The sequence below is a fragment of the Bos indicus genome, chromosome 7 (genome assembly GCF_029378745.1).
Source record: "Bos indicus isolate NIAB-ARS_2022 breed Sahiwal x Tharparkar chromosome 7, NIAB-ARS_B.indTharparkar_mat_pri_1.0, whole genome shotgun sequence".
NCBI classification, from domain to species: Eukaryota; Metazoa; Chordata; class Mammalia; order Artiodactyla; family Bovidae; genus Bos; species Bos indicus.
In genome coordinates, this window is record NC_091766.1 from 12,411,746 (window position 1) to 12,478,002 (window position 66,257).

Here is a 66,257-nt window from a genome sequence, read left to right on the forward strand (position 1 = left end):
TTATTTATTTAGTCTGTAGTGTGTCTTTGTTGCTGTGCGGGCTTTTCTCTAGATGCAGGGAGCAGGGGCTACTCTCTAGTTGCCGTGCGCGGGCTTCTCGTTGCGATGGCATCTCCTGTTGTGCACGGGCTCTAGGGTGCTCGGGCATCAGTAGTTGTGGCTCTTGGGCTCTAGAGCACAAGGTCAATAGTTGTGGCGCACGGGTTTAGCTGCTCCACAGCATGTGGGATCTCACCTGTGTCTCCTGCTTTGGCAGATGGATTCTTTACCGCTGAGCCGCCAGGGAAACCCTTGTAGATGTGCTTTACACTTTTGCATCTGAGGCTTCATCTGTGTTTGAAAGGGGTTGTGTGGCAGCATCTTCTCTAGTTCTGTGACAGTGTATCCGGTGATCTCCATGGATCTGTTTGGTTGCAGCAAAACCGAGGGTGTGGTTGTGCGTGATCTGAGTAACTGTGTGTCATTGTCAGCACCTGATCATGAATTCTATGTCTGAGGCAGTGTATGACTATAACATTGTGTAATGATGTAGTAGATGGCTGTTTTTGCATCTGGGAATTGTATGTTTATGCATGGTCTCTGTGATGCACAGACATACAATTATCTGAGTAGGAACTTATATGGGGTGTGTGACTTAGAGACCAGGAATTTGTGTCATTATACAATTGCATAATGTCTGTGTGTGACTATGAACTATATGTCTGTGTCATCACCTGGAATCCCTGGGCACCATGGTGGAGGTCTCTGGTGCAGAACCTAGATCTTTCCCCACTGTGAGGTAGAAAGTGAAAGTTGCTCAGTCAAGTCTGACTCTTTGCAACCCCATGGACTATACAGTCCATGGACTTCTCCAGGCCAGAATACTGCAGTGGGTAGCCTTTCCCTTCTCCAGGGGATCTTCCCAACCCAGGGATCAAACCCAGGTCTCCCACATTGCAGGCAGATTTTTCACCAGCTGAGCCACAAGGGAAGCAGTAATCGGGTCACCTCCCGATCAAGTACTTCCTATGGCCTGATGCAACAGTCCCATCCCACCCAGGCGAGTAGGTGGCCTCCTCATCCCAAGGCCCCCCCATCTAGAGCAGTTGTATTTGCACCAGCCTCAGCCTCCCCATACCCCCTGCACGTCGCCTGGGGTGGGGGGTGGGGCTGTCCATGGTAGACAGTGACCACCGATTGGCAGGGGCCTCTCCTGCCACTGGGCTCAGACCTGGGGAGCTCACAACCCAGGAAATTGAAAACCAAGTTAATCCCCAGCCCCCGGCCCTCCCACTCACTGGGGACAGAGCCTTGGCTGTTCCGGGCCCCCACCTGATAGCAGCTTCCAACGTCTGGGGAGTCTGATAATGCTTGGCTTGGCAGAGAGTTCATGCCAAGTCCCGCCATCAGCATGGTAGCTGCTGTTTATGGGGAAGGGGAGAGCTGCAAGGCCTCGGTCAGGGGCAAGGGGGTCTTGAAGCTCCTTCCCAGAATTCCCATTGTGCCTATCACCTCTTCTTCAGGAAGGTAGCTGAGAACAGGCCCCCAAGTTTCTCCTTCTTTGGAAACACATGGCCTCACTCTGCCCAACCCCTGAACCCCCATCTCCTGAACCCCTATCCCCTGAACCCTCAGACCCCGAACATCTGATTGGCTTCAGATACACGGTCAGTCTTCAAGACTCAGCCCTGAACAGGCCTGGGTGAAGTCTGTTCCCCAGAAACGGTGACCCCCGCCTTCGCCTGGCCCTTATCAGGGGCTGCAGCCAATCAGCTGAGGGCAGAGAGGAGCCCTCCAAGGGGCCATCAGAGCCTCAGAGCCCACGAGGCCGCCAAGGGAGAGGAGGCCTGAGCCCCAGGGTGGGCACCAGCCAGCCATGGCTGCAGCGGAGACCGCCTTGCCCTCCATCAGCACGCTGACCGCCCTGGGCCCCTTCTCGGACACACAAGAAGACATCCTCAAGGTGGGGTCAGGTGGGGGTCTAGGTGGGCCGGCAGGGGTTCTGGGCCCTGGCCACAGAATTGGGGGACCGGGTCTACATCTTGCCCTGGAATTCACATCTTGCCCTGCTCAGGACCGGGAGTCCTCAGTGCAGGCCAGGGGTCTGAACTTGGTCTAAGGTCCTATTTCTGTCATGAAAGACTGAGGCTGGGAACAGAACAACACAGGGATCTAGGCTCAGTGAGACACCCCCAGATAAAAGAGGGAAATGACAGCTGTGGCTAGGTGACACCCAGGAATTAATCTTGTTAGGGGACCTGGAAGGGGAGGAAGATTCTTGAGGGAAACTGAGGCAAGGCTGAGCCTCCCCTAGCCTTCCATTCTTGGTTCTGCCAACCCTTCCCCCATGCCTGAGCGTGGCAGGAGACTCTAGATAATATAAGCCTTATCTCCTGTCTCCAGCCTGACCCGATAGACCGTCTCTGGAGCTGGGGGGGCTGAGGGGGGAGACGGACAAGTGTGAGGGAGTGGGACAGACTGACATGACAGACAAGCAAACAAGACCCCTTTACTGAGCCCCTGGCCAGCCTGCCCCCATCAGGGCATCCGGTCCCCACCGTCTATGGGCAGGATACCTTGGTGTCCGCTGAAGCTCCATGTTACCGGCTCCTTCCCCCAGTGGTGGCGCTCTGAAGACGTGCAGGACTTGGGCCCGGGCCCCCCCGACCATACTGGACCACCCCTCCACGTGAGGCCTGAGCTAGAGGACGCGCCTGGGGAGGACGAAGATGATGACAGGGATGCAGCTACCCCCTGGGACCTGGATCTCCTTTTCACCAACTTCCCATGCCCAGAGCCTGGCGGCGCGCCCCAGACCTGCGCGCCTCAGACCTGCGCGCCTCAGGCTTGCGCTCTGGCGCCCAGCGAGGGCTCCGGAGCGCAATTCCCACCGCCGCCCGAGACTCTGGGCGCGTATGCGGGCGGCCCGGGGCTGGTGGCTGGGCTCTTGGGCCCTGAGGAGCACCTGGGCTGGGCGCGCCCGGCCCCACGAACCCCGGCTCCCGATACCTTCGTGGGCCCATCCCTGATCCCGACCCCAGAGCCCAAAGCGCTGCCGTTGCAGCCGTTGTACCCGGGACCGGGGTCGGGTTCCTCCGGCAGCTACTTCCCGAGGACCGGGCTTTCAGTGCCTGCAGCGCCGGGCGCCCCCTACGGGCTGCTGTCCGGGTACCCCGCGCTGTACCCGATGCCACAGTACCAAGGGCATTTCCAGCTCTTCCGCGGGCTCCAGGCGCCGGCCCCCGGCCCCCCCTCGCCCCACTCCTTCCTGAGTTGTCTAGGGCCCGGGACGACGGGTGCAGGACTCGGTGGGACTACAGGAGACCCAGGAGGGACCACGGAGGCCGCGCCATCCAAGCGCAGCCGGCGATCGTGGGCACGCAAGAGGCAGGCTGCGCACACGTGCACGCACCCGGGGTGCGGCAAGAGCTACACCAAGAGCTCACACCTGAAGGCGCATCTACGCACGCACACAGGTGAGGGGGCGGGCCCCGGTGCAGGGGCTGGGCGGGCTGGGCGGGGCCTTGGGAGCTGGGAGCTGTCGAGGAGCTGGAAACTGGAGCAAAGGGAGGGGCTAAAACAAAGTCTCTGAGCAAAGGGCTACGCCGAAGGAGCTGGGGTGCTTTGAACATCAGGAGTCGGCCAAAGAGCAGAGGGGAAGGCGGGTGGGGACAGAGAGAGAACCCGGAAAACATTTCAGGAAACCAACGGCAAAGACCTGGACCAAGGAAGTGCCGAAAAGCAGAGAGCCGGGCAAGCTGTGTAGGGGCGGGGCTAGAGGAGGGACCGCTGGAGAGAAAGCCGGAATACCAAGGGCGGGGCCAAAGACGCAGGGTTCAAGTTTGGGGCAAGTGGGAGTAAGGGCTTCAGGGGCCGCCGTGCTCAGACTTGTCCAATTCTTTGCCACCCCATGGACTGTACTCTGTGTGGGGCGGGGGGGGGGGCGGGGGGGACGGAGGGGTGTCTCCCGGATCCAGGGATCGAACTCTCCTTTCCTGCGTGTCCTCCATCCACAGGCGGATTCTTTACCACTGCGCCACCTGGGGCTCGGTTGGTAAAGAATCTGCCTGCAATGCAGGAGACCCGGATTCGATCCCTGGCTCGGGAAGATCCCCTGGAGAAGGAAATGGCAACCCACTCCAATACTCCTGCCTGGAGAATTCCATGGACAGAGGAGCTGGGCAAGCTACAGTCCAGGAGACCGCAAAGACAGAAAGTGTGCGACTAACTCACTTTTCACCTGGGAAGCCATTCAGGGGCCGTGCTGCTGCTGCTAAGTCGCTTCAGTTGTGTCCGACTCTGTGCGACCCCATGACGGCAGCCCACCAGGCTCCACCGTCCCTGGGATTCTCCAGGCAAGAACACTGGAGCGGGTTGCCATTTCCTTCTTCAATGCATGAAAGTGAAAAGTGAAAGTGAAGTCCTTCAGTCGTGTCCGACTCTAGCGACCCCATGGACTGCAGCCTACCAGGCTCCTCCGTCCATGGGATTTTCCAGGCAAGAGTACTGAAGTGGGGTGCCATTGCCGTAGCCAGGAATATAAAGAGGGAGTGGCTTAGCCAGACTGTAGGGGGCGTGCTGGAGCTCAGGAGGTTTAGTTTGAGGGGCCCAGATGCAGAGGCAGTTCCTGGAGTTTGAAGATAAATAGCTGGGAAACAGAGGAGGGTGGGCACAGGAGGAAAAGCGGGGACCCAAGGAGCCAAAGAAGGGCGGGGACATGGACTAGAGGCCCAGGAGGAGGAGGAAGGAGACCTGTGCCTAGGGGGATGGGGTCACGTGTACAGACCTGTCCAGGAACGTAGGGAGGAGGGTCCAAGTCTAGCTGAGGGAAAAAGTAATCACCCGGGACAGGGCGTGGAACACGAATTGGATTTCGGGGCTCAAGGATCAAGGCCAACAACTGGATTGAACAGCAGCTGGAGGGTCCCCTGGTACAGTAAAGAGCCTGGAACACAGGGAGCAGTGCCAAAGGACAAAAACTGGGAGGGCATTAGTACGCTGGGGCAGGACGTGAGGACACAGGAAGCAGGGCCAGCAGCATAGACAGCGCGACTTCTGCCCCGGAAACAAAAAGGAGCCTGGCGCCAGCAGGTACAGAAGAGGTACAGAGGTCGCAGATATCGGTTCTGGGTGTAGATTCAGGCCGTCCCCGAGACTGAAAGCCTCCTTAAATTTCGATCTTGGTGCCTCACTGGCCTCACACTAGGCGCTAGTGGTAAAGAACTCGCCTGCCAATACAGGAGACATAAGAGACTCGGGTTCAGTCCCTGGGTGGGGAACATTCCCTGGAGGAGGGCATGGCAACCCACTCCAGTATTCTTGCCTGGAGTAACCCATGGACAGAGGAACCTGGCGGGCTCCATGGGGTCGCAAAGAGTCCGAAACAACTGAAGCGATCTAGCATCCACGCAGTCCCGGCCTAGGCTAGGAGGGAAGACCTTGGGACCAAGTATGGTGGACAGTGGCGTTCAAGGCTTCCTCATCTCCGCAGGGGAGAAGCCATACGCCTGCACGTGGGACGGCTGTGGCTGGCGGTTCGCGCGCTCCGATGAGCTGACCCGTCACTACCGAAAACACACAGGACAGCGCCCCTTCCGCTGCCAGCTCTGTTCACGTGCATTTTCGCGCTCTGATCATCTGGCCTTGCACATGAAGCGTCATCTTTGAGCCCCGCCTCTGGCACTTGGACCTTCCTGGGGACTGGGGTTGGAACAAGAGCGGATCCACGCAGGGTGGTTTTCCCTCGGATGAATCCTCATCTGGACTCTAGGCCCCACAGATCCAGCAAAATATCAAGGACTGGCCCATAGACGCACCTGGGAGAGCCTCCAACATAAGTTCCCACAGGTCCTCGGCAACAGACAGCCAAGATCATGTAGACCCAGCAAGACAGACCTCCAAATAAACGGACTCAAATGGATACTCAGATACTTCTGACAAAGAGACAGACTCTCAGAGAGCTGGACCATCAAACTTGCTCACAGGTGACCCTAGGCAGTGAGTGGGTGAGGCATCCCAGAGATCCTGATTCTAGAAGGCTTCACACTGTGACACCTGAAACTCCACATAGAGGCTGGTATTGCTGTGAATGGTTATGGGTCCTGTAAAAATGCCCCTCCCAGATAAAACTTGTGTTGGCCTGAATTTGTGGATTTTGGCTGTGGTAGTTGGGAAGAAGCCATAACTCCAGAACTGATATTGGGGAGCCATACCCACGACTTAGTGATTGAACAACACACATTTACACACTCATCTCCTAAAATCCGACAACCTTTCTTGGGCACTGACTGCCTTGCCGCCCCTCCTTCCCCAACCCCAAGGTCAGGCTACATTGTCCTTGCTTCCTGCCTTGAAGCCCAGGGACATTCACAGGGGCCTTCTTTTCTACTTAAGAATCTTCTTCCTCCACTAAGAATCCTAAGGGAATTCCCTGGTGGTCCAGTGGTTAGGACTCTGGGCTTCCACTGCAGGGGGCACGGGTTCGAGCTCTGGGGAGCTAAGATCCTATATGCCATGTGGAGTGGCCAAAATAAATGAGAAAAAAAATTTTTTTTAAAGGAATCTTCAGCTCGGTCCCAGAGCCCCAGCATCCTTCACCCTACCATGATCCAAAGTGACCCCTTGGCTAGCTCGTGTACGGTGGCGGAGTGGGGCTGGGGGGGACCAACAGCACAAGCTCCCTCTAAAGGAGCAAAAGTCACACGAGGTGGACCTCAGCCTGTAAGGCAGGAAAGGATAAAGTCCAAAATTGCCTCTGACGGATAAACCGGGGAAAGAGCACCGTTAAGTAAGAGTGTTCATTGGGATTAGGCGGTAATGGGGCTTCCCTGGTGGCTCAGATGGTAAAGAATTCGCCTGCAATGCGGGAAACCTGGGTTCAATCCTTGGGTTCCATCCCTGGAGGAAGACATGGCAACCCACTCCAGTATTCTTGCCTGGAGAATCCCCATGGACAGAGGAGCCTGGCGGACTACAGTCCACGGAGTCTCAAACAATCGGACACGACCGAGTGACTAACCACACCCAGCCTGAATTTGAAAGAGACGGAGGCAGGGCCTAGCAGAAGGACGTGAGCTGTGGTTGGCCAGGAGCAGAATCGGAGGCGGGCACTGGAAACTGCTTAGCCTTGAGAGGGCGCGTCTGGGCCGAGCCAGAGGGTGGAGCCTATCAGGGACAAGACGGCCGGAAGCAGGAGGAGGTCCCAGGCTAGCCGGATCCGGGGCGGACTCAGGTGGGGCGGGGTCGGACTCAGATGGGTGTGACGGCCGGAAAGAAAGTCCAGCCCCTGGGAGGATCCTGGACTGCCTTTTTAAATCTCTGCTTCTCACCTCGCGGGCGGGGTCTCTAACCTCTTGATGTCTGGGGTAGGGTTCCCAGGCGGATTTGGGGAAGTGAAAGTCACCAGGGGCCGGGCCTGTCCCAGCTCGTGACCCCGCGCCTCGCCCTCTTGACACAGATTTCTAGACCCCAGCTCTATGGCCACGCTGAGCTCGCTGCTGTTGACCGCGCTGCTCTGGGTCCCTGTAGGAACCCTGACCTGCTACGGGGACTCGGGGCAGCCTGTGGACTGGTGAGTGCGCGGGCGCCCACTGTTCCTCAGAGCCGCACTGGGGCTTGCTGCACTCCTAGGAGAAAACAGGTTCCTTCCTGTCTTCCTCCATTCTGTCTGTCCCCCAACCTATAGGTTCGTCGTTTACAAGCTGCCGGCCCACACAGGGTCGGGAGATGCGACGCAGAACGGCCTGCGGTACAAGTACTTTGACGAACACTCAGAAGACTGGAGCGACGGCGTGGGGTTCATCAATAGCACCACCGGTGCCGTGGGCCGCAGCCTGCTGCCGCTGTACCGAAACAACAACAGCCAGGTGATGACGCCTCCGGCCGAACCTGGGGTGGGACTCTAGGGTGGGCCTGACCTGAGGGAACCTTCACGTTGCCCCTGTCCATCTTCCCCAGCTCGCCTTTGTGCTCTACAATGACCAACCGCCTAAATCCAGCGAGTCTAAGGACTCTTCCAGTCGTGGGCACACGAAGGGTGAGGCCACATTGGGGGCTGGGGGAGGGTTCTGGTTTCCCTATGCGTCTTCTTCAGCTGATTCCTGACCTGCCTGTGGCTGAGGGTGAGCTGCTCTGGCAGGCCCTGGATATCTGTTTCCCTATCTTAAATCAACGTGGTCCTTCTCTGAACTATAAGAACTGATGGCTGTGGAAGCTGAGCTCAGCAGTGGTCCTGACACTCATTGCCCACTGCCCGCTGGTCCTGCAGTCCGGGCCCCCTACAGACTGAGTGTTCCTGGTTGCACATGTGCTTGTTGCGACATCTCAAGCAGTCCCCTCCCCGCCATCAGCTCCAATTTCTGGTTCAGGTGTGCTGCTCCTGGACCAAGAAGGGGGCTTCTGGTTGATCCACAGCGTTCCGAACTTCCCTCCACGTGCCTCCTCTGCTGCGTACAGCTGGCCTCCTGGTGCCCAAAAATATGGGCAGACCCTGATCTGTGTATCTTTTCCTCTCACCCAGTTCCTGGATATCAGTGAGTAAAGACAGGGAGACAGGGTGAGTCCCTGATTCCTAGATCAGAATCTTAGAACAGTCCCTCATTTTCTTCTCTCCTTGCCCTCCAGGCAAACAGCTGACCTATACCTATCCACTGGTATATGACCACAGGCTGGAAGGGGACTTTGCCCAGAAATTCCCCTACCTGGAGGAGGTAGTCAAGGGCCATCACGTTCGCCAGGGACCGTGGAACAGCAGTGTAACACTCACATCAAAGAAAGGAGCCACATTCCAGAGCTTTGCCAAATTTGGAAACTTTGGAGATGGTGAGGCCTGAGGTTGATGTTTGGAGAACTCTTTCTCTGCAGAGGGACTGTCTGGTGTGTCCATGGCTATGGGCAGGTCATGCGTAGGGATTGGGACACATCAGAGTCATAACCACATGAGAGGTAAACAACCAACATACCTGTGTTTAAGTATTGGTTTTTGGCTGTGTGATACATGATTTAATCAGGGTCTCAACTTACCTGTCTGAAAAATGGGAATAGTAATGGTATCTGCTTGAAAGGGCTGCTGTGTGCAAAATGATACATATAAAGCATTTAGTAAGGGCTATTACTCTTAATGTTATAATCCTCCAGATCGCCAGGAATTGACAACTGAGGAAACAGCTCAGAGAGGAGAAGTGGCCTAGGGAATCCCTAGGATTGATCCTGACCCTGTCCATGCCCTCTTTCCATCTTCTGCAGACCTGTACTCTGGCTGGCTGGCGGAAGCCCTTGGCAGTACCCTGCAGGTCCAGTTCTGGCAAAGATCTTCTGGTATCCTGCCCTCCAACTGCTCTGGGGCCCAGCATGTATTTGACGTGACTCAGACAGCTTTCCCTGGGCCAGCTGGGCCAGCCTTCAATGCCACAGAAGACCATTCCAAGTGGTGTGTAACCCCAAAAGGGCCCTGGGCCTGTGTGGGTGACATGAATCGGAACCAAAGAGAGGAGCACCGGGGTGGGGGCACTCTGTGTGCCCAGATGCTCTGGAAGGCCTTCAAGCCTCTGGTGAAGGCCTGGGAGCCCTGTGAAAAGAAGAGCAGGGCCTACTCTCTAGGAAGCCCAGCAGGACTGTGGACTTGAATTTGAATCTGTTTTGTCCCTTCCTATTTGTTTGGCCTTAATCATGTGCCTTAATCTCTGACTCATCTGTACAATGGGAATCATAACACCTTACTTAGAATTGCTGAGTAATAAAAAGAAACTGGTAAATGAGACTGTTAATCTTTCTTCAGCTGGGCACTGGGACTCTGAACAGCATTGCAGCTTGCTCAGGGTCTGGGGGCAGCTGACCCACATAGGTGGGACGCAGAATAGGACCCCAAGTAAGGGTCCACCCAAGACCTACCTCCCCTCTTTATGGTAACTAGGACTGGAGGAAGTTTCACCCCTTAACAAGCACACAGGCAAGGGGGTGGAAACAGGATGTCCTGCCTTGCTAGGGGAGGAGGGGCGAGCTCCAGAAAGCTCACACAGCAGGGGCGCACTTTATTTATATGTGTACATATGTATACAGGCGGCTGTACAGCACGGGGCCAGTGGCTCCCACTGCTATGGGCCTGGGGGCATGGGGCAGGGCGCCCCTTTTTTGGTCGGGCCTACTGAGGGCACAGCTTCAGCAGGGCACCGAGAGGTTGGCCCCACCTCAGGCTTGGTGGTCGGGCCCGGCAGCGAAGCAGGTGGGGCTGGGGGCCCGGCACTGCTGGGCACATTTTTTGTTGGGGCTTGGGAGGGGGTCTGGGGGTCTGGGGAGAGCTTGGGAGAGGCAGGTTTGGAACGAGGCCCGCTCAGCGTGGTCCGCTCCTCCACCACCTCCAGCACCCAGCGCTCCCGGCCCCGGAGGGCATCAGGTTGGGGAGGCGCCAGGGGTGCAGATTCGGGCAATGCCTTGGAGTCCGCACTCGGGGTATGCACACTCGGGGGCTGAGACACCTCGGCTTTCGCCCCAGGCCGTAGGGGCTCTACGACAATGGGCACGGGGGGCGTGCCTGCTTCGCCCGAGCTGCTGCGCCGGCCGGTCTCGTGTTCCTGCACCGGGCTCAGCGCGGACTTGGCCACGGCCCTGGCCGTCCCGCCCGTACCGTCCTCGGTCTGCACGCTCTGGTGTCTCGCGCCGCTGGCGTCCCGCTCCAGGGTCCGACCCCCAGGGGTCGTCGCGCGGGGCGGGGTGCAGGCCTCGGCGCCACCCGGGGACTCTTTCTCCTTACTTGATGCCAGCGGCCTGGGGGCGCCCTCGGGCAGCAGCGGGTCCGCGCCCAGGCTCAGGGGCGACTCCTGGCGGCCCAGGCGGCGGACGGCGACCTGCCGGGGCGCGCCGGGACCCTCGATAGGGGGCGTCTCGCCGTCCGACTCTGCGAGGCTATGCAGCGCTAGCTCGCCGTGGAAGTCCTTGCGGAAATCCGGGTGGCCCACCTCGAGGCTGTGTTTGCGCAGTGCGCCCTTCTTGTCGGCGCCCAGCGAGGCTCCCAACTTCTCCGCCGACTGCACCCGTTTGAGGAGCGGCGAGCGTGGGGGCTCGGCACTCTTCGGGCGCGGGCGCACCACCGGCGGCGACGAGTGCAACTTGGCCGGGAAGCTCTGCGTGGTGTGCGAGCTGCCCACCGTGTGGCCCGGCAGCGGCGGCGGCGACGCCTGTGTCGGGGACGGCGTGTGCGCCAGCGGCGACAGCGGGATGTTGCCTGCCGACTTGCAGCGCGCAGAGCGGTACTGGCGGTGCAGCTTCGGCGACAGGCCGTGAAGCGTGCTGGGCCGGATGTGGTGCGACGCTGACGACGCCGGCGAGTTGGGCGTGCTCGAGGCTGGCGAGCTACTCTGGGACGAGGCGCCTGCGGGCGGGCGAGAGAGGGCAAAGAACTGGGTGGGCGCCGCCAGGGCACTGCCCCGCCCGCACATGTCGCCCGCCCCGCGCAGGCGCAGGGTCTACCTAGGTAGGCGGAGTCGGGCGTGGAGCGGTAGCTGTGGGTGGGCGAGCGCGCCGGCAGGCCGTGCGTGGGAGAGCCGGGCAAGCTGTCGCTGGACGACAGCGAGCGGTTCAACGATGACAGCGAGCGACTAGTGTGCAGCAGGTTCGACTGCTTCGTGATCTTGCGGAAGAGGGAGCTGCGCTTCTTGCTGGAGGACAAGGAGGGAACCAGTTTCCCTGGACCAGACTCTAGAGCTGCCGGCTCTTCCCACTTCAGGGCCTCAAGGAACCTCGTGGAACCACCCACCCAATCTGGACCCTCCCTCTTCAAAAACAACACTGTTGGAGGCTGGAGAACTTCTCTTATCTCTGTCCCACTTGGCTCCTCCCACCTGGCCTACCCATTGCTTTTTGACCACTCACAGTCCAAGCTAGAAACATTCTTCCAAACAGAACCAACCTATTCTGGCCCCGTCCACCTTTCTAGCCCCTCCCTCTACAGCTAAACCCACCTATCAGGGCAGGAAGAATTTCACTGGCCTCAGCCTGAGGCATCTCACTCCAATCCCCACTCACTCTTTGTCCAGGCCAAATCCCGCTGATCAAAACAGAAAACTCTCCTGGCTGCACCCACCTCTCCTAACTCTGCATTATTTGTAAGGGAAGAAATTATTTCTACTGGCCTGGTATGCTCCTCCCAGGTAGAAGTCTCTTCTCCTGGCCCCTCCCAGTCTCTTAAATGCATCCAGCAAAGCAGGGTCATCTCTTGGATGGTGCCCTCTTGGTCCGTATCCGCTGGCTCTGCTCTACTCCCAGAGTTTTGGAGCTTGGTACATCTTCTTTTCCCAGCTCCTCCCACTTTCTCAGCCCCTCCTTCTCTGTCCTTTCATTATTGCTCTTCAATCGGTGGCCCCCAGGTGGCCACCCTGGGGGGTAGCCAGGTAAAGAACCCGCCTGCCAATGCAGGAGACGTGAGACTGGAGTTCTCTTATGTCTTCCCGATCCCTGGGTCGGGAAGATCCCTTGGAGAAGGGCCTGGCAACCAACTCCAGTATTCTTGCCTAGAGAATCCCATGGACAGAGGAGCCTGGCGGGCTACAGTCCATAGGGTCCCAAAGAATCAGACACGACTGAAGCGACTTAGCACACACGTACAGTGGCCCTGGCCACCTTTCCTGTGCACAACTTCCATTCCTGTGAATATGCCTTCTCCTGTCCTCTCCTATACCTATCCCACAAAAGCCCATTTTCTCAAAAACTGGAATGCTCCAGAGGGCCTGCTGTTTATAGCCCCGCCCACTGCACTTGGCCCCACCTACCTCTCCTGACCCTCCTTGGCAGAGGGCCTCTTGTTCCTCCGAGCCATTTTGGCCTTGTAGCTGCTGCGCCGTGCAGGGCCGATACGGATGGAGGTATTTTCGAAGGGCGTTGTGGTAACGGCCACTTTATTGCCACTCTGGAGTTAGAAAGGGGGAAAGTTCTCTGCTGGAGGCTGTTCTGGCAACTCCAGCTCCCCGGGACCTCCCTCACCCTTCACTCCCTTCCACTCCCCCGACAGTTCGCTTTTTCCCCATAGACTCACCTTAAGGATCAGCTCAACGACCTCAGGATGTACCATGCCATGCACCGGCTCCCCGTTCACGTGAGTGATGAGGTCCCCGGCACAGAGTCCTGCCTCCTGGGCTGGGCCCCCCTCCTCCACGTGCTGGGGACAGGGCACCCCACAGGGGCAGGATTAACAGGATTGGTAACAAGGAAGTCTCCCTAAGCTTCTGTTCCAGACACCTAACTCTGTAGGCACAGTAATTAATCATAACACCAAGCGAAACAACAGTCATTCTTGCCAGTTTACAAATGAAGAAACTGAGAGTCAGAGAGGAAAGTGACGGGGTGAGGGGGTGTCACAGAGGAGTCTCATTCAGGCTGCCTAGTTCCAGAGTTTGAGCTGTCCCTCATCCCTTGGAGCGGGGCGGGGAGGTGTGGAACTCTCTCTCCCCACCTAGAATACAGGCTCATCCATGACTGCTCACCCAGACAATGTGGTGTACACTGTAGACATCTGAGTCACCCATGTAGACGCGGATGGCACGCAGTGTGAAGCCATACTTCTTGCCCGAGCGTTGGATGGTGATGGGGGAGCGAAGTCCACTGACAGCCGGAGAGTAGTCCCGGCTGGGTGAGGAGTCCCGTGAGGATGGGTTGGAGGAGAGAGATCGCGGGGACATGGGGCTAGCCAAAGGTGAGCTCCCATGTGGGTCCACTGCAGACACAGACCCATGGTCAGAGATCAGGGCGGACAGACACAGCTCTCCCTGTGTCTGCTCCTCCCTCCTCCCAAGTGAAAGTCCCAGGGCTCTCATTGGCCCATCCCAGAGCAAATCATGGTGGACCGGGAAAACGCACCAATGGGGGCAGCCCATCCCCTGCCAGGTTGGACCCAGCATCACCTGCAGGGATCATGACAGACAAGGCAGTGGCCGAGGCTGACTTGATGACTTTGCCCCCGGTTCGAGAAGGCCGCTTCTCTACCGCGGGATCTCCTGATAGCTGCTGGTGCCGCGCTCGGCGCAGAACCAGGTCATTGGTGGCTCTGGGGCCTGATGGGTCCCCATCCTTAGAGGGTGGGCAGAGGTCGCCTGGGTGGTCAGCTGCAACAGAGCAGGTGGGTTAGGGGGTCAGTCCAAGGGCATAGTTCTCTTAAATGGTATTCCCTCTACATGCAATGCTCTTCCTACCTCTCTCCCTTCTGGATTGTGAATTTCATAAGAGCAGGTACCCTATACATCTGGAACAGCTCCTGACACAGAGAAGTGCTTAAACACATTTGTTGACTGACTGAGCATGGAATAGGGGTCTTTCTCATGTTGATGAGAATCCCAGGTTGGAGTGTGAAGAGTACAGGAGAACTTGCATAAGCAGTAACCAGGCTTATTGAACAATCATGTATGGCCCCTGGGGAATTGGGGAAGGCAGCAGGAGGGGGCACTTACTAGCCTCCGAGTCCCCAGTGCTGGGGGCGCCATCCCCTGGAGGTATCTCTTTGGCGGCCCGCGCATCCAGTGAGCCTGGGGGGTCGGAGCTGGGCCGGGGAGGCCTGCGCAGCCGAGCCTCATCCTCTTCCTCTTGCGGGGTGCTGAAGCGGCTGGGCTCCAGCAGCGCAGAGAAACGGCGGCGGGCGCCCAACGGGGGACTGGCCTCTCCCTCCAAGAAGCTGGCCTCAGATGCCGAGAAGCGCTTGCTGCGCAAAGGGGGCGTCGTCAGAGGAGTTACTCCCCTTTGGGCCCTGCCCCCAAACCCAGCTCTGCCCTTGCTCACATCTCCGGGGAGCCCCCTCTCCAGGTCTTCTCGCGCAGGGTCAGGCCACCCAGGCCCTCCCGCTTGCTGGTCACCTTCTCCTCTGGGCCCTTGGCGGTCGGCTCCCTCTTGCTGGTCCCCGCTGCCGCCACGGGGGTCTTGGGCTCGTGCTGCGACAGCTGCTCCATACTGCTATACACCTGCAAGTGGTAGTGGAAGGAAGTCCAACCCCCAGGTTCTGCCTTCCCTCCTGAACCAGTAAACTTCCCGCTACTGTTGTTCAGTCGCTCAGTCGTGTCCAAGTATTTGCGACCCCATGGACTGCAGCACGCTAGGCTTCCCTGTCCTTCACTGTCTCCTGGAGTTTGCTCAGACTCATGTTCATTGAGTCGATGATGCCAACCAACCATCTCATTCTCTACCTCGCTACTGGAGCCTGCCAAACTAAGCTCCATCCTAGTAAAGCTGGGTCCTGCCCATTCCTGGACCGAGCCCGACCACCCACAATTCTTCAGTTCTGGCCCCACCCCACGAAATGAGGCTCTGACATATTCTAGATCCTGCCCTGCCCAAGCCGTAAAGAATCTCACCTCTCCAAGTCTCATCCAGTTATGCGTACCCTCTCCCAAGCTAGGTCGTGCACCCCCCTACATTGTATGTGTGCTCAGTCGTGTCCGATTCTTTGTGACCCCCGCTACATGCTGTTCCTCAAAATAAAATAGTGCCCAGCCTCGCCACGGCCTAGCTCCGCCCTCACTGCTCAATCTCTCCATTCCCAGGTCCTGACCCCGCCCGGTCCAGATTAGCCGCTCCTCCTGTTGGTCATTTCCATACTGTTCAGGTTCTCATTAGATTCCACTCAATGCCGAAGGCATCTTCCCTGGTAGCTCAGACAGTAAAGCGTCTGCCTACAATGCGGGAGACCAGGAGATCGGGAAGATCTCCTGGAGAAGGAACCCACTCCAGTATTCTTGCCTGGAAAATCCCATGGGTGGAGGAACCCGGAAGGCTAGAGTCCATGGGGTCGCAAAGAGTTGGACACGACTGAGCGACTTCACTCACTTTAATGCCAAAGGCCACTTCCAAGACTATGCTGCTTCCCCCCACTCCACCCCCTCTGCCACTAGCCTCATCACGCAGATCCTCACTCCCTCTGTAAATTCTCTAGTCTGAGACCTTAGGTCTGTGTGCCTGCTCCCCACAGCCTCCTGAGCCCCTGCCCACTTCAAGCCCACCTCCATTCCCTCCCTCAACACCTGCCCCGCCCTCCCCCGGACTCATCCCATCCCTACCCCCCAATTTGGCCCACCTTGCTGAAGCGCGGGGAGCAGGAGGAGAACTGACGGATCTCCACAGGCTCTTCCTCGGTGGTGTCATCCTCATCGTAGGAGTTCACGTGGTGATACCTGTCTGAGCGGGCTGGGGTGGAGGTGTGGATAGTGACCGCGGGCACGTCCACTCCTCAAATCACACTCCCACGAAAGTCAGGTCTAGGTCCTACAAGCCTGGCCACGCACGCCCCTTCTCCTTACTAGTAACTGATTCAGACCCCGCCCCCACGCTGAGTCCCACTCCCACTTTCTCCAAGGCTACATGTAGCCCCGCCTCCATAAAGCCACACCCCCTAGGCTCCACCTATGGTGCTCTCCACCCTGGCTCCGCCTCTGCCAGCCCAGGCCCTTGGCTGTTCTGGGTCCTAGCACCGCCCGGCAATCCAGGCTTATTCCCAATTTTAGAATGTACTCCGGTCCAGGCTCCACCCCTACCCCAACCTCCTTTCTTCTCTGAGCCCCGCCCCTCTGCCAAGCCACGCCCCCGGCACGACCTCAGCCCACTTCTCTGTTCTAGCGGGCTAGTCTCCTACCCAACCGGGTTCCAGCCCAGGCCATACCCAAGGGCCCCCTCAAAGGATTCCACCCGCTGTCCCCGCTCACTGTCGAAGTAGCTGGTATCATCTTCAGACTCCAGATGGGGGATGAACTCGGCCTTCTGCCTCAGCAATCCTGTCCAATCCAGGTCTCGAAAGAAACTGTGCTGCTTCACCTCAAAGGCACCGCCTGGGGAGGAAGGAGTGGGCTGGATCAGGGAAGGAATTTAAGCGACAGCTATGGCTAGCCCAGGCTTCACTGGTGACTCAGACTGTAAAGAATCTGCCTGCAATGCAGGAGACCCAGGTTCAATCCCTGGATCGAGATCTCCTGGAGAAGGGCATGGCTGCCCACTCCAGTATTCTTGCCCGGAGAATTCCATGAACAGAGGAAGAGGAGCCTTATGGGCTACAGTCCATGGGGTCGCAAAGAGTCGGACACGACTGCACAGCTAACACTTCAGGCTAGCCCAGTAGCCCAGCAGCCCAGCTCACCCATTTTCCCGCCCAGGGACACAGCGCTGGAAGCCCTGCTACGGACAACAGACACCACTACCCACCCACCCCTGCCTCAAATCATGTTCTCTGCACAGCAGACCCTCCCCTACCTGCACCTAGACGGATCAAGGGATTAGTCTGCAGGAGGCTGGATATCAGGTGCTGGGCATCCGTGGGTAGGGCCTCCTCCCCTTCAGGCCACAGGATGTCGTCTGCAGAGCAAGGTGTAGGGTGGGATTCGCTTTTAGGTCCATGAGGCCTTGGGCCCTCCCTCGTTTCCATGCCCCCTGCCTGCCCACCGCAGAGGCACGCACCACTGATGACCTGTCCAAAGAGCTCTTCGGGAGTGTCTCCAAAGAAGGGCACACAGCCCACCAGGAACTCGTAGAGAATGATGCCCATGGCCCACCAGTCCACCGGCTTGCCGTATCCCTGACGCAGGATGACCTCGGGTGCGATGTACTCTGGGGTCCCACACACCTGGGGGCAGGTGGTCAGCCCATGCCCTGGCCACAGGAGGGGCCTCCTGGGGGAGCAGTGCCCCTCCCATGCCAGGCTCAGGGCCCACACAGTCCTGCCGGGTCACTCCACCCGTGGTGACCCCCACTCCCGCACACACACCTGTTTGTCCAGGAACTCCCGGGCGTCCTTCTCGATGTGGCCTTCATAGAGGTTGGTGGTGAGGCTCATGAGCCCCATCTTTGAGAGGCCAAAATCCGTGAGTTTGATGTGCCCCATGGAGGTGATAAGGAGGCTGCAGAAGCAAACTGGGGTCTTAGAGGTGAGGACGGTCCTTCTCACTCCTGGCCCTTCTGTGCCAGGGCTCCCCCGACCCCTGAGGGACAGGGAAGGAATGATGGCGAAGGTCAAGGCTCACTTGTCAGGCTTGAGGTCGCGGTGCACGATGCCGTAGTTATGCAAGTACTCCAGCGCCAGCACTGTCTCAGCAAAGTACATGCGGGCCATCTCCACAGGCAGTGCCCCAATGTTCTTCAGCAGGGTGGCGCAGTCCCCCCCTGGGGGTGAAGGAATGGACGCATGTGAAGAGGGAGGCAACCCTGGGCCAGAGCTGAGCATTCAGCAGGCAGCATAGCACCAAGTTCTCTTCTCACATGGCCCCAATTTTACAGCTAAGGAAAACTGAGGCTCAGAGAGGGGCCTTCCTCTCCCAGCTTCCACTGGGAGTGCCCTCTGCCAGGCTTCTCTTGTTTTCTTAGCCATGCTCCAAAGTCAGCACAATCAGTTGATTTTACACAGGAAGGGATTGGTTTACACCCAACCTCAGAGAGAGGTTGGGTCAGGCAGGGAGTTGATGGTGGAGGTAAAGTTTGGTTGGGACTGAGGCTGCCCGCTTATGAACTGAGTCTGGGAGAATGGACCCTGGTCTGGAGTCTGAACCTTGAGGGTCTGAGGTTTTAAAATATAAATTACTTTGCCCCACCAGATTTACTGTCAGCAGCATTCATATTTTAGTCTCCCTCAGCTTCCATTTCTCCTTTTTCTCACAAGGGTCAGATTTCCTTCCAGGTTTAGCTGCTGGGTCAGCATGTAACCCAAGTTCGGTCAATGACTTTTCCTTCTTTTTTCACAAACATTGCTAAGCTCATAGGATGTAAGCTGGGATCTGTTGGATGGTAACCTCACTATATCAAGACCTGTTTCATTTTATTTATTTTTGGCCATGCCATGTGGCTTGTGAGATCTTAGTTCCCCCAGCAGGGACAGAGCCCATGCCGCTTGCAGTAGAAGTGTGGAGTCCTAACCATGGACGATCAGGGAATTCCCTATCAAGCCCTGTTTACTGGGACGTCCACACGTGGGAAAATAGACCCAAGAGATGGAGAGAGTACTAATAACATAATTTGAGCACCTAGATAAAGCCATTCCTGAAGTTTTCTTTTTTTTAACCACAAGTTGATAAATTTCTCTCTTTCCTAATTTTCCCTAAAGCTAGATTTATCTCAGTGTCAGAAAGTAACTAATCAGACTTTCTCAGGGTGGGCCCAGGAATCTGAATCTGGCCATAACCCCAGATAATCCCTACAAACATTATGCAGAAAACAGAGTGTCCATGGCCTCCTTGAGCTCTATGTCCCTTGTTGCCATCCTCACTATATGAAACAACCTTTTTCTTTTTTAGCTTCTTTTCCTTGTTTATTGTATACAGTTTTATTGTATGTTTTATTGTAGGTCTATTCCCTCTGTGAGGGAAAGGTGTATCTGTCCAGGTCTCCACTGTGTCACCAGCAAAGCATGTGACATGAAGGAGATGATGAAGGGACATCTGTTGAGTGACTTAATGGTCAATTAAGACTTGGAGGTGGCACAGCTGTAGCCCTGTGAGATCATGTGTGTAATCGTAGTCCTTCTGTGTTTGGAAGATGGATGGATTAATATTTGGGATGGTTAGATAAACAGATGAAAAACATATATAGTGGTGATTGGATGCTTGGATGGATGGTAAAGGGATGGTAAAGGGATTAATTGTGAATAAGCAGATGGAGTTAGACTGCTAACTAGATAAAATGAGATAGCTGCTAGTGTGGAGGTTTGGATGAATGAATACAAATAAGAATAGTAAATAGATGGATGGAAAGAGGGATGGATGGATGACAGATTAATAAATAGGTAAATAGATGGTGGTAGATAGATGGATGTTAAATAGGCAGGTGAATAAACAGATGGATGAATGAATGCCTAGATATAGAAAAAGAGGGATGGATGCAAAACAGATGCACAACACAGTGAACCCTAATATAATTTAGTTAATAATAATGTACAGTATGTGTTCATCAATTGTAGCCAAGGTATCACAAGATGTGAACAGCAGAGGAAATAGAGCAGGAGTGGAGTGAATACCTGGGAACTCTCTGAGCTTTCCAGTCAGTTTTTCTATAAACCTAAAACTGCTCTAAAAAAGGAAGTCTATTACTTTTTTTTAATAGATGTGGGAGCTTCCCTGGTAGTCCAGTGATTAAGAGTCTGCCTGCCAATGCAGGGGACACGGGTTCAACCCCTGGTCTGGGAAAATCCCACATGCCGTGGGGCAACTAAGCTGGTGGTCCACAACTGCTGAGTCAGCACTCTAGAGACCTCAAGCTGAAACTACTGAAGCCGGAATGCCAGTACTGAAGCCCTAGTGCCTACAGCCCATGCTCCAGAGAAGAGGCCCTGCAATGAAGAGCCAAAGCACTGCAATGAAGAGTAGTCCCCACTTGCCCCAACCAGAGAAAGCCCATAGCAACAAAGACCAGCACAGTAAAAAATAGATAAATCTTTAAAAATAAATGTAATATAATATTGTACATCAACTACACTTGAATAAAATAAATAAAGATGTAATGGATAAACAGATACATGGATGGACAAATAGATGGGTAATCGGATGGATAGATGGAGAGATGGCATGTAGATATATGGATAGAGAAGTGGAAGGATTAGCAAATGAACAGATGAAAGGAAGGAGGATAGATGGATGGATAATGGAATGGATGTACCCATACTGAGAGAAATTAAAACAGATAAATCAGGCTTCCCTCGAGGTCCAGTGGTTAAAAATTCGCCTGCCAACGCAGGGGATGCATGTTTGATCCCTGCAGGGAAGATCCCACGTGCCGCAGAGCAACTAAGCTGGTGTGCCATAACTACTGAGCCTAAGTGCTCTAGAGTCTGTACCCCCCAACAAGAGAAGCCACCCCAGTGAGAAGCCCATGCACTGCAACTAGAGTAGTCCCCTGCTTGCTACAACTAGAGAAAACCCACACTCAGCAATGCAGAAGCAGCCCTGCCACAAATAAATTTAAAAAAAAAGAAAACATAAATCAACAGATGACTGGGTAGAAATAAACAGATGGAATGTTTGAACAATGGCTGGATGAATAAATGAGTGGATAAACTAAACACACAGGTGGATAGTCAACATGGTGACTGGGGTTTGGGCAGGCTACCCCTAGCGGCCATCCCCTCATCTTCCCCACAGCCCTGCAGGCGCCCACACCTTCCACATATTCCATGACCATGCAGAGGTGGCGCCGGGTCTCGAACGAGCAGAACATCCCGACCACAAAGGGGTTCTCGGCAAACGTGAGGATGTCGCGCTCCACGAAGGCCTGCTGGATTTGGTTGCGCAGGATCAGGTTCTGCTTGTTGATCTTCTTCATCGCGAAGCGCTGCCTTGTTTCCCGGTGCCGCACCAGGTAGACGGCGCTGCAGGGGGAGAGAGCGAGGACCGGCCGTCACCTCCGAGACACCCGGCCTCCGCCACCCTCCCCCCGCCAGAGCCCCGGGTGGCTCACCCGTAGGCACCATTGCTTATGAGCTTTATGGTCTCAAAGTCATTCTCTCCAGGCGGTTTCTTAGCCTTGGTGCTGCGGCCCTGCGGAGGAAAGATGGAGACCACGGCACCATCATCATCATCATCATCATGAGACTGAGACTCTTGGTATTCCACTTAACACATGGGGAAGTTGAGGCACAAAGTCAGTGAATGAGTCCTTCATCCAAGTGCCACAGTGAGGGAGTAACAAAGTCAGAACTTAAACCCAAGACTGGCTGACAGTGAAGTCATATAACAAACTTCTCTTAATTAGGAAAGAAACCTACAAAATGGCTGATCATCCTAATATATAAAAAGCTCCCAGAAATCAACAATAACATTAACAACTGAAGAGAAAAAATACACAAGATATGTAAACTAGACTTAGAGCTGTTAACCATGTGAAAAAAATGTTGAACGTCACAAATAATGACAGATAGGCAAGCTAAAACTACTCTAAGATACCATTTTTCACACAGTAGATTGGCAGGAAAAAAAAAAATCCAAAAGCCTGGCACATTCTGTGGGCAAAGCTGTGCAGAAACAGATACTTCTATACCTTGCTGTTGGGAGTATAAATTGGTACAGTCTCATTAAAGGTACTTGGTGTATATCAGAATTACAAATGTATGCTTCCTTTAATCCAGCAATTTTCACCTTAAAAAAGTTTTTTTACACTTTTGAATTCATGCTATAGATATGCTTTCACGTGTGAAAAATGACACAGAGAGGCACAGGGGCTGGAACGGGGAGCTCCGCTTCCGGCGGCAGGGTCTGGGGTAGGGGCGGCAGGTGCCATGTCAGGCCGCAAAACTGGCAAGAAAAAGCAGCCCAAGAAGCAAGCCAAGGAGATGGACGAGGAAGATAAGGTATTCAGGCAGAAGCAGAAGGAGGAGCAGAAGAAACTTGAGGAGCTAAAAGCAAAGGCCACAAGGAAACGCCCCCTGGCCACCGGTGGAACTAAGAAATCTGGCAAAAAGTAAGCTGTTCCTTGTGCCTGAGGCAACGATGACCCTTAGCGCCATTCCTGTTTAAACATCTGGATTCCCTGCCATAATATCTATTGCCACCTATAGCTAGAATGAAGTGTTGTCTTGGAGCCTATTGTACATTTAAGAATAAACTTTTGTAAAAAAAAAAAAAAATGACAGACACATATTTTCTTACTCATTGCAAGATTGGAAATAACCCATACATAGGAAATTGGTTAAATAAAATACGAAGGGATATAATATAAAGGAATATTGTGTTACTATTTTGTTGTTGTTGTTTGTTTGTTTTTGGCCATACCGTGTGGCACACATGATCTTAGTTCCTGAACCAGGGATTGAACCCATGCTCCCTGCAGTGGAAGCAGAGTCTTAACCACTGGACTGCCAGGGAAGTCCTTTTCCACTGTTTGTTTTTTTTTCTTTTTTTTTAAATGAAAAATATTTCTGTACACTTATTCAGAAAGTTCTCTGAAGTACTTTATTAAATGGGGGGAAAAACAAGGAACAATGTGTACTGTATGATTTTATGTAAAAAGAGGGACAAAATATAATTATATTTGAGGTAATATGGGTACGGGGGACAAGAGTGGGTATAAGATTTTTTGCTGTATACCATTTTTGAAAATAATTTTTATTTTTCATAGGGACAAGAGATTTATTACATTAACAGTTCACAAAAAGATCTATGAGGTTTAAAAATATTGAACTTCTATGTTCCTTAGAACGTAGCCCAAAAAAGTTTGACAGAAACGTTGGCAGAACTACAAAGAGAAATTACTCAAGACAAACTTAACACATCTCTCTCAGAAACTATCAAATCAATCTGGCAAAAAAAGAAAAATGAATAGGAAGATGGAAGATTTGAATCACTCAATTAACAAGTTTGATTGAACGGAATTACAACGGATCTACAAACAACAATTAAAGATAAATACCTTTTTAGAGTTTTAGACTTGTGAGTGATGTCATTCCATTACCTATTCAAAAAATTAAATGGCATATAATGGTATAATGAGATTTTTTAAAATACAGGACAGATGTGTGTGTGTGAGTGTATGTGAATTCATAGACATAATCTGAAACAAAGGACACAAACCCAAATGCCTTCAGGGACCAGGCATACCGGTGAGAGTCACGGGTGACGGGGGTGTAGGTAACCCCGTGTCATAGGCCAGCCCGCATTCAACGCCAGCTGGTTCCATCACAGTCTTGTTAGAACTTTTGATTCTTTTTAAAAAGGCACAAACCCAGATTTTACCTTTAATCTTCTGATTTCTATATTTTGTTTCACACTTTTGAAAACACTAGGCAGCTCAGAGAAAACACATGTATGGCCATTATGGTGGGTAACCTCCACCAGACATGGGGAACATCTACCAAAGTGTGGTTGGCCTGTGGGTGGAATTAAGTAATTTTTTGTGTGAGTTGTTAGCACATAGAGACAGTCAACCCATTCAAAAGTCCATACAGATTTCTTCAAGAAATTAAATATAGAGTTACCATGTGACCCAGAAGTTCCACTCCCAGGTAAATACCTAAAAGAACTGAGACAGTTGTTCAAACAGATACTTGTACACAAATACTCACAGCAGCACTATTCACGCAACAGCTAAAAGATGTGAACAGCCTAAAGGCCCATCAGTGAGCAATGGATAAACAAAACGTGGCATATACTATTCAGCCACGAAAAGGAACGAAGCACAGATTCATGCCATAGCATGGGGAAGCCTTGAAAACATTATGCCAGCCACCAAAGGCCACAGAGTGAATAATTCCATTTATATGAAATCTCCAGACCCAGCAAATATCCAGACCCAGTCTCCATAGAGACGGAAAGATCTGGAAAGCAGATCAGTGGTTGCCAGGGGCTGTGGGGGAGGGAGGGGACGGAGAGAAACTACTTCATGGGTACAAGGTTTCCTTTTGGTATGATGAAAATGTTTAGGGGCTAGATGGTGGAAATGGCCTCACAACGCAGTAAATAACAACAAATTGTTCATTTTAAACTTGTTTAAGTGTACGTTTAAAAAAATTAAACACAAATTTTATGTTTTGTGTATTTAATCATAAAAAGAAAACTGCCTGTGGAGGAAGAGCTATTATTAACCCATTTTACAGGTGGGGAAACTGAGGCTCAGAGCGGGGACCGAGACATTTGCTCAGCCTGAGGACCAAGAGCCAGGCGGTGAGCCCCGACCAGTAGGGCCGGACCAGCACGTTGCCCATGCCTCCGGGCCTCACCTCAGAAAGGTCGTCCTGCTCGGGTGTGTTAGAGCCGCCACTGTCTTGCTCCTCCAGGTGCACCACATCTAGGAGGGGAATGGGAGTGAGTCAAGGCCTGGGTCCCAGTCAGCCCACCCAGAGTCCCCAGCACCGAGCAGTCAGCACCTGGAAAGGGGTCACGGGTGAGGCCTAGCTGGCGGATGATGTATCGGGGGATGTCTGTCTTGACAAGGTGGCCCTCCTTAGCATGGCCCTCAGCCGCCTCCAGCAAGTGGTAGAACTCCTCGGGATTGAATTCCTAAGGCAAGGCAGGGTGAGTTTGGGGTGACCTCCAAGGGGCACTAGCCAGCCCCCCACCTCCAGCACCTCCTCCCATGCCCATGCCCAGCCCCCTCACCAGGCATTCCAGCAGCCTGGCTGGACGTGAGATGATAATAAGCAGCTTCTTCACCAGCTGAGTGACGAAGGCCACCTCTAAGCTCTCGGAACGCTCATAGGCCTGGGATGTGGGCACAGTGCGAGTGGGGTTCACAGGAGCCTTTCCTGGCCAGGCTCCTCTTCCATCCCCACAGGAAAGGACAATACTGCTGCTACTGTCCCATTGTACAGGTGAGAAAACTCAGGCCACATGGTAGAAATCATCATTATTGTTATAGCAAACATGGTCCTAAAATGTTCAGTCATTCAATCTATCTTCAAAGCAATTCTACAGTCCAGGCCAAGTTAAAAATCCCTCTGCCTAGCATCCTCTCTCCTCGGATCTCTCCATGGCTCCCTACTTCTCCTATTTTAAGTCTCTGCTCAGCTATCAACTCCTCATGGAGGCTTGCCCTGACCCCCTCCAATTCAAAATTGCGCCCTACCTACTGCTAAGACCCTCAATCGCCATTACTCTGCTCGCATGTTCTTGTTTTCTATCGAACAGGCCATATATTAATTTCTCTATCATGCCCATCAAAGTCAATACTACAACCAACGATTGAAACCAGCTGGGTTCTAGCACTGAAAGCGCCGAGTTCTAACCCCTGGACTGCCAGGGAAGTCTCAGTGAAATTTAAATAAGGACAGGATCCCAGAGGGCTAAGCCAAGCCCTACTGGAAACTGATTCAAAAGAAAAAGTGTAGGGACTTCCCCGGTGGGCCCAGGTTCAATCCCTAGTTGGGGAACTAAGATCTCCCAAGCTGTGTGGTACAGCAAAAAAAAAAAAAACAAGTGGGGCAATCTTTATGTGTTTTTGTTTTTCAAATGATTAATGGTTTTAATAAAAATACTATTGATTAGTTTGTTTCCATTAAAACCAGGAAAGTAAAATTATAGAAAATTTTGGTTTAATTATAAAATATTTTAACTTAACATTAAGTTTTTTTTAAATATAAATTTATTTATTTTAATTGGAGGCTAATTACTTTACAATATTGTATTGGTTTTGCCATACATTAACATTAAGTTTTAACATATTTTCTTTTCAATTTGTTCAATCATTAATGTTCTAAAGGGGGGGGGAATCACCTGCTTCATCCTACTCTCAGTCGTAATGTCACCCAAGAAGGCAGCATTTGAGTAGAGACCTGCAGAGGTGAGCGAAGTTAAATTCCTGCTTCCTGGGGGTGGGGTAGGGATAAACTGGGAGACTGGTACTGATGTGCTTTCTGTACGCTAAGTCACTTCAGTCGTGTCCAACTCTCTGCAACCCTGTGAACTGTAGCCCACCAGGATCCTCTGTCCATGGGATTTTCCAACCAAGAATGTTGGAATGGGTTGCCATGCCCTTCTCCACGGGATCCTCCCAACCCAGGGACAGAACTCAAGTTTCTATGTCTGTTGCATTGGCAAGCAGGTTCTTTACCACCAGTGCCACCAGGGAAACCCCGTATATAAAACAGATAACTAATAAGAACCTACTGTATTGCACAGGGAACTCTACTCAATACTCTGTAATGACCTATATGGGAAAAGAATCTAAGAGTGTATATATGTCTATGTATAACAGATTCAACTTGCTGTACACCTGAAACTAACACAGCATTGTAAATCAACTATAAATCAATAAACATTAATTAAAACAGTGGGGAAAAAAATGAAAGAAACTTTGGCCAAGCCACGCTGCCTGTGAGATCTTAATTCCCCGACCAGGGATCGAACCTGTGTCCCCTGCATTGGAAGCGGAGTCTTAACCACTGGACCGCCAGAGAAGTTTCAAGAAACTTAAATTATTAATAGTACTGTCAGCATCACCATGTAATATTGTGAAAATCTTGGTATAACAATATAGTGATTTTGATAAAGGCAAAAGGTGCATTTTGTGGGGAAAAAAATGATTCCTACTTCCTCCATCAGATCTAGAGTTGGGATCTAGTCTTTCTCCTCCACTCTTCAGTCTTCGGCTCCACACCAGCCACTTGGCACATGTTAGGCGCCCCCTGAATGGATGTGGCGTGAAGGAAAGGATAGGGACATTGGGCCAGTTTTGGGGGTTCAGAGCCCGAGGTGGGGTTGGCCCCTCGGGGTACTCACGTCCTGCAGCAGCTTCTCCAGGTTTTCCTGCAGTTCGTAGAAGTAGACGGTGGTAATGAGGCCGTCGCGGGACTTGGTCAAGCAGTCTCGAGCCAGCTCGATGATCTGGTGGTGGATGAAGCTGAGAACGCCGTCGGCCAGCGGCAGCACGCTGTCCGGTTCGTAGGCGCGGGCGAAGTCGCGCAGCTTCTCTTCCATCTGCGCGGTGGCCTGCGGGAGGGAGGGAGGCAAGGCGGGGATGCCCGCGCGGGGCTCGGCCCGGAGGTTGTTTCTGCCAGGAGCCTGCACGCCGCGACGCCGGCCACCAGGGGGCGCGCGGAGCTAAGGTGAGCGAGGGCTCCGGCCGCCCCGCTTCCCTGCGGCCGCCCCCGGCCCCGCCTCACCTTCGGGAACCTCTCCTTGTAGACATGGTTCATCATCACGATTTCGTTGTCGTAGGAGGAGGGGGATCGCCCGGGACTGCGGAGAGAGAAGCCCATTGCGTCCAGCCCCTTCCCTCCCAAACTGCAGACGAGGGTCTCGCAAGGCACCAGCCCCCAGACCCACCAGGTTGTTCATGGAGGGGGAGGCAGACCCACCTGAGGCTCCGCGAGCGAGGCCGCACGGCAGGGGAGCGGCGGCCGCCATCCTCGTCTGTGATGCTCTCGGTGCTGCCGAAGTGTTTGGAGAGGAAATGGAGCTCATCCACGGTGGGCTGGTAGGGCAGCTGGTGCAGACGCTCCTGGGAGGAGCAGGAAGACTGGGGGGAGGGGCAGGGCCGGGGTCAGGTCACCACGGTCCCCCCACAGCTCGGGACCCTGGCCTGGGGCTCCCGCGGCTGGCGGGCCACTGAGCAAGGCCAGAATCTGGACCTGACTTATGATCCTTGGATCCCAAGGCCCAGCTTGGGATTCCTGGCGATAGACAGGGGAGCAGGGACACAGACATGAGTGTGGCCCGAGAGAGCCTGTGAAAACCCAAGTCAAGTCACAGACGCCTCTTCTGTTCAGAACTCTCCAGGGCTCCCACCTTACTCCTGGTGAATGCCTAAGTCCTCTCCATAGCCCACAAGGTCTTTTCAAGATCTAACCCTGTCTGCCACCACCTCCTCCCACTCTCGCCCCCCCCCCCCCCCGCCCCCACACCCAACCTGCTCTGCTCCAACTGCACAGGCCTCCTTGATGGTCTTTGAACAAGCCAGGCACAGTCCTGCTTCCAGGCCTTTTCACTGACTGTTCCCTCTGTTTCTCCCACATCTACTATGGATCACTCCTCCAAGTCTTTGCTTTAAAGCCACATTTTAGGCATCCTCCTCTGACCACACCCATCATTCTCTTTCGTTTCCCCAACTCGCTTCTTGCTGACTTCTTGTCTCCTGGCTTATTACTGTACATCTTATGACTTATTTGTTATTACTTTCTGCTCCTCCAGAGCAGGAACTTGGTTCTGCTTAGTCCCTGGTCCGGGCATGGTATGCAGTTGGGGCAATGACAGACCCAGACATCAGTGGAGAAACACAAGGACAGCCACCTGATTCTGCTGGCAGAATAATCTTTTTCCACATGACATCACTCACTTTCCTGCTTAAAACTCCCCACCCCGTCATTACCTATTAAAATAATCTCCTCAGTGTACATAATCTATGACATGTGTGCCTGTGTGCTAGGTCACTTCAGTCATGTCTGACTCTTTGGGACCCTATGGACTGTAGCCCACCTGGCTCCTCTGTCCTTGGGATTCTCAGGCAAGAATACTGGAGTGGGTTGCTGTGCCCTCCTCCAGGGGATCTTCCTGTCCCAGAGATGGAGCCTGCATCTCCAACATTGCAGGCAGATTCTTTATTGCCAAGCCACCGGGGAAGCCCAATATTTGACACTCAGAATCATAATTTCAAATATTAATAGTTCAGACTAAAATCTTCATCTAAAACAAAAAAACCTTTCTCTGGCTTCCCACCACATTTAGAATAAAATCCACCTTGCCACCCTGGCCAAGAAGCCACAGCGTGAGTGTTGCTGCCTGCATCACCTCCATTCTGCCACTTCCAACCCAAAGCTCCAGCCACACAGGCTATTTTCAACTTTCCCAATGTGTGAAGTTCTCTGTTGCCGCTAAGAGTTTGCACATGCTGTTCCCTCTTCCTGGAACACTCTTCCCTCCCTTCTTCCATCTGCCAACCCCCTGCTGATCCTTTGTCTTGGCTTCAATGCCACCTCTTCCAGGAAAGCTTCCTTGACCCTCCCTCCAGCTTAGTCAGGTGCCTCCCCTCTGCTGTCATCACCTTGCCTTATGCTACCCTCATCACAGCTCTGACCACTCCGGCACCCCAAGTTGTAAATGCCTTCTTACATATCTGACTCCTCCCATGAGGGCTCTGTGAATCCTTGGGCCCTGGTCCAGCTTGTAGAGCCCCACCTGCCACATGAAAGTCACGTGATAAATGTCTACTGAGCATCATACCAATGTATGGACAAGCGAACCAGAGAGGTCTGAAAGGAGGCAGACGGAGAGACAGACTTTGCGTATTGCGGTGGGTGAGCAAATGGTTCCAGGTGAAGGATGTGGCCTGGCCCTGGCCAGCTGCAAACACTTGGGCAAGTGGCTTAACACGTGAGCCTTAATGTCATTTATCTGTAAACTGAGTCCACAGTGAGTAGGATCCCCAAAAAGATATATTGAAGGTGGAGAACAGGACCTTGGAAGAGACTTGGAACATGAAGAGATGGACAGGTGACACCTTTGGAGAACTAGAGAAACCCAAAGCTCTTACTAAAGCCAGTCCAGTAGGCCCCCTGCGGCTCCCACCCACTGGCCCCGCCTGCCACACTCACCGAGACAGTGGAGCTGGGTGTGTTGGTGCCATAGCCAGATGAAGGGAGTGAAGCCAGAGACCAACGGCGTCCATCCGCCCTGGAAACCAGCCAACTTTCTCAGAGGCTGCCAGGCCCCATCAGTCCCCCCACTCCTCAAGGTGTGAGAGAAGCCTCTGACCATGGCCAGGGTTGGGGGGTGGGAGGATACATTTATGCTCTGAGATCCCTGAAGGCCCTCAGGGTTAAGGAGGTGAAGAAGAAATCTACCAGCCAGGCACCCGGGACCCAGAGCAAAGATCAGTCTCCTCTGCTCCTTCCCATGACCCTCATCCTCAAGCCAAACAAGCCCCCAGAGTAAAAAGTCCACTCAAGGAAGTCATCCCAGAGGGACCCCAAAAGATGACCCCTAGAGGATTCCCTCTGAGAAAATTCTCAGAGGAAGATCATTTGAGTCTTTTCAGAGAAGAAACTTCCCTTCCTCATAAGCACGTACACACTGACACGAGATCCCATAGACACAATCACTCTTCTGGCCATATCCAATCCTGTTACTAGTATGGTTGAGTTCACACACTGAAAGTCAGACACATTCACACCACGTGACTCTTCAGCATAGATACTCACAGGCATTCATTAGCTTGTGTATGTGTGTGTGTGTGCTCTAAGTCGCTTCAGTCGTGTCCAACTGTTTGCAGCCCCATGGGCTGTAGCCCGCCAGGCTCCTCTGTCCATGGGGTTCTCTGAGCAAGAACACTGGAGTGGGTTGCCATTCTCTTCTCCAGGGGATATTCCTGACCCAGGGATTGAATCTGGGTCTCCTGCATCGCAGGCAGATTTTTTACCATCTGAACCACCAGGGCAGCCCCTCACTGTCCCATTTGTGGACCCAAATATCACGTTTCCAGGCTAACACACAATCACACATGCAAAATAAGACCTACACTTACAAAGACACAAACAGAGAGACCTGGTACTCACACTCTGACATATACAGACACACTCCCCCACACACTCTAGTCTGTCACATTAACATGACACACACTGAAGACACCCTCTCGCACTCAGTCACACATTCAAATTCTCACAGGGCTACACACCCATTCACACTCCCACACAAATTACACATTCACATGCAGTCACGCATGGAGGTACATGTTTCCTCAGCTATTCACACACACATTTACAACCCTACCAGCACACAGTCACACACGTTCACTCTCACACCCATGGATCCATGTGCAGGCGTGGGCTGCCTCACGTATTCATGACCTCACACACACACACACATCCACATCAGCACACAGATTGCACTTTCACAGGGACACACATTCCCATGCACTGGACTCCTCTCCTCAGGCAGTGTCCTGGCTCAGCTCACCCTCCATGTAGGTGACCACATCCGGTCCAATATTTTCTGACTCCCCATTGCCCTCAGCTGAATTCCATGGTCGAGGGGAAACCCCCACCCTCCCAGAGGAGCCATCCTCTGTCCCCACAGTCTCCTGTGACTCCCCCCAACCAAAACTGTCACCAGCCTTTGCAGTGATCTGTGTTGCTTGCCCAAACTCAACTCCAAGGTTACAGAAGGGATGCGGTTCACCCCATACCCCAGTTCTCAGAACACAGTAGCTGTTCAGACGTTTTTAGAATGAATAAATTTCGATGAAAAAGAGATCCGCAAAACACCCTGGTGAATCCTAGACGTTTCCCCCTCAAAATCAAAGATTCTCTCTTCCTCCCCCGATTTTGCCAAAGCTCCTCAGAAAATTCATCTCAGGGACACTCCAGAAACCCACAGAACCTCCGGAGGGAAATCTGAGATTCCTCCTCTTGGGTCTTCTGGGGAAATAGCCCTAGGCGCCCTCCCCCACATCATGGACCTAGTCCTTCGATGGGTAGCAAGCAGTCTGAGCTTGCGCACTTCATCCCTGCTACCCTGTCCTGTTACTATGGGAACGCCTGGCCTGGAGAGCCAGGCTTGGGAGACGAAGACCCCGGGACCAAAGCGCAAGCGCTTTCGCTCCGCGGCAATGGAAGCCCCGCCCCTTCCCCATTCTGAACAGGCGACTGGCCTCGCCTTCTTGTGGTCCCGCCCCTAATGCTGGGCGCCTGTTCCCGCCAGGACTTTGGGGGCACTCTGCCGGTCCCTCAGGCTCTGACTCAGATGCAGTGATGAGGGGAACAGATGGTGGCCCAGACGGTGGCTGGGGAGGGTATGGCCAGGGTTTGGGGGCCCTGGGGAGAGGGACTCACCTTCGGGAAGAGGCAAAGGAGAAATGGGCTGGGGTGTTGGGGGAGAAGTTGCGGGGGCTGTCCAGGGGGCTGCTACCTGTGGCAGAAAGAGGGGGATCTTCAGGCCAGGCGTGGGAGGCAATCCCATCAGACCTCCTGATCCTCAAAGCGGGTTCCAAACAGCAGCTTGTCTCCTTAGTCTAATCTCACCCGTGTATGAATGGGCCATTTACCTTAGCTGTGGCCCCTCCCCAAAACATGTTTTGGCTACCAAGTCAGCCCAGCCCCTCCTCGGGTCGATCCCGCCTTTTTCTGGGGAGCCCCGCCCCTTAAGGATGGCTCCTCCTTTCTGCCCCATCCCCTTTCCAAACAAGCTCCTCCTGGGCCTCCGCACACAAATGCCCGTCCCTTTGCGGAACCGCCGAGCCCACACAAGGAGGGCCCCGCCCCTTGTCCAATCCAGGTCCTCTGTGTCCAAACTCTGGACCACCCCTCCTGTGGCATGGACACACTCCTTTCCTATGGCCCCGCCTTCACTAGTCTGGCCCGCAAACCCATCACCTGTCTTACCCAGGTGTCCTGGCAGGGGGGAGTGGGGTCGCGGCAGCGTGGGCGAAGTGCTGGTCAGGATGAGGCTTTTCCGGTTACTGGTGCGGCAGCTGCGGGGAAGGCGAGGCAGGGAGCCGGACCCGGCCGTAACCCAGTGAGTTTGAGGGTTCGACCCATCACCTTCCCATCTCAGATCCCTCCTACCTGTCTCCCAACCGAGTGGGTGCTCAAATGTGCCCCCAAAGGACTGCTCAGAGGAGGACTGTATATGGGAGAGGATGCATATGTGATGTGTTGGTGCAAGCCTCCTGGTGTGGATGGTTCACATGTGACCATGTATGGGGTGATAGTCATGTCCACGTGATACCAATGGAGATTCTCGTGTCTATGTGTCTTTGGGTCTTTGCATGACATTTGCTGTGTGGATCCAGGCGTGGCACCAGGTGTGTGAGTTCAGCACTGGGACCACTCGAGTGTGACATCATGTGTGACAGTCCTTGAGTTTATCTTGTGTGACGTGACCTGTGGCTTTGTGTGTCTGTCTGACACAGTCTGTCTAGCCACTTGTCCATGACTAGATGTGCCACTGTGGGCTGTAAAGTGTACCTCATGCATGATTTCTGCTGTGTCTATACTTTTGTGTAGCAGTTGGAGTCTGTATGAGACACTGTCCTTGTGTCCGAGTGTGATATTCACCATGTGTGTCCACGTATGGCATCTGTATATGTGTGATACAGCATATAGATGATCTACACCTCTCTATGTGTGTGAGTTTAACACCCTGTGACACTGGGCACATCTGAGCATGCCACGGTGTGTGACACAGATGAAAATGTGTGAAAACCTGTGGTACTGTGTGTGTGTCTCTGACTCTCTGGGTCATTCTGTCATCTGTGTGACACAGCATGTGACATGCTTAGGTGATATTGTATACTGTGACATTGCACAGATGTCATTGCCACATATGTGTCTCTGTGCATCTCAGATGGCACAGTTGTGTGTGTGTGTATCACCACACAAGTGACATCTTCCTGGGTGTACGCTGCACTGTGCCTGCAGACTTACTTGTCTGTGTGATTCTGGAAGTGTCCCTGCGTGTCTGTGCGTGCCTCTGACCTATGGCCACTGTATGGCTGGGAACTCGCGGCGACTCCCGGGTGTATCTGGGACACTAGGGCTGTTGTGTGTGTATGTGTGTGTGACATCATGTCCTGCGTGACTCTGTGTGTCACTATTTTTCATATGAGGCTGTGTTCTTTGGGAGGGGCGGCTGGGCTATAATAAAAGCCCCCCCCTTTCATTCTGCACCTCAGAATCCCAGCTTCCAAAGAGGGACCCTTCAGCCCCTCCACTCCCTTCACCCCCCGCCCAGAGCAGTGACTGAGCATATTTGCGCGGCCAGAGCACGCGGCATGGCGGTGAGGGGAGGCCAGGCTGGGGCTATTGTTCTGAGGGTGCTAAGCCCCCCACCCTCCCCTTCTTCCCCTACTTTCGCCCTCCGGCTTCGGGAACCCGCAGCACCAGCAGACAAAGGCGCCGCAATCCCCCACCAGGCGCAGCCCCCTCCCCCCGCGGCGATCCTTTCTAGCGTGCAGTCCCCCCGAGTCTCGGCCCACACTGCCCCCCATTTAGCCCCAACCCCGGCAGGAAGGCTCAGCGCGGGCACCTCTGGCGCAGCTGGACCTGGTGCAGCATCCCGGGCCCCGCCCTGCAGCAGCAGCAGGAGGGCGGCTTTGGGGGAAGGGCCGGGTCAGGGTCTGAGGGATCGGGGGTCTACCTCTTGGTCCGGCGGAACATACTGCCGCCAGGGAAGGAGGGCATCGAAAAATTGGAAAGCGCGATCCAGAGAGAGTCAGACATGACCCGGCGGCGGCGACATGGTGGCAGGTGCGGCAGCGGCAGCGGCGGCGCGGGGAGAGAGCGCGGGGCGGAGGCTGGAGCCGCAGCGGGCAGGGGAGGGCGGGGGAGGGGAAAGGCCTGCGGCTACCGCCCGCCAGGAGGGGGCGCTGCTGGGCACCAGCGCGCCTGGCCCCGCCCGCGCGCGCGCCTGGCGCCCCTACCCGAGCTGGAGAAAGGGCCATCAGCCCCGCGCATCTCTCCCCCAGGGCTCACCTGCTGCTTTTCCGGGGCAGGGGCAAATCTTTCTGGAAGGCAAAGGAGCAAAAGGATAGAGGTCAGCGAGGACCGACAGCCACTGCCCAAAAGCCCTGTGTCAGCCCCTTGGAGGGATAGAAGTCGGGTGGGACAAGTCCTTCATCAGCATTGTCACCAGCGCCTCGGCCTTGGGTTGAGGGATGGGATCCTGGGCAAAAAGTGCCAGGGTGATTCCTCTCCTGACCCCGAGAGACCAGCACAGGAGCCCCATATAGGACTCCTGAGTTGGCGTCTCAATGTGTGTTTTTGCAAATGAAACAGGAGTCGTTATCTGAAAAGCATTTCTTGAGCACGTACTGTATGGCAGACCCTGGTGCTAGGCACTGGGGACACAGCAGTACATGAGACAAATAAAAATTTCTGCCCTTTTGAGACCAGTATTTAAAGGACAGAAGCAGACAACATTAATGTAGAAGTGAATGAAATAATTTTAGACAGAAATAAATGTTATGAATAAAATTAAGCAAGGTGGAATTTCCCTGGTGTTCCAGTGGCTAAGACTCCACCCTCCCAAAGCAGGGGGCCAGAGAGAACTAGATCCCATGTTCCACAACTAAGACCCGGTGCAGCCAAATAAAATAATTTTTATTTTATTTTTTTAGTTAAGCAAGGTGACGTAATGGGAAATGGCTAGGAGGGGAACATGAGGGCTAGAGGGCTGCTCTGTAGAGGTGACTTTTAAGTTGGTTGCTGAAAAATAAGTCAGTCATGGGAGGATCTGTGGAGAGAGCATTCCAGGTAGAGGCAGTTGCAAAGCCCTGGAGGCAGGAATAAACTTGGCATGCTCAAGCAGGAAAGGTTGAATGACTGGATGAATGAATGAATAAGCCCTCCACATCTCAGTAGCTCTACTCCACACTCAACCAGATTCACAGAATTGGGGTGGGGGTCATTAGCGGGGCTCAAAACTGAGATCTGAAATGGAAATCGGGGGACTTCCCTGGTGGTCAGGTGGTTAAGGCTCCAGGCTTCCACTGCAGGGGATGCGGGTTTAATCCCTGGTTGGGGAACTAAGATCCTACATGCCATGTGGTGGACCAAAAAAAGGGAGGGGGGAATCGGGTGATGGCTGGGTAGTCTTTTCAGTAATGGCAGTGATAAACATGATAACCATGGGTAGGTTTTAGTTCTGTCCACATTAGAAGACGTTTGCATTCTGTTTGTCAAGCACACAGGAAGCCACCACTGGGACCAGAAATTAGAGATCTGGACACTTTTCTGAGAGCACTGAAGAACAGAAGGGAGAAGCAACATCGTCTTCCAGCCAGTTCTGTGTCCACAGGCTAAGGTGAATAGAAGGGACTGGGTAGGGCTGCAAGTAGAAAGATTCAGATGAGGGTTTCAAAACCTCTTTAGTGGGGACTCCAGCCAGTCATCTGTCTGGTGGCACAGACAGTAAAGAATCTGCCCACAGTGTGGGAGACCTGGTTTCGATCCCTGGGTCGGGAAGATCCCCTGGAGAAGGGCACAGCAACCCACTCCAGTATTCCTGCCTGGAGAATCCCATGGACAGAGGAGCCTGGCAGTCTCCATAGGGTCGCAAAGAGTCAGACGCAACTGAAGCCCACCAACCAGGGAGAATTGAGGAATGTTCTAGGATCTTTCTAGGATCTCTGATATTAGAAAGTCCTGAGTTAGAATCCCAGCTTTACCACTTAAAACCTTGGCAAATGACCTTCCAATAGTTCATGCCTTCTAGAGGATTCTGCAGATGATGCAGGTGCCTAGCACCTTAGTATGCTGCCTAGCACACATAGTAATTGCTCAGTAAATATTAGATCATAGGAACATTGTGGATGTATATGCTGCATGGCAGAAGATGAGCCAGAGGGACCTCGCAGTCCCAAGTACAGAGGACAGATGGATGGTTGGGGTCAAAGGGCACACTGTCCAGATTAGTAGCTCTGCCATCCCGAGCCAGGGGTGACCAAAAATCTGTACCAGATTTTCCTTCTGTCTTTGCAGAATTAGCTTGAATGAGCCGCCCCTTGGACCAGCCTTGCCAGGCGACTGCAATGGCCCAGTCAAAACCAAGATCTGGATTTTCTGGCCATGGAGTCCGGTACTCAAAACTCAGAGACACTGTGGCCTATAAGGCTGAGCCCCAGGGCTCTAGGTGCTCTAAGTGCTACCCAGAAAAGTTTCGACTCTAGCCCCATCTGCTAAGCATAACTAAACATTTTAGCATCGAGGAAAGGGAAAATGTGGAGAGGCAGAGGATTTGGACCTCTGTGTCAGTGTGAATAGAGGCCACTTCCATCGCCAGTTACAAAACTGCTTTGCCCAGAGGATTCTGCATCTCCTTGGGATTAAAGGAGGGCCCTGCCGACAGGGCATTTGAACTTAGATTGCTATACGATCCGAATTCACACGCAGAAAACTTAGGCGCTCTACAGTTGTGGGACAGCTCCTAAGGGGTTGCACCAATGTGTGAGAGTGTAGTCAGGCTGCAAAGTGGTTAACCGTGCCAGAAGGGAGGAGGTTGGGGCAGGATCTCGGCAGAGTAGCTCGGCCAAGACAAGCTTTGGGAAGGATAGGTGGGTGAATGGGAGGATCCTGGGATAGGGGCGTGGTCTTGCGGGGAGAACGAAATCCCGCGTGGCACTGAGCCAATGGGAGTCGGCGCCGACCCAGGGGGAGGGAAACCCTAGGAAGGCTCCTCCCCTTTCCCCCTTTATTCCAGGACCCGACGGCGCGGACCCTATCTGGCTACTTCAGTACTTCTTCGGTCTTCGCGGCATCTCCCTTCCTTTTATTAGAACCCATTCTCCTAACCCAACCCAGGGATAAGAAGGGAATCAGAGGAAGACCTGAAGAGTCCATCTGGGCTGTGGTTAAAACCCAGGACTGGTTCCAGCATCATCCAGACGCCTGAAAAGTCCTTACCCTCTGAAATGACCCCTTCCAAAAATGGAAGAGGGCCCTGGGTGAGGGTTTGAATTCTCTCCTCATCTCAAGCTCCAGACTAGGGATGCAACCTGAGACTGGGCGCATTCTAGGCTTTACATAAATTCCTCCAGATTACCTAGCTTGGGGCTGTGCGTCAAGGAGACTCAGAAGAACCAGATGCCAGGCAGGCCTTAGGGTGAAGTTTTGATCAATTTTCGCTCTGGAGTTAGTTTGGAGGCAACACCGAACCCCCATATTAACCCTTAAAAGTGCATGCTGCGGACCAAATAGAACCCTTCTCAACTTCAGAATCCTCACCCATCTAGGAGGTGGGAGTTCCCCGCACTCCACAGCAAACCTCAGTATCCCACTCCGTGCAGTGGACCCACATTTCCTGCGCCTGCGCAGCCTGGAGACCAACATCTTCTAAGGCTGCAAGGAGCTAAAAATCGCTCCCGCCCACCCACAAGCTGGGCTGGACTTGAGGATCGCGGAGTGGGGGCGGGGGTAGGGTAGTGTTGTAGTGAAGAGGGGTGGAATGAAGGGTGAGGAGGAAGACTGTCTAGATCCCTGTCCAATTAGGGCAGTAGGAAGAATCTCGGTGGCCAAGCAGGTCCGTGGAGGTCGTAGGGGGTCCCCATGACTCAGAAAGGGACTCCTGGGGTAATGAGGGGCGAGGCTGCAACACAAACATGTTTACCGCTGCTGCGGCACCTGCAGCCCCGGGGGGCGCGAGCCCTGGGGCAATAACTTTGCCCTGCACCCCCTCAACCCGAGCCTGGCCGAGCACCAGGGCAAAGATCTCAATCCCAGCCCCCTATCTCCTCTGAAGGGTCAGGCGCCCCTGGGCTATCCTCGAGGGAGCGCTAGGCTGCATGCCCCTCCGTTAGATCCCTGGGTTCCCGGGCAGAGCCTGAGGGGCGGGGTCCCCAGCGCGGCGGGACGCGCAGCCACCGCGTTCCCCCCGGGTAGCTTCCCGAGGCCGTGGGAGGGGGTGCCTGGGCCCACCCCGGCGTTAAGTTCTCCCGCCTGCTGCCGGGCTCCGCCCCAGGGCGCCGACCCCTTCCCATCCACCCGGGGCCGCCGCATACCTGCAGCCTCCGGCGACGAATCAGGCCGGAATCGTCCATGGCGGCGGCGGCAGCGGCTTCGGCCCCCGGGAGGGAGGTGGGAGGCGGCGGCAGCGGCGGGAGGAGGGAGGCGGGAGGGAGTGAGAAGCCGCGGGGACCGCGGCGGCGGCGGCTGGGGCGGGGGGGGGGGGGGGAGGGCGGGGGTATGGTGGGGGGGAGAACCGGAGGGAGGTGGCGGGGGCGGAGCAAAGTGGGGCGGACCCGGCACCGTCACTGCGTCTGGGCGCCCGAGCCCGGCCTTGGCCGAGGCTGCCCGCGATGGGGGAAAGGGGGTAAGCGTGGGGGAGGAGCCTCCAGATGCCCCCAGTGAAGTCAAGCTACCGTGAGACCCCCGTAAGGAAAGACATGCCAGGGGAGAGACGTGCTCGTGGGTAGGCGCCCAAAGCAAGAAACACCCCAAGGGAGACAAGCTCACTAAGATACATTCCCTATGCAGACAACTCCCTCCCTGCAGTGATCCCCTCAGAGAGACATTCCCACGGGGAGGTAGTCCCCGCAGGGAGGTCCTCTCCAATCAGGAACTCCTTTCACCCTGACAATCATTTCTGAAACAGATGGTCTCTGAGAGGTGACACTTCCTTTCAAAAGCCCACCCTCCAAAGAAGAGACATTTCCATAGAGAAGGACCCACGCCAAGTTATTTCACTTGGGGAGCCTGGTGAGGGTACCCTCAATGAATGACCCCATAAAAGCCATAGTCTCTATGAGAAATTGCCCCCATCCACGAGACTTTATATCCCAAGGACAGTCTCTTACAGAGTGTATCTGCACTGAGGAGACCCGTCCTCACAGGAGATCCCCCCTCAGAAAAACACTTACAGACATATATGAACCCCCTTCCCAAGCAGAGACTCCACGGGGAACCCTGCCACCCCCTCCCCCAGCGATCCCCTCCCTCATCGTTAGGATTAAGAAGCCAAGCTAGGCTGGGCTGTATTTATAGGAACGATTAGCTGGTGGATGGGGAGAGGGGGCAGCGGGAGCGATTTTCACCACTCCCCCGCAGTGTTACTACTGCTGAGGCCAAGCCAACAATGCTTCCCAGAGTTGGAGTGGAAGCCCCCACCCCAACGTTGACATTGGGGGGGCATGGCGGGGTGGCGGCTTCCCAAGGGTCTCAGCCCATAACTTTCTCGAAGGCCCTGGAGGGCGCGGTCACTGGGCCGGAGCGACCTCTGACAGTCAAAGTGAGCTATTTCGAAGTCTACTTCTTGGTGTTCCCCAGGCGCTTTTCTACTCATCTCTGCGCCTTTGCCTGAGTTGTCTTGATCTGTTTCTCTCTGTCTCTGTCGGCATGTTTGTGTTGCCATCCCGTCGAGTCTGTTCCTCGCACTTCTCTGTCCTAGGTCGGGACATTTCTCTTGCCCCCGATTCAGCCTGCAGCCTAGGGAACTCTCCGTGGTGCTGATCTGAAGCACTTCTGTCCGTCGTGCTGAAATATGAGTGCAGGGTTGGGGGCGAAGGTCAGGGGAAAGGAAGGGTTATCGGGAGTCACAGCCTAGAAAATGGACAGATATGACCCACGAACACCCTGGACTACCCCAAGATGGAGCGGGTGAGGGCTAGGTCCACCGGATACTGGTTGCTGAAGCCAACAGCGTGTACCCATGCAGCGGCCAGGAGACAGTGCCTCTTGATTCATTTATTCAACAGGTATTGAGCACCTACTGTGTGCAAAGAAGTGGTTTGGATTTTGGGAGTACATCCATAAAAGATACAGACAATAACTCTGCACTAGTCTGAGACGAGAGGGAAAGAGATTGTGGTAGTGGTCATTGGTCTCGAAAACACATGCACACTCTACGAGCACAGGCACACACACACACACACACACACACACACTGCAAACTTACACATGAACATAAACATATGAACACATGCTCAACAAACAGACTCGCATACACCTATTAACACATTCTGGAAACACTCCACAAAAACATACATTCTGCAAATACACACACATACAAACACATACGAAACAAACACAGAAACACATATACACACAAACTGACATTCTGCAAACATACATCCAAACACATACTTAGAAAACACAGACATACACACACTCAGCAATGCAGGCACACACAACACATACAAACACAAGCATATGCAGGCATACACACAACCATAATCCAAACCAAGGGAAGCTCAGCTGCACACAAAATACAGTATGCAAAATACAGACACATTATCCTCCCAGTACAAAACATGGACACACATCCACATACTCATACACTCACTGGAAGGTTGTTTTTCTTTCTTTATTTTAGTTTTAGTTTATTTTGGAGGGCTGTTTTACTTATTGGACACTGCCAGTAAACTGTCAGCTCTACGAGGATTGAGATTTTCATGTCTTAGTCAAAACATTGCATCCCCAGAAGCTGGTATGACATAAGTGCTCAATAAATGTTTGTTGAATGAATTGAGGGGATGTTTGCAGGGGACAAAAATTCACAGAAACTTCAGAGGGGGCATGCACACACACATTTTAGAGAAAGACAAACACTGTCTCCACACATGGTACCTCCATATTCACTCATTGTCAACATTCATAGTCAACAATTTTATCCACCAACCTATTCACAGTATTTCTGCAGGATACCTACCCTCATCCTACATCCCTCTCCCCAGCATTTATTATCTGACTCTTACTCAACTGGACACACTAGGCTTGGAACATTTACAGACCTCCTTACCCAGATTTTGAACATACACACACACATATGCACACAAATCCAAGAGATTTGCATAAATATACCCTCACACAACAAACACATATAAACCCTCAGTACATACACACACACACACACCCTCATCCAAAACACACACACTCTTCACACATACAGAGTTTAAGTCACAAGCTCTACATAAAGACAAACACAAGGATATATACACACCAGCCCCTGATCCTTTGGTCTTTGGTCACCTGGAGCAGAGGGAGGGGCTAGGGAAAACCACTCCCCTGCATCAAACCACGCCCCTTTCAGCTGTCGGTGTTTCTGGATTTGAGCCTGAGGTGTCTCAGCAGCCGCCTAGACTGCAGTTCAACTAACAGGTGAGAGGTGGCCAGAAGTGGCCAGAGGAAGAAGAGAGGGGGAAAGAATTGCCTTGACTTCACAGACCCCCAGTTTCCCCTGCCCTGGGGACTTTGGATCCTAGGGGCAGGACCCGAGTCCTGCCACAGTCAAGGTTGGCTCCAAAGGTCTAGCCCTGGGTGTCAGTTCCTAAGCCGATTGTAGGCCGAGAGAGAGAAGGTGACCATGAAAGGGGCCAGCAGGGATCAAGCGGGAAGGAGGGAGGAGACTGGGCAGAGGACAGGATAGAATTACTGGACAGAAGAGGGGACTGGAAAATCCGGGAGGTCCCCTTAGAGGATGGAGGAGGTTGCCTGGGGTCCTGTGGGAGATTGTCTCAGGGGAGGGAGATGGGGAACCATGGTCAAACAGGAGTGAGGTCATTTGCACCTGAAGGGATGGACGGGACATGAGCCCCCCATGGGGGGCTCCTGGGTCAGAGGCAGGCCTTGGTGGCCCCGGGGGGATTGAGAGTGTTTGGCTATTGCTTCCTCATCAGCTGCCCATTCTTTTGTCTGCCTGGCATTGTCTCCTGGCTATGCATCAGGACAGTGCCACCCTGAGCTACCAGAAAGGGACAACTGAACCTCACCCTGCATCCCAGCTACCTCTCATCTCAGGAGGACATGGCCTGCAGGGGTCGCACTCGACCCAGGGCCTTGGCCTGGGCCCTGCAGCTGACCCTGGCATGGATGCTGTTGGGGGCTTGTGGAGGGAGCCACCCACTCCCAGCTAGATCACAGAGACACTATAGGCTGGCGACCAATCTGGGCACAGACCAACTGCACCTGGAAGGTAAGCATTCCAGATTATGCCTAAGCTCTAACATCTAGAAACCTCAACTCAACCACAACAATGCCAGAATTTCCTTACCAGAGGGATTTAGGGTGACTGGGTCTAGTGGTGATTAAAGAGCACAAATTGCCTAGATTCAAATCTCAACTGCCTCTTCATAGCTGTGTGACCCTGGGCGAGTCACTCAACCTTTCTGAGCCTCATATGGACCATTAGGAAAGGAGGAGAAATAACAGATCTACCTCATAGGGCTGCTGTAAAGGAGTATATGTAACCATATGAGAACTTACATCGCTGCCAGGAATGTAATAAATGACAAGTTGATTTTGATTTGTGGTTATTACTAATTGAAGCTACATTTACATCCCAAGTGAAGTGTCTTTAATTTTTATGTTTGGGAGGACTTACATAGTTAGGATTTCCCAGTTCAGAGGGACCCCAAGCCTTGGTTCCTCAGCTCTACCTGAGGACACAAGACTGGAACTCACTGGAGTCCCTTTCTCTGTGGCCCTCTTTTCCCTCAGAGATGAACCCACCAGAGGCATCGGACTCTGGGCTCGTCCCAGTGCGCTGTGGGGAGCTGAGCCCCAGGTGAGTACACCTACCTCGGGCGTGTCTCTGGGTTCTTTGCTCCAGTTGCCCCAACTAGGGGCCAAAGCCCTTGAGCATCCTGACCTATCCGTCCTGTCTCTCTCGATGTCCAGGTGCGAATCCTTCCTGGTACACCTCCAGGCTGCCCTTCGCAGTCGTTTCCACCTGGTGCTCTTGGGGGTACGCCAGACGCAGCCGCTGTGCTCTGAGCTCTGCGATGCCTGGTAGGAGAGGCGGTGTCTGAGGGGCGTGGCCTATAGTTTGGGCGGGGCCAAACGAGGTATCTGCCCCTTGATCCTTCGGGCACCTGAAGGGGCGTGGCCTGAGTCCCAAGCCTCTAAATCTAAAGGACGAGGCATTGTGTTTGAGGCTAGGTAGAAAGCGGCAGAGCTTGTGGAAACCCTGGCTTCTATGATTGGCAGTACGGAGGAGTAGCCTTCCGTGGAGCTGGCTTTTTTTTTTTTTTTTTAAGGGTAGGGTCTCTTGATTGAGAAGAGGAGCTAAAAGGGTGACTGGCCTGGAACAGATAGTCTGAGGCCGGCAAGAATGAGTTCTCAAGTGACAGAGTTCTGGGTTAATGCAGAGAATATGGGGCGGGTTGAAATCTAGGGAATGGTTTTTGTAGGAGCGTGGTTCTAAGAGGCGGGGCCTGGATCTGGTAAGAGACATATGGGGCAAAGCCTTGGAGAGCAGGAATCCTACTAGCCTTTCTCCACCTTCTTCTCTACACACACCATTCCCAGGTTTGCCACTTGCGAAAGTGATGTCATCTGCAGCCCGACTTGGCTCCCACTCCTAGAAAAGAGGGGCTGCGAGCCTGGCTGCACTACTTACAGGCAGGTGAGCATGGGGCAGAGGAACCAGGGAAGAGACTGACACCTACCTTTACTGTGTCCAGGGTTAACACGTCTAGGTCCCAGAGTCTGGACTGGCATGGCACACCGAAACCCCCTACTCCCACCCTTTCCCCTTCCACAGCCCAATCTCCATAGCAGGATATATCTATAGCATTCCTAAGGTCCACTGAGTACAGATTTGCCCTCTCCCTAACCTCTGCTTATCTTGTGGCTCAGATGGTAAAGAATCTGCCTGTCAGTATCGGATACCTGGGTTCGATCCCTGGGTTGGGAAGATCCCCTGAAGAAGGGAATGGCAACCCACTCTAGTATTCTTGCCTGGAGTATTCCATGAGATACAGGAGCCTGGCAGATCACAGTCCGAGGGGTCACAAAGAGTCGGACACGACTAAGCGACTAACGCACACACACACAAACACACAAAGGATGGTCTCTGTTCTAGGCCCATCCACAGTCCAGGGGAAGGCCCAGAAATCGGAGTCTCCTTCCCCAAGGCCTCAGTCTTAATCTGGTTCTCCCCGCGCCGGAGCCCCCTGAGACCCCCGTTACGAGCTCGCCCTCCCCATGGCCTCACCCCCACTATGGTCCTGCCCCCTAGACTCTCGGGAGGACCCAGAAGTGAAAATAGCCTGCCCTAAGATCTCGCCACAGCCCCCTGGGTCTCTAGACTCCACCCACTCAGGTCCTGAGTCCACTCCTTCGCCCCAGACTTTTGCAGACGGAGCGGAGCTTTGCCGCTCGCTTCTGGACGACGCGCTACCAGTGGCGGATCCCGGCTCTGGTCACTGCCTCAACATTTCCGTCTCGATGTTGCCGCGTCCCAGACGTGCACGAAGGTCCCGGGGAACCATTTTCCCGCGCTCCCGCCGCTCTCGCACCGGGATCCTGGACTCCGCGAGCAGCGGGAGTGGCAGTGGAAGTGGCAGCGGCCCCTAGGGGGCGCCCGGCCCTAAATGGAAGATACGCTTCCTCTCCCCCACCCCCGACCCCGCCCCTCAAGACAGCCAGCGTCCCATTCTTGTCCCTCTCTGCCTTCTAGTTTCCGGAGTCCCATCCTTCCTCCCTAGGTCCCCAAAGACTCGCCCCTCCCCAGATTATTTGAGAAATAACCCACGTGTATTAATAGTTCATTTTTTCCCACTACCCCCTAAATAAACTTTGCAGTTAGAGCACGTGATGTGGCTGCTTCTTGGGGGAAATGGGTGGAAAGGATAGTTGCCAGAAAGCGTCTCTTGAATCCGCAGGTCCTAAAGCTAGAGCGACTGATTCGTGCGAGCATGTAAATGAGGGCTGGTCTATACCCTAGAGCATCGCACAACTTGGAATATCTCGGATGCCAGAAATGGGGAGGGGTCCAGAAGAAGGACTGACAAGAAGAGGTGTGCTCACCCACAGGGCGCCACCAGTCCCACCAAGCTTCTTGATTTGTACAGAGCTCCAGACACCCTTTTATGGCATTCACCTCTGATTAAGAAGCCCAAGAGGTGTCTTCTTTCCTTCCTCCATTTCTCCCAAATGCCATTCCTGGGGACTTCTCTGGTGGTCCAGTCGTTAAGACTCTTGAGTTTCCATTGCAGGGCTCCACCCCTGGTCCGTGAACTGCACGCTTCGAGGTTCAGCCAAAATAAATGCAATTCCTGGACCTAAAGCAAAGGACTGGACTCAAGACTCGGGATTTGGGTTGTAAGCATTAGTCTTTAATCCTCCTCGTTATCCACAGGAGAGAGAGTTTCCTCACCTGGAAAATAGGGGCAATATCCCTTTTGTTGCTGTTCAGTCACCAGGATCCTGTTCAGATCCGACACTTTTCAACCCTGTGGACTGTAGGTTGCCAGGCTCCACGGTTCTATCTCCCAGAGTTTGCTCAGATTCATGTCCATGGAGTGAGTGATGCTATGTAACCATCTCATCCTCTGCCGCCCCCTTCTCCTTTTGTCTTGTCTTTCCCACTATCAGCGTCTTCTCCACTGAGTCTTTGCATCAGGTGAACAAAGTATTGGAGCTTCAGTTTCAGTTCTTCCAATGAATATTCAGGGTTGATTTCCTTTAGGATTGATATCCCTTTAGGATATCTCTTTTATTTGTGTTCAATAGCACAGATTGGTGGATGCCTCGTGTGTCCAGGCCCTGTGCTAAGATATATCAGGCCCATTCCTTGCCCTCAAGAAAGATGAAATAGCATAAGAAGCAAAGTGTCCTACTGAGAGAGTAGCAGATTAGCATCTTTCAGATGCCAGAGACAAACTCAGTTCAAAGTGCCTTTAGGGACTTCCCTGGCCATCCAGTGGTTAAGACTCTGCACCTCTGCTGTATTGAAGGCACAGGTTTGATCCGATTGGGGAACTAAGATCCTGAGGCACGGCCAAAAACAAAACAAAAATCAAAGCCTTTAGCCAAGACAGTGATAAGTTTCAGGAATGGCTGTATCTGGGTTCTTAAATGATGTTAGGAATCTGTTGTTTTTTTTTTCTCTTGGCTGTCCTCTGAGACAGGATCTCCTCACATTAGCAAAGACGGACAAGCAACTCCATGATTTTAGTAAAAAAAAATGGGCCTATTTCTCTGTAAAACCAACAAAGTTTCCAGGGCTGGCTCTCATTGGTCCAATCTCCTCATAAGCCCATCACTAAAGTCAATAATTGTGTCAGGAGAGATGCTGTGCTCTCACTGGCCTGACCTAGGTTTTGTTTGTACCTAAAGTCCATGGTGAGATGAGTTCCATCTGAACCACATGAACTGATGGATGGGTTGCCTCCCCTCAAAAGAAATTTATGGGCTGGAACCAGGAGAAGGGGAAGGAGTGCTGGTCAGGGAGTATATTGACCACAAAGAATGGTGGCTATGACCTTGACTCTGTAGTATATCCACCTGGGTTCAAACCTCAGTTCTACCATTTACTCATTCTGTAACTTTGGGCTATTGAGCATTATTTATGAGCTTCAGTTTCTTCATCTGTAAAACGGGGATCATAATTGTTCCTCTAATAGGGTTACTGGGAGAACTGAATGAGTTAATACAAGTTGTTATGGTATGCAATACTGTGTAACAAGTAATTCCAAACTTAGTGGTGTAAAACAACCATTATTATCTTTCATGGTTCTGGACTTTCCCTGGGCTCAGCTGGGTGGCTTTCTTTTCAACTTCAGATCGTGGATGGGACTGGAATCACATTCACACATCTGGTGGTTGGTACTGACCCTTGCCTTGAACCTCAGCTGGGGCTGTTAGCCAGAATAACTACACATGGTCCATCCCAGTGGCTTGGGCTTCCTCATAACAAGCCATTGGGTTCTACAGGTACGTGTCCCAAGAAAGAGAGTCAGGTGGAATGTGGAAGTTGTCTCACTTTTGATTAGCAAGTTGTAGAAGTCAGTGTTGGAATTCCCTGGCTGTCCAGTGGTTAGGACTCAGCACTTTTACTGCCAGGGCCTGGGTTTGACCCCTGGTCAGGGAACTAAGATCCCAGAAGCCATGCAGTGTGACAAAAAAAAAAAAAAGTCACACAGTGTCACCTCTGCTTTCTATTCACTGAGTCACTAAAGACAGATCTTATTTAAAAGGGAGGTGTTCTACACTCCTAATGGTAGGGATGTTAAATAAAATGCTTAGAAAATGCCTGGCATGTCATTAACACTCAATAAATGTAGACATCATCCATAATCACTGTTGTTGCTGATGTTTTATATATAATGCTATTGTGACAAAGAAAAGAAACAGGCATTTAAGGAAGAGGAATGAGGTAAACCTTTGAAGGAATGCCAGCCAGGCCATGGGGAAGAGCATTTCAAGGAGGCCTGAGGGTTTCAGGTTCTGGGAACTCCCAGCTGCTCAGAAAGTCTGGAACAGAGCATGGACATTGGGGTCAGAACATGGAAGGCCCCGAATGCTAGGCACTTGGACGAGTTAATGAGGGGTGTGAGAGCCGCAGAAGGTTTAAGTGGGGGTGTGTGTGTGGGGGGATGATCCATCCAACTGACACTCTTGCAGGCCACCAGCAAGCAAGCCAGGGGGAGGGTGAGATTGGAGGACCTTGGGACAGGAACTGAAAAATGGGCAGAAGGGGATGAATGAGAGGGAATCAGAGGAAAAACCCACAAGGCTGTACTGAGGAGTGTGGGAGCAACCATCTGAAACTTTCAAGAACCAAATGTTGTTGTCAACTTCAGTTTAAATAAAACCTTGGGGATCTTAGGCAGGTCTGATGTGGGAACCTGAACTCCACATTTCTTTTTTTTTTTTTTTTTTCATTCACATATTTATTCTTTATTTTCCACCCAATTCCATCTTCTTTGTGATTCTCCTGGTTCTCTATCATGGTCTTAGGAAGGTTGCCTCAGTTCCAAACAGCTGGACTCCACATTTATAACTGCCTGGTGAACTTGATGCTGCTGGCCTTCCTCGTGGGACACAGGCTTCTTAAGTTATGGTGCATGGGCTCTGGAACTCACGGACTCAGTTGTGATGCAAGGGTCTCACTTGCAGCATGTGGGATCTTAGTTCCTGTGACCAGGGATCAAACCCAAGCTCCCTGCATTGGTAGCATGGAGTCTTATCCCCTGGATCACCAGGGAAGTCCTACTAGACTTTTGTAGAAGAAATATTTGTGAGTTACAGCTTGACAGTAACCCCTAGTTTCTGCTTGTCACCAGCTGGGAGGAAAAAGGGTAACAGTTTCTCCTTCTTAAGTGAAGTCGCTCAGTTGTGTCCGACTCTTTGTGATCCCATGGACTCTAGCCTACCAGGCTCCTCCATCCATGGGATCTTCCAGGCAATAGTATTGGAATGGATTGTCATTTCCTTCTCCAGTGGATCTTCCCGACCCAGGGATTGAACCTGGGTCTCCCACATTGTAGACAGATGCTTTACCATCTGAGCCACCAGGGAAGTCTTTGCGAGTCCATGGAATTCTTCAGGCCAGAATACTGGAGTTGGGTAGCCATTCCCTTCTCCAGGGGATCTTCCCAACCCAGGGATCGAACCCAGGTCTCCCTCATTGCAGGTGGATTCTTCACCAGCTGAGCCACAAGAGAAGCCCAAGAATACTGGAGTGGGTAGCCTATCCCTTCTCCAGGGGATCTTCCCGATCCAGGAATTGAACCGTGGGCTCCTGCATTGCAGGCGGATTCTTTACCAATTGAGCTATCAGGGAAGCCGTCAGAGGTCCAATGATTTCAAGATGAACTGTGTACTTCTAATAATTCTGAGAGGGAAGGAGGCAAGTCTGAGATACTCAACATTTATGGCATAGAAAAGGGCAGAATTACAAATGGAATCAGGTTGGGACTTCCCTGGTGGTCCAGGGGTTAAGATCCTGTGCTTCCACTGCAGAGGGTGTGGGTTTGATCCTTGGTCAGGGAACTAAAATCCCACAAGCCTTGCAGGTGAATTAAAACACACACACACACACAAATGGAATCAGGTTTTATATTTTGCAACAATAGTGATAGCCACAGGCAGAGGAGTAAATGGAAAGATGTCTTTAGGCAGAAAAACAGGGTGGTCACGGCTCTTCCCAAGGTCTGGCCTCATCACCTCTACTCTGGGGCCTTCTTGTTCTCTCATCTCAGGTCTCTGCACTTGCCATTCCCACCGCCCTGAACAACCTTTGCACGCATGTGTGCTTAGTCATTCAGTTGGGTCCGACTCTTTGCGACCCCGTGACTGTAGCCCACCAGGCTCCTCTGTTTATAGGATTCTCCAGGCAAGAATACTGGAGTGGGTTGCCACTCCCTTCTCCAGGGGATCTTCCCGACCCAGGGATCGAATCCAGGTCTCCTGCATTGCGGGTGGATTCTTTACCACCTGCGCCACCAGAGAAGCCCAGAACCACTTTTACCCTTCTGTTATCTGTTTCATCCCTCTCACACTTCAGATCTCAGCCAGTTGGGTCTTCAGGCTCTAGGCAGGAGCTGGCCTCCCCATGTGCACTCCGGGAGCTCTCAGATCCTCAGTGGAGGCTTCTGACTGTGACTGGTCAGCCCTGGCTTCCCCATGTCCAGCACAGGACTCACAGAGTGCAGGGGTGTTCTCTGAAGAGCTGAATTGCACCCACCTACCCCCAAAAGTCATGCTGAAGCCCTAAGACTTGGTACCTCAGGATGTAAATATGTTTATAGATAAACCTTAAAAGAGGCAGTTAAGGGGCTTCCCTGCCAGTGGAAGGGTCCAGTGGTTAAGGTGGTCCAGTGGTTAAGAGTCCACCTGCCAATGCAGGGGACACAGGTTCAATCCCTGCTTTGGGAAGATCCCACACACCATGAGGCAACTAAGCCCCTGCAACATAACTACTGAGCCAGTGCTCCAGCACCCTCGAGCCACAACTGCTGAAGCTCGCATGTCCCAGAGCCCGCGCTCTGCACCAAGAGAATCTGCACACTAGCTCTCCTGTGCAGCGGCAGACACAGTGCAGCCAAAAATAAAATAAACCAATAAATTTTTTAAAAAAAAGAGACAGTTAAGGTAAACTGAAGCCCTATGAGTGGGCCCTAATCTCATATGACTGGAATCCTTATAAGTAGAGATTAGGACACATACAGAGGGAGGGGATGACAGGGAAGAAGATGGCCATCTACAACTCAAGGAGAGAGACCTCAGAAGAAATCAACCCTGCCGATACTTTCATCCTGGATTCTGCCTCCAGGACTGTGAGAAAATTAATTTCTGTTGGTTAAGTGTCCCAGTGTAAGATACTTTCCTATGGCAGCCTTGGCTGACTAATAATAAACACTCCATGAATAATACTCCCACAATGCCCTGAATTTTTTTTTTTTTTTTTTGCCATTAGAGCATTTACTAAAAAGTGAAGAGCTGGGACTTGGCTGGTGGTCCACTGGCTAAGACTCCACACTCCCAATGCAGGAGGTCCGGGTATGATCCCTGGTCAGGGAACTAGATCCCACATGTCACAATCAAGAGTTCTCATGCTGGGACTAAAGATCCCACATGCTGGGACTTCCCTGGAGGTCTAGTGGTTAAGAATCCACCTTCCAATGCAGGGAATGTGAGTTCGATGCCTGGTCATGGCTTGTGGGGTCTCAGTTCCCCGACCAGGGGGAACTAAGATTCCACAGGCCATGGGGTAACTAAGCCCATGCACAACTAGAGAAGTCCATGTGCTGTCAGATCCAGCACAGCCCTCCCAAAAAAAGATCCCACACGCTGCAACACAGAATTGGCACAGCCAAATATTCTCTCCTTTTCTGCTAAAATCTCACTGTTCAGGAGTTCCCTGGTGGTCTAGTGGTTGGGACTCGGTGCCTGCACTGCTGTGGCTTGGGTTCAATCGCTGGTCAGGGGACTGAGATCCCACAAGCCATGCAGCTAAAAAAAAAAAAAAACAAAAACAAAAAACCAAACAAACCCAAAAAGGCAAAATTAAAAAAGAAAAAAGAGGATGAAATAAAATCCTACTGTTCGAGTCAAGGTGTGTGTCTGGTGATCAAGAGTTGGGGGAAGGGGCAGATAAGGTATCAGTATTTAATCCTTTACCCCAGATATTCCATTCCCCTTGCAACAGATTGCTCAGGCACAGACGTGTCCTACTTTCAGCCAGGAAGAGAAAAGGTGGCTGCTTGTAGATGAGGCCTTTGAAGGTTGGGATGTGGTATCTTGAGCTGTGGCAGCCATCCTGGGATCATGAGAGGCAAAACCTGCCTAAATTGGCAAAATAGAAGACGGACTAAAAGAACAATATCTTTGCAACTTCCCTGGTGGTCCACTGGTCAGAAACCTGCCTTCAAATGCAAGGCACATGGGTTCGATTCCTGGTCAGGAACTAGGATCCCACATACTGCACTCTAGGCCTGCACACTGCAGCTACTGAGCCCTTGTGCCACAGTGGGAGAAGCCTATGGGCCTCAATGAAAGAGCCCACGTGTCACAACTAGGACCTGATGCAACAAGATATTTAAAAAAAAAAAAACACAGAAAAAACAAAGATAGGATTTAATGTTGAGCTCCTGACTTCCAAATTTCTCATGGAGTGAGATAAACTTGTCCTGGCGCTGGCGCGGCTGTGAAGGAAACTAATGCTCACTTACATTGTTTGTGGGAGTGCCACTGAGCACAACCTTCACAGAGGGAATCTGGATATATCTCTTCAAATTAGATAGTCCCTTTAACCCAGGAAACCTACCCCTAGAAATTTGTTTTTACAGACACAACAGTGTGAGAAAATGATGGCAAACCTGTCATTCCCTGCTGTACAATTAAACAGAAAGCTGGGGCACAGCTCAAGGTCTAGTCAAGGTGTTAAACAGGACAGTCACGCCACAGAGGAATCTGCAGCCGTTATCAGAACAAGGAAGGCTTCTGGACACGTATTTGAACTATCCTAAGATATATGTGGTAAAAAGAGCTATGCCTGAACTTCCCTGGTCGTCCACTGGTTAAGGATTCAGCTGCCAATGTGGGGGACATGGGTCAATCCCTGGTGTGTGAGGATTCCACATGCCACAGGGCAACTGGGCCCGAGAGCTGCAACTACTGAAGTCTATGTGTCCTAGAGTCCGCGCTCCACAGCAGAAGTCACTGCAGTGAGAAGCCCAAGCGCCGCAACTAGAGAGCACCCTCTGATTGCCCCAACTAGAGAAAAGCATAGTAAGGAAGACCCAGCTGCAGCCGAAACATAAATAATAGACAATTTATTTTAAAAACAGCTATGCAGACTATCTAAGGTATACTTTGTTTTCATTTGTTTAAAAAACAGAACCTCAGTTACAATGTATCTGTGTATATACCTGTATCATGCCAGGGTATCTCCAGAAGGGCCTAAGAGGCACCTGCTATGGTCCGAATGTTTGTACAGCCCCCAAAAAACTCAGGCTTAAATCCTAACCCCCAAAGATGGTCTTAGGTGTAAGGAGGACACCTTACACCTTGGGAGGGGACAAGGTCACATGGGTGGAGCTCTCTCATGGGTGGGATTAGTGCCCTCATAAAAGGGACCCTGCAGAGATTCCTCACCCCTTCACGTGAGAACCCAGGGAGATGGCAGTCTGTGATCTGGATGAGGGCCTTCCCCAAAGCCACCTGGCTTGGTACCCTGATCTTGGACTTCCGGCCTCCAGAACTGTTAAATATAAGTAGCTATTGTTTATAGAGCGCCCAGCCTGTGGTATTTTGTTACAACAGGCCACAAAGGACTGAGACACCCCATTAAGTCGACTAGGGTGCTGGGGGGTAGTATGGAAGGGGAGCTTCTCAGTGTGGTATGTGGTGGGACCCTCGGTCACTTCAGGTGTGTCCAACTCCTTGTGACCTTATAGACTGTAGCCCACCAGGCTCCTCTGTCTACGGGATTCTCCAGGCAAGAACCCTGGAATGGGTTGCCATACCCTCTTCCAGGGGATCTTCCCAACCCAGGAATCAATCCATGTCTCTTATGTCGTCTTCATCGGCCGGTGGGTTCTTTACCACTAGTGCCACCTGTGAAGCCCTTAGCTGCTCAGCATACTGGTTCCTAATTCTGCATCAAACAAATCTACTAGGCATTTAAAAAATCAAATTAAATCAACCAATACCCATCCTGTTTAGGTTCCAGAAGTTAGTGACTGGGTCCAGATGCACATGGAACACAGTTCTATCCCAAAGTAGAATCCCCACACTTAGCTTTCCTTCAAGAATTTTAATCACGAACTGGGGGGGGATGGGTGTTGGGGAGCAGGTAAACAGGGTCCAGGCTGGATCCTAGAGGACAGTGGCTGACTCCAGGCCCCGCTCCTGGAAGTACCGATGGGGGAGGCGGAGGCAGGTTTGGGGGCTTTCACTGAAGTAGGACTTGATCTTCCCAGGTCCCATCGGATCCCCAGTCTCTGAGTCCTCCCTGTGGGAGAGAGGTGGTGACTCCAACTTCTGGGGGATTGGTCCTCCCAGGCAGGGCGGCGCCCTGGCCTCTCACCCTTGCTTCCAGACACCTACCACTTCACGTCTTCCGCCTCACTCTCCAGGATGCTCTGGGCTGTGCGCCAGCTGAAGCGGACAAACTGGGGGAAGCCGAACACAGGGTCCACGTGCTTCCTCAACCAGGCTTTCGTCTTGGGATCTGGGGGCAGGGTAGGGTGGACAGTGGGAGAGCCCTGCCGTGATGTCCCAGCTTCTCAGCTTGGCATCTGAGGGCCCACCACCTCATCTCAGGCCTCTTCTTGAGTACCCAAGGAACCCATCACTGTCTGAGACATCTTCCTGTCTAGGGACCCTTGCACACAGGCTGTTCCCACTGACCCTCTGCCTGAGAGGAGGTGCTCAAGGTGAAGTGCAGGGAGACTGCGTCTGGGCCATCTCGCTTACCTCCCCAAAGACAACAGGCACTGAACCAGCCTTTGTGGGCCACTAGGTTAACACCCATTTCCCATGCAACCACCAACTCAGTGGGCACAGGGAGGTCCCTGCTTGTCTTGCTCATGGCTAAATCCCCAGGGCTTGGCTCTGCAAGGCACATACGAGGTGCCCAGTAAGCAATGAACACCACCCAAACTGTGTTTGGCCTAGACTTGATTTTCCTCCCTTTGGCCTCACCTAAGTCCAATCCCAGACTTGCTAGGTTGCCCCACCCAACTGCCAAAGGGTTCCTGGTACCCAGCCACTGAATCATCGCCTCTGCCCTTATGTGTCTTCAGCAGAGTTTACTGGGGAAGGGCACAGTCATTTCCACCTTACAAACAGGGAGACTGAGCCTCCTAATGAAAAGAAACAATGAATTCAAGCTGGGATCACTGGACAGGAGCTGGTACCCCTCACTCCGCCCCTTAGGTCCACCACGAGCCTCTGTGTTTCATTGGCGCTCCAGAGAGACAGCAGGGAGGGAGGGAGGGAGGGAGAAGGGAAGAGGGGCCTGCCAGCTGGAATACAGCGCTACCTCAGCCTCTTCTGCTGCAGAGCAGGCTGAGAGGAACAACTTAGAAAACCTCAGAAGCACGCCAAGCCCGCCTTGTTAGTTTACTGTGGCTGCCATCTGCTCACCATTAGGGTAGCCCGAGCCATAATCAGTGTCCAGGTCCTGCAGTTTCTCCACAAACTTCCAGTTCTTCACAGCCTGGTCTCGGGCCACCTGTGGGCAAAACAGGCGCTTGGGATCTCCCACAGGCACCGTGAAGCAGCCACGCCTGCCTCCTTGCCCAGGGGGATGCTGAGAGCTGGCCATGGCCAGTGGGGGCCTAACCTTGGCACAGATACTGGCAGCACTGACCACAGGGTAGAGGGCATCTGCCTTGGCCTTGACTGTCACCTCAATGCCAGGGAAACGCTGCTGCAATCGTTCCTGGTATGTCTCTGGGAGCCCCACGGTGTCCACAAACACCTGCCGTGGTAAGAGAAATGTACTCAGTCAACAAACACCCAGAAAAAACAACTGTGCCAATGGCCCAGCTTCATGGTCCTGGCATTTGCTGCTCCCACTGCCTGAAATATTCTTCTCTCAGCTCATGACCAGGCCCAGGCTGCATCCTTCTCTCAGGGGTCTCAGCTCAAACATCACCTCCCAAAGAGGCTTTCCCTGATCACACTATATCCATTCTACGTTTACTGAGCACCTCCTGCATGCCACGGGCTGCTCTAGGTGTTGGAGACACAGCAGCAAACATGCCAGAGTAGACACTCTGGAGGACCACAGACAGGAAAGAAGATAAATAATAAAGGATAGGGGAGATTGAGAAGAGGTTATAATCTTCAATAGTTCGGGGGTATTTTAGGAAAAGTCACTCTGAGGTGGTGACATCTGAATAAAGGTCTGAAGGAAATGAGGGAATGAGCCATGGGGAGATCTGAGAAAGAGTGTTCTAGGCAGAGGGAACAGCCAGTGCAAAGGTCCTGAGGCCGGACCATGCCAAGAACTCTGGACAGCAGTAGAGAATACATGGCTGGAACAGAAATGGGGTCAGAAAAGTAACAGGACAAGGGATCTCCATAGCTGTTATTATTCTCAAAACCACCTTTATTATTTGCTTACCAGTTGCCCATCCGTCTCCCCTGACTTGATCATGAACCCCTGAGGGTAGGGTCCTTGTCTGTTTCAGCACTGCATAGGCAGCTCCACATTCTTTGCATAGGCAAAGGTCCTTGTTTGTCTCCAAGGCACTGCACAGAGTCCTGGACCTGAGCCACCTCCTCAGCAAGGCCTCTCTTGTTACATTCCCTATCTCAAGTGTACTTGCCCTTCTGATTCTCTCAAAACAGTCTGTTCTTTGCCTCAGAGCACTGGCTGCAATGCCAACTTCTATTTCTCTCTGGTGATTTAATCTCATTTCTTCACTTGCCTGTGAGTTTTCTTAATTCCAACGGTGCTCAGAAAATTAAATGCCAAGATTTACATTCCAAAAATATAAACGACTGTCTGCTGTGTGGGGAGCAAGCAGTAGGGGAGAGGGCTGGGGGAGGATGGAGGCAAACATGTGGGTTTCGTTCTAGACACTGAACTGTTAGGATAGAGACACAGATTAGATGGGGGTGAGGCTGGGGGCTCCACAATGGTCCTCAGTGGAGCACACATTTGGGGTAGAAGAAACAGTTGGGGGAACTTCCCTGGTAGTCCAGTGGTTAAGACTCCATGCTTCCAATGCAGGGGTGGGTGTGGGTTCAATCCCTGGTGGGGGAACTAAGATCCTACATGCCATGCAGTGTGGCCAAAAAAAAAGACAATACAATAAAATAAAAACAGTAGAACATCAGCAGCAGTAACACACGTTTCTGAGATATTCTAGGTATGTCTGATGCAGAGTCATCCACTGCACTTCGACACTCCTATTTTATCCTGAGATGATCAGATGGGGGCAATCCAAGTTAGCTCACCTGGGCCACGTTCACACCCTGGTCCAACGCAAACTGCACTAGCCCAGTGGCTGTATCATGAGAGAGGGCGTTCAGGTTGTATTTCACCCTGTGGTGGTGGACAGAACCCAGTCAACTTCGTTCCAGCCACCCATCCCTTCCAACCCACTCTGGTTGCCCCTCCTCCCGACCCGCTCCCCCACCCTCCGGGACCCCTCACCGCCCAAGCATGCTGGTAGAGATGAGGTTTGGAGACAGCACGTCCAGTGCCCAGCCCACAAAGTCCCCGTCCTCCTCCATTTTCGCAAAGAGCCTGTCCCGCTCGCTCTCCGACAGGGTCTTTGAGTCTGGGAGGAGGGTTGGGAGAGAAGGGGAGGGGCTGGTTCCCCCAGTTCCTGCTTTCCCCCTCCAGTCTGCACCCACCCGTGCCCATGCCCAGGAACCCCCTCCCTAGACGCACCCCAGTGCTCACCTGCCACTTTCAGAGCCTCCAGATCCTCCAGGCGGGACAGGGGACAATAGCAGATAGCATAGACCATGGGGCCTGGGGAAGAGGGAGTCCAGTGAGCCCTTGAAAGCCACCACCTCTATTCCATCATCACCCTTTTTTTTTTCGGTGCCATCACCAATGCCATCCCCATCACCACTATCACCCCCCTCCTCGAGTCTGGTGCAACCCCAGCTCCGGTTCCACTGCAACTTGCATCGCCCTTATCATGCCCCTCCCCCACCCGGCCCTGGGGGCGCACCCAGCACCGGGCCCCGGCCTGCTTCATCGACGCCCAGGACGCAGGGCTCTTTGAGGCACACAGGAGGCACAGGCGAACTCAGGCGACAGCGGCCCGTATTGTCTCTTTCCAGCTCGCTGAGATCCATGCCGCCTCGGCCGCCGCCACCAGCCGTAGTAGCGAAGTCTGCAAGGAAAGGTCTCCCCGCGCGTTTTCCGCGGGCTCCGCAACAGTGCCAGCTCTCGACCTATCGGCACGCAGGACACGCCCCCAACGCGCCAGCCGCTGTTGACGTTTGCGCAGCCTTTGCCGACGCCGCTGCAGTGCGGCTTCCTGGGAATTGTAGTTTCCGAGGCTGACAAGCGAGCTCCGCAATTGGGGAACCGAGTGGGCGGTGTCGCTTTCCAAGCTCCGCCCCCGTGTCTCTGGAGCTCCTCCCGCCGCGGCTAGTGGGCAGACAAGGGGAAATTGAGGGGGAGCCTTGAAGGACTCGACCTCATCAAAGCTTGTGCTGTACTTAGTCTCTCAGTCGTATCCGACTCTTTGCGACCCCTTGGACTGTAGGCTCTTCTGTCCATGGGATTCTCCAGGCAAGAATACTGGAGTGGGTTGCCACGCCCTCCTCCAGGGAATCTTCCCAACCCAGGGATCGAACCCAGGTCTCCCTCATTGCGGGAGGATTCTTTACCGTCTGAGCCACCTGGGAAGCCCCGTCAAAGCCTAGAAGGTCAAATACCACTAGACTGCGAGAATTCGGTGTCTGCATCACTGAGTTCCCAGCCTCCATCTGGTTTCAGGCCCTCCTGTGTTCGAGGTCCCTGGAGCGCCCCACAGTCTAAGCCCCCTATACTAGGTATTCTGGCTCCCACTGGACTCAAACCTTTGGACTTGGAACCCCCAACTCCCTCGTAGCTCACCGGAAGCGCCTCCCCCTTACCCCCGCCCGGTTCGTATTCTCTCTTTCGGGCTAAGCCTCCTCTACCCCTGAACAGAGATCCCAGACTTCTCCAGAATCCGCCTTGGAGTCTTCGTCCATCACGCAGGCTCCCTCCCCCTGCCAAACTCAGGGTTCAAGCCCCCGCCCCCTCCTCTGCTCTTTCCCCTCTTTTTCTCACGTCTTAGCGAGGAGCACGCCTCCTAGATTTGTTCCAACGAACGCATCTCTTTCTATTTTCTGCTTTCATCAGGGCTCACGCCCTCAGCTTGTGGGTTTCTGTTCCTCCATCTCCGTTTCCCCCTCCCCACCCCCACCGTCTATCTTCCTTTCTCCTCGGTTATCAGCGGGGCTCACATCTCCTAACTCAGCTCTCCTTTCACACGCTCTGCTTAAGCCCCAGATTTAGTGTTCCTTTTCCCGATGCCCGCCTCGTACCCGCGTCCCCACGTCCAGCCCTTCCTCTCTCCCCTCCCACCCTGGGGACTCAGGGCCCCGGACAAGCCAGCCCGCAGGGGGTGGGGTGCGGGGGTGAGGGGGGCGCCTCCTCCACGTCCGCTGCTCACCCGGCCTCAGAGCCTCCAGTCGCAGTCGTTCGGCTCGCAGGATGAACAATCCCGTTGCCGGCAGGGTCGCACCTGCACCAGATTCTCGCGGTCCATGAACACCGGGCCCGGAGACGTGCCCACAACCTCGCGGCTGCGCTCCTGCTTGCCCAGGTCGCAGAAACAGCGCCACTTTCCCCAAGGGCCAAGGACAGAGTCTTCCAATTCTAGGGATGGAGGGCCAGGTAGAGGGGGAACCTATATCCCCCCATTCTAAGGAGGGTGGAGGAGAAAGATACTAACAAATAACAGTTCCAGACTCTGGGAGATGGTGAAGAACAGGGAAGCCTGGCGTACTGCAGCCCATGGGTTCGCAAGGAGTCGGACACGACGGAGCGACTGAACAACAGTATATATGCTCAGCTGTGTTTCTCTGCCACCTATCCCGACACAGATGATCTCTAATCTTCCCATTAGTCCCAGGTGGGGAAACTGAGACCTAAGAAGAGCAATCCACCTTTCCAAGCTCACACATCTGGTGAGTGGCCCAGAGGGGCTGCAAAATGACACTTCCCATCTGTGCCTGCCTGTCCATTTGGGGGTGTGGTACAACACACTTGGTGGCCACCGTCTGAAGGTGACTCCTCTCTACAAGGGTGTGATCACAAGCCGGTCCAACAAGTCCAGTGTCACCTGACCAGCGGTGTTACCAGGTGGTAAATTAAAGGACATAATTAGCATAATGAAGGTACTTAAAGCCCCTGGCTATGCACGGAATACAAAAACAATTATCTTGACCACTTTTAAAGCAGCTACATTTATCAGACGCGCCCTTTACAACTGTTCTTTTACAGACTTCCCTTCGGCCCTAGTTGACAAGTCTTAGCTCAAGTCTGGGGCTCAGAAAGTCCTGACACCTCATGCCCTCATCAAGCCTCTGCCAGACAACACTGGCCTCTTTCCATTTGTCTTTCCATCTTGGCACTTGCTGTTCCGACTCGCTGGCGCGCTCCTCCCCTTAAATCTTCGCATTTGGAGCTTTTTGCTTGTTATTCCGGCTGCATTGGTTACCTATTTTCAGCCAGGAGGCCTTCTCTGACTTTAGAAGTTTACATGCGCCCTGCCTTCTCTATCTCCGCCTTTCTCAGCACTTATCCATGAATTTATGGACACGTCTGCGTTGGTATTTATTGCCTGTCCACTCCCCTCTCCCCATGTATACTGCTTAAAGACATTATCTTAATTTACAGATGAGAAAACTAAGCCAAAGTAACCAGCCCAAGAGGTACCCCCAGGGCTCAGCAAGGCAGAAATTTGAAGTCCCTGGAGAGGGTCTATCTGCAGCCAGATGGTGAGGTGGGGGCAAATGAGGCCCCCTTCTGCACTGTCATATCCGCGGCCTGCAGTTACCTTTTTCCTGATGCTGCAACCGCAGCTGCTCCCAGGTGTCCCCTTCGCCCTGCTGGCCAAAGTACTGGTAGTCGGGGGAGACCTGGGCAGGGGTCACCAGCAGCAGGAGCATCAGAGACGGCAGTAGCAGTGCCGCCCGGCTCCGGGCCATGCCGGACTCCAACCGACCCCGGCGCGCTCCAAAGAGGAGGCCCCGCGCATCACCCCCCGCGGTCGGGTGCAGTGGTCTGGGCCGGAGACTGCGCGTCCCCCCCCGCCACTCGCGGGCGCGTGGTCGCGGCCGGCTCCGCTTCCCCTCCCCTGCGCTTCTTATAGTGGACCCGACCGCTCCGTAAGTCCGCCCACCTCCCCGCGCCCTAGGCGTCATGGTTCGGGCCGACTATAAAAGGCGCCGCTGGCCTGGGCTCTTGGCCCTGCGAAATCAAGTCCGTGCATCCTAGAGTCCCTGCGTCTCGCCCTTACCCACGCAGGTATGGACACCGGGAGTGCATCGGGCTGCGGGGTGGGTCCCCTTGGAGCAGCTCAGGCCCAATCCAGACCTCAGGGCCAGCCGCCTTTGTTTTCCGCCCGCCGTAGCGGCAGCCTTTGTCCTTGTGGGGGTGGGGGTGGGGGTGGGGGGGCGGGAAACCGAGGCCAGAACCTTGGAGTAGCTGCCGCATCCCATGCGTCCCCTCCCCAACTCTTGACATCTCCTGGGCGGGTGGGCTTGCGCGATCGCGCTACGGCCGACACGCTAACTGGGGACCCGGCGGCAGCAGCCCGGCCGCACTGGCTGTCCAGGTGGGTGGATCTCCTAAAAGTCTCCCGGCCGCGCCGACCTGGTCCCGGAGAGGGTGCGGGGCAGGGCTGCAAGTGTCTCCGCCGCCCTGACTCGGTAATTCGGCCGGATGTGCAGCTTGACCTTGGGAAGTGAAGACAAAGGGTCGTCCTGGGCGCACTGACCCGGCGTGGGTGGGGCGGGGTGGGGGCTCTCAGCTTTCAGTCATGGCCTGCGTCTGCAAGGCGCACGTCGGAAAGCCCGCCCCGGAATTCCAGGCCACCGCGGTGGTGGATGGTGCCTTCAAGGAGGTGAAACTTTCCGACTACAAAGGTGAGGGCCTAGATGGGGGCCGCGGTGGGGGCGGGGCACAGGCCTTAGAGGGCCCGAGCCTCAACTCCTCGTCTCTTCCCACCCCTTTCCCCAGGGAAGTACGTGGTCCTCTTTTTCTACCCGCTGGACTTTACCTTTGTGTGCCCCACGGAGATCGTAGCTTTCAGCGACCGTGCTGCGGAGTTCCACAAGCTGAACTGCGAGGTGCTGGGCGTCTCGGTCGACTCTCAGTTCACCCACCTGGCTTGGTAGGAATGGAGATCACCAGCAAGGAGGGAGGGTACAGCTAAACCTACACCTCTCTAAGGCCCCAGCTGTGTGTTCTCCTGGTCAATGGGCAACCTCTGCGTATCCCTTTCCCAGCAAGAAAATAATGGAGAGAGTGAGTCCCAAGTCCTTCACGATGATGACAGTAATTAGCCTTTGAAAAGTAGTTTCTGTGGCATAGGGGGTTGATAAATGTTTTATCTCAGGGCAATGCAGTCTGCCTCCCAAGGACTATTTGAGCCAGGTGGAAACTGCAGTTTAAGAGTTCGAAAGAGGAGGATGAGGACTTCAGGGCAGGTTCTCTGCCTCCCGTTGCTGCTGCACACGTGAAGTCACTTTGCTAGAGTATTAGCTTAGTCTTCCCAGCTGTGGGAAGCAGTCCCTGCACCCACTTCAGGGTGGGGTGGGCGGGGCTCCCTGGGACTTGCTTTCAGGCCGCTTATCTCTCACCTCCAGCACCCCCTTCTCCAGCCCTTATCACACCCAGGCCCTTATCACAGAGTAAGGACCCTGCTGCACCAGCCATCCTGAGGTCCCAACCTTCTCTCCCCCACCCCCAGGATCAACACTCCCAGGAAAGAGGGAGGCTTGGGCCCGCTGAACATTCCCCTGCTGGCTGATGTAACCAGAAAGTTGTCCAGTGATTATGGCGTGCTGAAGGAAGATGAGGGGATCGCCTACAGGTACTGTGGGAACCTCGGGAAGCCACCATCCTCAGGGTGAGGGGACCACTCTCACCCTGCGGTTAGCAGGGAGTCTGTGCTCCCTCCCCGGGTCCTGACAGTGGGAGCCCCAGCTCCTCACTGTGAACTCCAATATCTCAGGGGCCTCTTTGTCATCGACGGCAAGGGTGTCCTTCGCCAGGTCACCATCAATGACTTGCCTGTGGGACGCTCTGTGGATGAGGCTCTGAGGCTGGTCCAGGCTTTCCAGTACACAGATGAGCACGGGGAAGGTGAGCACACACACCCAGTCACATGTGTCCACACGTGGGTACATACGCAGCCCCTGTGTCATGCACACGTATGTTCATGGCCTGCTCTATCGCTTGTGTGGAGTGGATGTGAGGCCCCAGAGAAGATTCAGCTCAAGGTCTGCAAGAAATTTCTAGTCCGGTGGGGGAGATACTACCCCAATATAAGGGCAGACAACTGGGGAGGTAATAGAACTCCATAAAAGATATTTGAGAAGGCCTGTACCAAGGCAGGCTTGAATGTTAATTGGATGAGAGTTATCTTCTGTGAAGGCCACTGGCTCTTGAAGTCCACTGGGACGGGGGCTAAGAGAGAAAGATGTGATTAAAGGAGTCGGAAAGAAATTAAAATGTCATTCAGGGAATTCGCTGGCTGTCCACTGGTTTCCAAACTTTTACTGCTAAGGGCCCAAGTTCAGTCCCTGATCAGGGAACTAAGATTCCATAAGCCACACGGCATGGCCAAAAAATAAAATAGGGACTTCCCTGGCAGTCCAGTGGTTGAAACTTCCACTACAAGGGATACAGATTCAATCCCTGGTCAGAAAACTAAGATCCCACATACCTTGAGACACAGCCCCCCCCCCCGCCCAAATGTCAGACAATCCTGCAGCTGAGCGTGGAGGGCTTCTTTCATCATGTGGCATGGTCTTAGGCCTGGAGCACTTGGCTCTAGGCTTTTTCTTCTGCGACTCATGCTCTCGCGCCTCTTTTTGTCCCTTCACTACCACTCTCCCTTGAACATGCACTCTAGCCTCACCTGTGCATCCCTGTTTTCCACAGTCTGCCCCGCCGGCTGGACACCAGGCAGTGACACAATCAAGCCCAATGTGGACGACAGCAAGGAATATTTCTCCAAACACAACTAGGCTGGCAGATGGTGGCAAGCTTGGGCTCTTGGCCCACCTCTGTGCCCCTACCTATGTGTCCTGTACTGACCCAGGAAATGCCAGACCTGCTCCTTCAGACTCCACAGTCCATGACCACAGAGGGTTAGGCCAAGTCCTTCTCAAGCTCCCAGCTGCGAGCTGGTGAATGGTGACCCCCTCCTTGGAGCCCACATAACTGGGAACAGGCCTATAGGTGACTAATAAAGTATTAGGGACAGATCTAAGTCTTGTGTTTTGTGTGGTTTGTCCTGGTGTACCACCCGCGGCCGCATTCTCCAGGCTGTGGCCTGGGAAACTGACAGTCTGGTTACCAATCTCCACCACAAGGTGGCAGCCTTGCCTCATGCTCACTGCTTCTCCGTGGCCTGAATGGGGAGGTGGTTGGCGCTGTTGCCCCTTGCAGGGAGCGAGTCCCAGGCTGCCTTACTACCTGAAACCTGGCCAGGCAGGGCAGCGCCCACACCTGAACAGCAGCCAGCCTGAGTTAAAAAGCCGCTTAGGAGCTGTGGTCTAACCTGGGTCTTTTCAATAGCAAAACGGGAATATAAAGACGACCAGTGGGAATGAAGACAATGCATGTTAAAAGAGGTAAGTATGTGAAGATCAGGACTCTATTAATGGTTAATAGGACCAGGTTCCTGGGACTGGAAGAGGGTGGGGACCCAATCCTGAAAGTAGAACCAAGAGTGGGAGCTTGAGGTACATGCATAGTTCCTGCTGCAAGTTTTGTACCACCAGAGCTTGGAAAGTCTATGTCCTGCCCCTGAAATGGAAGGGTGAGGGTTAGACAAGAAGGCAGGTGTTAGGAGCAACACAGTGTTCTAAGGTGCAAAGTTTGATGCTGTACTTTTTCAGTCAAGTGGTGTTTCCATTCTTAGCCCTCATTTCCTTCCACAGGACTGACATGCTCATTTAATCCATAGGCCCATTATTAAATTAAGCTTCCCTAGTGGCTTAGTAAAGAATTTCCCTACAATGCAGGAGTCGCAGGTTCAATCCCTGAGTCAAGAAGATCCCCTGGAGGAGGAAATGGCACCCCACTCCAGTATTCTTGGCCTGGAAAATCCATGGATGGAGGAGCCTGGCAGGCTACAGTCCATGGGGTCACTTAAGAGTCAGACACAACTTAGTGACTAAATCACCATTAGTAGTACTCCAGCCTAATGCCCTCCAAAGTCACTCATCTCAGCCTTGGAGTTTTTTTGTTTTTAAATTTTTAAAATTATTTTGACTGCACTAGGCCTTCATTGCTGAGAATTGGCTTTCTCTAGTCACAGTGAGTGGGGGCTGCCCTAGCTGCAGTGCATGGGCTTCTCTTCTGAAGCAGGCCCTAGAGCACTGGCTTCAGTAGTTGTGGCATACCTCACTGGCTTAGTTGCTCCACAGCATGTGGAATCTTCCCAAACCAGGAATCAAACTCGAGTCCCCTGCACCACCAGGCGGATTCTTGGCCACTGGACCACAAGGGAAGTCCTCGGCCTTGGAATTTTATACTCCTCCACAAGGCCCTACGTGGTCTTCCCTGACCTCATCTCCACCTCCGTGGGTTCACTCCACTGAAGCACAGTGGCTTCTTGGTGTTCTTTTAACAGGCTGATCTTGTTCTGGCCACAGATGCATATACTATTTTTTCTGGCAGAACTCTGTTAACTCAGGATTTTCTCAGGGGTCAGCTGAAAAATCGCCTCATTAAAGTTCCGTGTTCCCAATTCATTCTCCAAAGCAGCTCACCTCCCCTGCTCCATCACGACCAGTTTTTTTTTCTCTTCCTGGCACTAAGAACCATCTCCAAATCATGTTTGCTTGTTTATTGTCTGTCTGCCCTGGTCCAGCTAGTGACTCCAGGACCGGGTCGTTCAGTATTTTATAAACAAATTAATGAAGCGTCTGTTCTACCGCACCTAGGCCCTGTGGCCTGGTTTCTCAGTCTGTGTTCTTCTCTGCTGTTCTGGGGGCTTCCAGCTCCGAAGCCGGCCAGATCGTCATCGGGGCTCGCCAGCCGCCCTCCTACCCGTCCTAGCTGCGGGGGAGGCAGCCCCGTGCGAGGGCGGCGGCGTCGCCCGGCGGTCGGAGCAGCCGCCCCGGCAGGACCAGACCTGGCAGTCGCCCCGCTCCCGGCCTGGCACCCGGGAGGGGAAACTGGCAGGCGGGCACCGCCCTTCCTGGCGGGGGTGGGGAGGGGATCGCGGTGGCAACGACGCGCAGGCAACTGCATCCCCCCGCCCGGGTCAGGTCAAACGCAGCGGGCGTGGGCTGGGCAGGACCCAGGGGCCAGCCCGATGGGGGAAACTCTGGGGTGGCTCCTGGGGCTCTGGAGCGCGGCCCGCCCACAGCGGACGCTCTGGACCCAGGCCTGGGGCTTTCCGGGCCTCGGTAGCCGCCAGCCTGGGAAAATCCCGGCCCCCTTCCCGGCGCCGCAGCCCTGCCGGGCAGAGCGGGGGAGGGGATTCCCGGAATCTGCCCGGAGACC

At 53.4% G+C, this 66,257-nt stretch overlaps 8 protein-coding genes across 11 annotated transcripts; 5 read left to right on the forward strand and 3 right to left on the reverse strand.

Annotated features, from left to right (window-relative positions):
• Positions 1 to 1,221: 1,221 nt before the first annotated feature.
• Positions 1,222 to 6,123, forward strand: KLF1 (KLF transcription factor 1). The gene is made up of 3 exons (XM_070792719.1): positions 1,222 to 1,942; positions 2,600 to 3,455; positions 5,471 to 6,123. The coding sequence occupies exons 1-3, from the start codon at positions 1,856 to 1,858 to the stop codon at positions 5,644 to 5,646; spliced, it is 1,119 nt and encodes a 372-aa protein (XP_070648820.1). The 5' UTR covers positions 1,222 to 1,855; the 3' UTR covers positions 5,647 to 6,123.
• A 1,093-nt stretch (positions 6,124 to 7,216) lies between these two features.
• Positions 7,217 to 9,734, forward strand: DNASE2 (deoxyribonuclease 2, lysosomal). Of its 3 annotated transcripts, XM_019964054.2 has the most exons (7): positions 7,217 to 7,343; positions 7,436 to 7,549; positions 7,664 to 7,844; positions 7,936 to 8,014; positions 8,346 to 8,510; positions 8,602 to 8,799; positions 9,223 to 9,734. In XM_019964054.2, exons 2-7 carry the CDS (start codon positions 7,455 to 7,457, stop codon positions 9,600 to 9,602), a joined length of 1,098 nt encoding a protein of 365 aa, XP_019819613.2. In that variant the 5' UTR covers positions 7,217 to 7,343; positions 7,436 to 7,454; the 3' UTR covers positions 9,603 to 9,734. The 3 variants fall into 3 exon arrangements, with proteins under 3 accessions (XP_019819613.2, XP_070648821.1, XP_019819612.2); XM_019964053.2 differs by having other exon boundaries at positions 7,235 to 7,549; XM_070792720.1 differs by lacking the exon at positions 8,346 to 8,510 and having other exon boundaries at positions 7,232 to 7,549.
• Positions 9,735 to 9,987: 253 nt separating this feature from the next.
• On the reverse strand, positions 9,988 to 38,912 carry MAST1 (microtubule associated serine/threonine kinase 1). 2 transcript variants are annotated; one of them, XM_070792718.1, is made up of 27 exons: positions 38,833 to 38,912; positions 34,811 to 34,842; positions 32,720 to 32,808; positions 32,171 to 32,246; positions 29,936 to 30,014; positions 27,704 to 27,864; positions 27,509 to 27,584; positions 27,126 to 27,335; positions 25,008 to 25,109; positions 24,776 to 24,908; positions 24,629 to 24,696; positions 21,376 to 21,455; positions 21,078 to 21,286; positions 17,958 to 18,096; positions 17,702 to 17,834; positions 17,395 to 17,560; positions 17,191 to 17,292; positions 16,650 to 16,772; positions 16,025 to 16,134; positions 14,737 to 14,915; positions 14,412 to 14,659; positions 13,869 to 14,069; positions 13,452 to 13,681; positions 13,004 to 13,126; positions 12,741 to 12,877; positions 11,443 to 11,630; positions 9,988 to 11,344 (listed from the first exon to the last, which is right to left on the reverse strand). In XM_070792718.1, exons 1-27 carry the CDS (start codon positions 38,869 to 38,871, stop codon positions 10,071 to 10,073), a joined length of 4,707 nt encoding a protein of 1,568 aa, XP_070648819.1. In that variant the 5' UTR covers positions 38,872 to 38,912; the 3' UTR covers positions 9,988 to 10,070. The 2 variants fall into 2 exon arrangements, with proteins under 2 accessions (XP_070648819.1, XP_070648818.1); XM_070792717.1 differs by lacking the exons at positions 34,811 to 34,842; positions 38,833 to 38,912 and adding an exon at positions 34,476 to 34,631.
• Positions 22,059 to 22,722, forward strand: LOC139184069 (translation machinery-associated protein 7-like). Its single transcript, XM_070792721.1, has one exon. The coding sequence runs from the start codon at positions 22,193 to 22,195 to the stop codon at positions 22,376 to 22,378; it is 186 nt and encodes a 61-aa protein (XP_070648822.1). The 5' UTR covers positions 22,059 to 22,192; the 3' UTR covers positions 22,379 to 22,722.
• Positions 38,913 to 42,498: 3,586 nt separating the features above from the next.
• RTBDN (retbindin) lies at positions 42,499 to 45,296 on the forward strand. Its single transcript, XM_019963576.2, has 5 exons — positions 42,499 to 42,740; positions 43,265 to 43,331; positions 43,445 to 43,555; positions 44,075 to 44,171; positions 44,897 to 45,296. The coding sequence occupies exons 1-5, from the start codon at positions 42,572 to 42,574 to the stop codon at positions 45,122 to 45,124; spliced, it is 672 nt and encodes a 223-aa protein (XP_019819135.2). The 5' UTR covers positions 42,499 to 42,571; the 3' UTR covers positions 45,125 to 45,296.
• An 8,502-nt stretch (positions 45,297 to 53,798) lies between these two features.
• Positions 53,799 to 57,866, reverse strand: RNASEH2A (ribonuclease H2 subunit A). The gene is made up of 8 exons (XM_019964055.2): positions 57,700 to 57,866; positions 57,423 to 57,494; positions 57,171 to 57,297; positions 56,972 to 57,059; positions 55,347 to 55,484; positions 55,148 to 55,235; positions 54,107 to 54,230; positions 53,799 to 54,011 (listed from the first exon to the last, which is right to left on the reverse strand). The coding sequence occupies exons 1-8, from the start codon at positions 57,824 to 57,826 to the stop codon at positions 53,876 to 53,878; spliced, it is 900 nt and encodes a 299-aa protein (XP_019819614.2). The 5' UTR covers positions 57,827 to 57,866; the 3' UTR covers positions 53,799 to 53,875.
• A 66-nt stretch (positions 57,867 to 57,932) lies between these two features.
• Positions 57,933 to 60,846, reverse strand: THSD8 (thrombospondin type 1 domain containing 8). The gene is made up of 3 exons (XM_070792722.1): positions 60,568 to 60,846; positions 59,179 to 59,384; positions 57,933 to 58,124 (listed from the first exon to the last, which is right to left on the reverse strand). The coding sequence occupies exons 1-2, from the start codon at positions 60,716 to 60,718 to the stop codon at positions 59,185 to 59,187; spliced, it is 351 nt and encodes a 116-aa protein (XP_070648823.1). The 5' UTR covers positions 60,719 to 60,846; the 3' UTR covers positions 57,933 to 58,124; positions 59,179 to 59,184.
• A 42-nt stretch (positions 60,847 to 60,888) lies between these two features.
• PRDX2 (peroxiredoxin 2) lies at positions 60,889 to 64,011 on the forward strand. Its single transcript, XM_019964056.2, has 6 exons — positions 60,889 to 61,037; positions 61,543 to 61,657; positions 61,752 to 61,905; positions 62,485 to 62,607; positions 62,749 to 62,879; positions 63,681 to 64,011. Exons 2-6 carry the CDS (start codon positions 61,552 to 61,554, stop codon positions 63,764 to 63,766), a joined length of 600 nt encoding a protein of 199 aa, XP_019819615.1. The 5' UTR covers positions 60,889 to 61,037; positions 61,543 to 61,551; the 3' UTR covers positions 63,767 to 64,011.
• Positions 64,012 to 66,257: the final 2,246 nt, after the last annotated feature.

Coding starts and splice junctions, on each gene's coding strand:
- KLF1 (XM_070792719.1), top strand. CDS start 1,856: ATGGCTGCAGCGGAGACCGCCTTGCCCTCCATCAGCACGCTGACCGCC. Junction 1,943..2,599: donor CACAAGAAGACATCCTCAAG/GTGGGGTCAGGT, acceptor TCCTTCCCCCAG/TGGTGGCGCTCTGAAGACGT. Junction 3,456..5,470: donor GCATCTACGCACGCACACAG/GTGAGGGGGCGG, acceptor TCATCTCCGCAG/GGGAGAAGCCATACGCCTGC.
- DNASE2 (XM_019964054.2), top strand. CDS start 7,455: ATGGCCACGCTGAGCTCGCTGCTGTTGACCGCGCTGCTCTGGGTCCCT. Junction 7,550..7,663: donor TCGGGGCAGCCTGTGGACTG/GTGAGTGCGCGG, acceptor CCCAACCTATAG/GTTCGTCGTTTACAAGCTGC. Junction 8,800..9,222: donor ATTTGGAAACTTTGGAGATG/GTGAGGCCTGAG, acceptor CATCTTCTGCAG/ACCTGTACTCTGGCTGGCTG.
- LOC139184069 (XM_070792721.1), top strand. CDS start 22,193: ATGTCAGGCCGCAAAACTGGCAAGAAAAAGCAGCCCAAGAAGCAAGCC.
- MAST1 (XM_070792717.1), bottom strand. CDS start 34,558: ATGTCTGACTCTCTCTGGATCGCGCTTTCCAATTTTTCGATGCCCTCC. Junction 17,293..17,394: donor CTTTGGACAGGTCATCAGTG/GTGCGTGCCTCT, acceptor CTTGCTCTGCAG/ACGACATCCTGTGGCCTGAA. Junction 11,345..11,442: donor GCCCGACTCCGCCTACCTAG/GTAGACCCTGCG, acceptor GCCCGCCCGCAG/GCGCCTCGTCCCAGAGTAGC.
- RTBDN (XM_019963576.2), top strand. CDS start 42,572: ATGGCCTGCAGGGGTCGCACTCGACCCAGGGCCTTGGCCTGGGCCCTG. Junction 42,741..43,264: donor AGACCAACTGCACCTGGAAG/GTAAGCATTCCA, acceptor CTTTTCCCTCAG/AGATGAACCCACCAGAGGCA. Junction 44,172..44,896: donor GCTGCACTACTTACAGGCAG/GTGAGCATGGGG, acceptor CCTTCGCCCCAG/ACTTTTGCAGACGGAGCGGA.
- RNASEH2A (XM_019964055.2), bottom strand. CDS start 57,826: ATGGATCTCAGCGAGCTGGAAAGAGACAATACGGGCCGCTGTCGCCTG. Junction 57,495..57,699: donor AGGCCGGGGCCCGGTGCTGG/GTGCGCCCCCAG, acceptor CCTCTTCCCCAG/GCCCCATGGTCTATGCTATC. Junction 57,060..57,170: donor TCTACCAGCATGCTTGGGCG/GTGAGGGGTCCC, acceptor CCACCACCACAG/GGTGAAATACAACCTGAACG.
- THSD8 (XM_070792722.1), bottom strand. CDS start 60,718: ATGGCCCGGAGCCGGGCGGCACTGCTACTGCCGTCTCTGATGCTCCTG. Junction 59,385..60,567: donor GTTGCAGCATCAGGAAAAAG/GTAACTGCAGGC, acceptor CTCCATCCCTAG/AATTGGAAGACTCTGTCCTT.
- PRDX2 (XM_019964056.2), top strand. CDS start 61,552: ATGGCCTGCGTCTGCAAGGCGCACGTCGGAAAGCCCGCCCCGGAATTC. Junction 61,658..61,751: donor GAAACTTTCCGACTACAAAG/GTGAGGGCCTAG, acceptor CCCTTTCCCCAG/GGAAGTACGTGGTCCTCTTT. Junction 62,880..63,680: donor CACAGATGAGCACGGGGAAG/GTGAGCACACAC, acceptor TGTTTTCCACAG/TCTGCCCCGCCGGCTGGACA.